The sequence below is a fragment of the Nuphar pumila genome, chromosome 12 (assembly GCF_984573655.1).
Source record: "Nuphar pumila chromosome 12, dmNupPumi1.hap1.1, whole genome shotgun sequence".
NCBI lineage: Eukaryota > Viridiplantae > Streptophyta > Magnoliopsida > Nymphaeales > Nymphaeaceae > Nuphar > Nuphar pumila.
In genome coordinates this window covers 15,938,413-16,010,501 of record NC_143260.1, presented here as the reverse complement: position 1 = coordinate 16,010,501, position 72,089 = coordinate 15,938,413, and the positions used below count along the sequence as shown (strand labels likewise).

At 36.4% G+C, this 72,089-nt stretch overlaps 1 protein-coding gene across 1 annotated transcript; it reads left to right on the top strand.

Moving 5' to 3' along the window:
- Nucleotides 1-37,782: 37,782 nt before the first annotated feature.
- LOC149820118 (peptidyl-prolyl cis-trans isomerase CYP38, chloroplastic-like) lies at nucleotides 37,783-70,425 on the top strand. Its single transcript, XM_089983340.1, has 8 exons — nucleotides 37,783-38,006; nucleotides 38,152-38,291; nucleotides 57,810-58,103; nucleotides 58,292-58,491; nucleotides 61,498-61,733; nucleotides 61,925-62,067; nucleotides 69,776-69,847; nucleotides 69,958-70,425. Exons 1-8 carry the CDS (start codon nucleotides 37,892-37,894, stop codon nucleotides 70,183-70,185), a joined length of 1,428 nt encoding a protein of 475 aa, XP_089839466.1. The 5' UTR covers nucleotides 37,783-37,891; the 3' UTR covers nucleotides 70,186-70,425.
- Nucleotides 70,426-72,089: the final 1,664 nt, after the last annotated feature.

Below are 72,089 nucleotides of genomic sequence, written 5' to 3'. Positions count from 1 at the left end.
CACCTGTAAACCACCCTCCCCACCATTGCAAGAATGGGAGAAGAGGGAGGGATCCCTCTTCAATGCCATTAAAATGAGGCCCTCTTTCTCTTCCTCCACCAAGAACATGGGGAAGAGGGATGGACTGCCCTCCCTAACTCAGCTGGGCTGGGTGGGCTTGAACCCACTGAGTTAGGTTTTACACTTTTTCACCAAACAATACATCCAGTTCCTTCTTTGTGTCAAAAGATGTGCTTCTATGAGTTTTGAATTCTTGATGTTTTTATCCGACCCAAGGGGTTTGGCATAGTGTGATGGGGTCTAGGCGGTTTGACGAAAAATTCTAGGTTCAAATCCCATGGGCATCACCCCCTACGTAAGTCGAAGCTTAGCGATTCCCTGGAGGTCGAGGGGTAAGCCCTTGGAGGTTTACGTTGACATGACAGCGACCGGAAGTATGGCAGTCTGAGCCAACGCGGCTAGGTCTTTGTGCTTGGGGCTGTTTTTCTGAGTAAAAAAACAAAAAAATCTTGATGTTTTGTCAACTTGGTGATATTTAAAATGAGTCACAAAGCCTTTGTGAATTCTCAACCAATATATCCCATGGTTGGCCGGCATGGCGATGGGCAAAAAAGTTTAGGGCCTGACTCATGACTCGCTGTGACTTCAAATGGCTCAGATTTTTTCATAAATAAATCTCTTAAAAATAAAATAAATTATTTAAAAATATTAAAAATAAAAAGTAAATAAAAAAATCATTATGGTGAAGTGAATCCAAATTGTGACTTTGGTTTGGATTTAGATAATGTTTACTCTCTTAGCCATTTCAAGTGAAAACATCTTTACCAAAAAGTTGTTTCAAAAAGTTCTAATAGATTGGATTTAGAGGTAGTGTGCAAAGACACCTGAACATGCAAAGCTACAGCTTCACTCAAATTCCCAATGGCTGCTCAAGTATATATAGGCATAAGATAACAGCTTCTATTAGAAATCCCTTCATGTTAAGAGTGCTGAAAAGTTGATCTCAAAACCAGTACTGCTGCCTTTTCTTACAAAGATTGCAACTAGGGTATATATAGAAGACAAAACGTTCTCCTTAATTGGGACTCAAGGGTTTTGGGAGGAATCCAAAACGTTATTTTCTGGGCTTTTGGTTGTGGGAAACAAAGATTTATTAAGATATGCATGAGAAAGAATTCCAACGTACGGGCGTCTCGTTTTTGTTTCCTTTTCAAAACAAACTTCTAAAAACCAAAATAAATGAAACTTACCTAACTCGACCGAATTTTGATCAACTTGGAACTCGGTTGAGTCAACCGATTCACACCGATTTTCTACGAGTTTCGTGAAGAAGCAAGTAAATCTTAAACCGAGTCAGGATAATATAGTCAAAGGTTTTCACTTCCCAATGAGTGAGAGATTTGTCCCCGGGTGTTCGATGAAAGCTTCTATCATAGAACTGAATCAAGAGGGTGCTCGATTCGACCGATCGACCAATGGGTCCGGCTGATCCGCTTTGATCTAGGAGAAACCCCAGTCAGCCACCTTTCGGTGAAGGGATGCTTGACCTTTGCCTATTGAGGCTCCCTCTGAACCTTGCTTCCAATATTTTAACTGTTGAAACTCTTTCACTACAAGAAATTATACCTTTAATTACAGGAAAATTCCTTTCAATCTCTCAAATGGGATCGCCTCCTAAAGTTTTGAAAAAAATTTAGTCACCCCAAAGTATGCCTGTGATAGAAGAATTTTATTTCCTCGTCAGTTTATAGCTTTATCTAGACTTTTTTATGAATTTTTTTTACTACTATGCACCAGTGACTGTCTGTTTCATTAGCAAGGGCATGTAATATGGAATAGTGGTTGAAACAAGTGGTTTAATCTGTACTTTTGCTCCAGCATATTCCACAAGGAATTTGCTACCCATCCAGCACCCATAGAGAATGGTGATTCTTGTAAAGTTGTCAAATTTTGCATGTATCTATTGTATCTATTTAACTAGGATGAAAATTTTGGTAGAAGTTTACAATCAATTCAACGAACTGCTATGAGGGTGCTTACGAAAGTTACCAAGGCAAATGGGTCGCTCAAACACGCTCTTTCATCCATCCATGCTAAATCTGAATGCATGCAACAGTCCTAAAGTCATAATTCATTGTACTTCTTTCAGAAGAAAGTAATATTAATAATCATTAATTAAAATTAGAACAGGAAAATTATGATTAGCATAATGAACATTTACCAAATTTTCCTAATCTAATTGACTCAATCCAACAAATTTCCAATTCTGGTCATCCCTGCTTTGCACAAGGAAACATGTTCGACTAAACCTTACTTGAATGACCTGCAGGTTTGAACAACAATCTTCAAGTATTTTCTTATTTCTTACACAAACCACCAGGTTGAAGTTAGCCACCATCCCCAAATCATTCACCAATTTTCCTCTCTAGATTGGGACAGTGAGTATCACCAAGAACATTAACAAATGAATATGATGGGGGTCTTTACTCTAGAGGACTTAGTGAGCTTTAATGCATATTAACATATTTTTTTTAATTTTTGTATAGTATAGCAGCTATAACTTGATTCTGTGCATGCCACTTAATCAATTAATTTTGTATAGCTATACCTATTGTCATCATGATCTTCTTTATTCAGGATGAAATCCAGAAATAACCTCATGTTGACTATTTTGTTTTATTATAAAAAAAAATTGCCCCATTTGAGACCCGCTACTGCGTGCAATCCACTTGCTAACCTACTCAAGCTTATCAGATGCAAACGTCTTATTGTATCCGCATATCTGTTCACTTCCAAGTGAGGAATCTAACTCCCCAAAGGATCAAGTGAGTAGTCAAATTGGAGAACTATTGTTTATTGGAGCGCCAGAATTCAACGGTTGTTCCCACAATGGAGGTCATTTTTTAAGACTTTCTGAATGATAAAGACCCAAAACTTCTTGGTTTAGTTGGTAGAACAGATACCAATAACATATGAATTGACTCTCTTGTCCAATAAGAGTTTTCAAGAATGACTTTCAGAAATTCTCTCCCAATCAAGCTCATCCTCTTGGACTGCAGATTCCTCAAAGGAAAAAAATTAGAACTCTCATATGTGAACAGGTTTGAACTAGCGAGTTTGCCAACCATGCTATATCCTATTAGAGCAATCCTAATCAACCTCAAATTCGAGGTCACAGGAAAACTAAGTTACGCCTACCTCTATGCTACCCAACTGTGAAGAAATCAAGAAAGTAATAGAAAATAAAAATAAAAATTAAGAGTAACTTGAATAAAAATTAAGAGTAATATATTCTTCCAACTATAAGAACCCCGTAATGAAGTATTTATACTGAAAATAGAAACCATAACACTAACTTGAATCTCGGATAGATCCAATACACAAACACTCAATCAAATCAAACTAAAAAAAATGGTTCTATAAATGGATCCTAGATCTGGATCACTTCATTGCTACTCCTGTAATCAAGTCCACATCCACCATTGTTTTTGTTTAATTTAAGTGGCATTACATGTAAAAATGTGGAGATGTTTATGAAACCATTGAATTGACAGTTTTCATTAGTAAACCACCGAGTTGACAACTTTTTTTCTTTTTTTTTTGTGGGACAACGAAGAGAATCCACTGTTTTGGGCCAAGAGTTGCATGCTTACGGGCACTATTTCAGTGTCCATGTATAGTGTAAAATTTCATGTTATACTCTCATCTGTCCACTAAGGACAGTTCCTCGTTGGCTTTGGGCAAGGGGTGCACTCTTGAGGGAGGATCAGGTGCAATATTATTGCACACTTTTATGCTATGATGGAGGGTGATTAGGTGTAACAATCACTTTAAGGATGAGGGTCAATAGCAGCGACTCTTTAACGGTGACATAAAAAGTCGCTTTTATTGACGGATCAATAATGACAAGTTTAGAATTTCATGTGAATGCCTTAGCCCCGAACAAATGTTGTTATTATGGACATGTCTATAATGACATCCTAAGATATCGCCATTATAGGTATGTTTGTAATGACGACATTATATGGCTGTTAACTATGTCACCGTTATAAAGATACCTATACCGACGACCTTAAATATAGATGTTATAGGTATATTTATAATAGCGACATTATATGGCCACTACGTGGATGAGGCTCAATAGTGGCGATGTTTTAACCAGCCTCCCTCCTCCCCACTACGTGGATGAGGGTCAATAGCAGTGACACTTTAACTGGCCTCCCTCCTCCCTCTCTCTCTGGCCTCCCTCCTTCCTGCTCGGGTGATGCTGCCAGACCCCGGCCTCCCTCCTCTCTACTGGGGTGATGTCGTCGGACCCCAGCCTCTCTCCTCCCTGTTCAGGTGACACAGTCGAACCCCGACCTCCCTCTCGAAGGTCTCCCCTTCTCTCTCTCTTTTTCTTCCTCCTTTTCTTCTTCTTCTTCTTTCCTCGTTGCAGTAGGTGTCAAACCTAGCCCCGTCTGGTTTCAGTTGTATCATGCATTTCATATATTCCATGAAAACATGCATGGCACACATTTCAAAAAATGCCCCAACTTGCAAAAATGAGGCCATGAAATCTTCATTGTTTCTAGTTGGGCTTCATGCCTGTGGGGACCTCTTCGCTAACATGCTTAGGTCAATTCCACAATCATATTGAGATTATAATTTTCAATTTGAAATGCTTTATGAACCATGTCTCATTTTTCCTTTCATTTAATTTGTCGCTATGCTTGTTTCCAACTTTCTTTCTTGCCACCGGACCTGATAACTCTGTGGCTTAAATGTAAGAATCATTTTGCTTGCCTGCATGACATTTTTGGACTGTAAAGAAGTTAAGGCAACTGTCAGTATTGGGTGCTGTTATAACTTGTTATCTGAAGAAGACTCAGCAGATGTTGGTGGATGGAGGTAGGAAAGAAAAGTTTACAACTTTTTCATTCATCATAAACAAGAGAAAATTTTTTATGTGAAAATGAAGCTGGATTGCAGTTAATTAGTGTACATTCTTTTCTTTATGTGCACGTTTCATCACCAAGATTCTTTGTCATCAACATGTTGTTGATTCAGATGATTGAATAGTGTTGGGGCTTATTGGTTTTAAAGTTGTATGATATCTTGATTTACATTTAGTTGCTTAATCTGATTTTGTGAATGCCAGGATGATTCTTAGCAAATTATGTTGTGCATTAGAAGCCCATGCTTGAGTGATTGTGTTTGTTTCATGCTAAATAAACCCACATCCCAAGCCAGCCTTGGAGGATTTATTATTTTCTTACACACATGCAGCATACATGCACCCCCCTCCCCAATACATATACACAAAATCTTGTGATATTTTCGGTTGTATACTAAACTATGCTAGTACAATTTATAGATATATCTTCATCATTAAAACTTGCATATTTTCAACTTCTAGAGCACTGTACAAGGCGGTTGTTCGCATCCATCATCCTTTTATCTCATAGTCTATGGATTTTTTCTTCACCATTAAAACTTGCATGAAAACATGTATGTCACCCGTTTCATATATTTTTTTATTTACTTTTCAATTATTTTTTATTTACTTTTTCAATTATATCCATGGTTCTTTCGAGTCCACAAGCATAATGATTAATTAAAGTGTAAGTCAAACATATACTCCATTTGTTGCTTGATATTTCCTTGAATACAAGGCATATTAAAAAACCTCATAAAAATAGTTGTATCCCCATGTATATAGCCGTATCCATGCTAACACATGCAAGTTATGAAGGGGTTAAAAAGGGTTTACTTATTACTATAGTTAATTGTATTTGCAGTTGACTTAAAAGTTGAGACATGTTAGTCATATTGAACAACTTTACAAAAATGATTGTCCCCATGTCTAAAGCATTATCACATCACATGTAAGCAAGTTGTCAATGGATTAGAAAATGGGACATGCTATGCAAATATGCATGCATAAATTATAATCTGATTTATAGTAAACTTATTACATTCACAATATTAGCCCATTTGAGTGCATTGTGTGATTGCTAAGCAAATTCATGTTAAATGTGTGTCACACGAGTTTGAGTCCCATTGATACTCCTTTATAATGTAATACAAATGAGTTTACAATATTATAGTTCTCATATTTAAAAATCTAGTTCTCATATTTCAGTTCTCATATTCTAGTGACTCATCAATATATATATATAAGCATTTTTTAAAATTTTAGAAATTTGTGTTTTTATTTGTAAATGCCACTGATAAAAAAAATTTGTTGAAAATAGTGGGGTCGCCATCTGTTAATATGAATCAATCGTGGATACACATTCACGACACAAGTTCTGACCCTTATACATCTGGAATTGATCGATTCATTGAAGCGTCACATATGCTCATGTCAATTTCACTGATAGAATGTGATGTAAATGTTGGGATTGCAAGAATAAAAAATATAAAATTGTACCACTGATCAAATTACACTTGATTGGACGTGATTTTATCATGAAATATATTCAGTCCCATGTGAGTGTGACACAAACCCATGTAAATGCAGTGCATGTACATCACGATGAGAGCAAGGATACGACAAAGGTTCATGATTGGGTCAAAGAAATATTGAACTACGTTAGTATGGAGACAATATTGGATCCAGCTGCAGACAATAATGATGAACGCATTCCCTTCAAGACTTAATGAGTGAGGCTCAGAGTGATGCTGTGAGTGATCAATATCCAGGTTGTACAAAGTTAACAAAACTAGCTTTCATTATCAAGCTACTATATATCAAATCAATGAACAATCATAACAACAAATCATTCAACTTGCTAATTGATTAGTTGAAGGAGGCATTGCTCGAGTAGAAAAGATTGTCAAACTTTTACTATGAGGCAAATAAACTTATAAATTACACCGACTTTGGTTACATGAAGATAGATGCATGAGTGAATAACTGCGTGCTTTTCTGAGAGGAGCATAAGATAAAAAAAATGTGCCCAAAGTGCAATGCTTTAAGATGAAAATCACACAAAGGCAAATGAATAAAAGTTTCTCAAAAGGTATTACAATATTTTTCCATAAAGTCGAGGTTGTAATGCTTGTTCATGACAACGAAAACAATATCAAATATGACATGGCACAAGACCCGATGTGAAAGTAATAAGAATATACTAATTCATCTATCAAATTCTACAGTATGGAAGGAGTTTGACAAAAAACTTATATCATTCACGATGAAACCTCATGATGTTCATTTCAGCTTGGCAAGAGACACTTTCAATCAATTCAAAAATATGAGTTTGTTATACAATATGTGACCTATAGTATTATTGCAATATAATCTGCCTCCATGGATGTGTATGAAAGATCCTTTCATACAACTTTTCCTACTCCTCCCTTGATCAAAGGTACCTGAAAATGAAATAGATGTTTACATACAACCGTTAATTAAAGATTTACAAGAGTTGTGGGATGAATGCATTAGCATGTACGATACATCAACTAAAGAGATATTTCATATGTGAGCAGTGGTAATGACCACTATCAATGATTTTTTAATATATGTCAACTTGTCAAGGTGGTCGACGAAGGGGAAGCTGGTGTGTCTAGTTTGCAATCTCGATACAGGGTTAGATAGATTGAACTTTAACAAGAAGACATGTTACATGACATACAGTTGATTCTTATCCGAAGTTCACCCATGACATTGTTAAAAGAAGGAGTTTGATGGTAAAATAGAGCTTAGAGGGTCACCAAATGAATTATCTAAAAGTGAACTAGAGATATAGTTAAGTAACGTTATTATTGAGTTCGGAAGAATACAGGTTGGTGGAAAAAGAAAAAAAATATGCTGACAATAAACGATATCTAAATTGGACAAAAATAGCATATTTTTCTGACTACCATATTGGTTATTACTGAAGCTAAGATACAACTTAGATGTGATACATGTTGAGAAGAACATATGTAATAATATCTTATATACACTACTCGATGTGAAGAAAAAAACAAAAGACAACGAAAATGCACAAAAAGATTTAAGACTCAGAAAGATACATTGTTACCTATACTTAGACAGAAGCGGTGTAACACCAAAGAAACCACATGCACGATGCACATTTTTTAGTATGCATAAGAAAGAGTTTCTTGATTGGTTGAAAGATGTAAAGTTTTCTAATGACTATGCATCTAACATTGGGCGATGTGTAAACACAAGCGGTGCTAAATTTTTTGGGAATGAAGAGTCATGATAGCCATGTATTCTTTCAGCGCTTACTTTTTAATGGAGTTCATGGATATCTAAAGAAGATGATCAGCATGCCTCTAATTCATCTGAGTGATATGTTCAGACCATTGCATGCAAAGACGTTGAGAAGATATGCTTTAACAAAGATGAATGAAAATATTTCAGTAATTTTATGCACTTTGGAGAAGATATTTCTACCTGCATTTTTTACTATCGTGATGCGCCTAGTCATTCATCTACTATATGAGGCCGAACTTACTAGACTAGTACAATATCATTGGATATATCTAATTGAGATATTCCTTTGTAGATTAAAGTGAACTGTGAAGAATAATGCACAAATGAAAGCTTCTATTGTTGAGGCATATATTTCAATAGTATGTGTGACCTTTTGCTCAATGTATCATAGTGGTATTGATACTAGATTTAACCATCAGGATCAGCATGATGATAGGTTCAACACAACAATGACATTCGCATGAAAGCTGGAGGTGGTTTACCACTTGTACTTTCATATTCGAAGGGTGTGAGAGTTCATTAGTATCTATTTAATAATTGCATCGAATGTGAGTCGTAACTAAGAAAACACAAACAGATAATCTACAACTTGTGCAATAATGTTTAGGAAGCTACAATATGACATAACTAGAAGTTTTCAAGTTGGTTTCTACGGAATCACGAGAATGCTTCTCCAGAATTATGATTTCTCATAAGAGGACCTGAGCACAAATCACAGTCCTATCAAACTTGTGATGTGAATGAAATCACGTTTCATACATAGTCTCACGGTAAAGATCATAATTCTTAGAACAATGAGATAATGGTTACTTGTGAAGAGGATATAGGGGTGCCTGATATAGACTATTACAGTGTTCTAAAAAATATTATCAAATTTAAATATATAGGATGAAGTTGAGTTTATACATTTAGATGTGATTGGTTTGATAATAACCATATACGTAAGAATGAATATTTTACATGTGTCAACATGTCTCACCCAACATACCAGGAGGATCTCTTTATTTTAGCCACTCAAGCTATGCAAGCATTTTATATTAGAGATCCCACAAAGAGCGAAATACAGGACAACGATGTGTATCAAGTAGACAATTGCAGAGGGATTGATTCATTATCTGCCTGCCCACACTATCGACGAAGATCACATGTTGTTTCACTGAGTTGATTCAGAAGATAAATGATAAATATTACGATACATAATTTTGTGAAAGATGATGGTTGCATCTAAATCCAAATATCATCACCACGACTATACTGACTTTTATGCATCAGAAGCAAATCAAGCAACAAAAGGCTTCAATAACTATCAAGCCTGATACATCTTCATACCTCAAGAGCTATTATACGAGGGTAAGTTTCTTATTTTCTAAGTTTATTTTTTTCTATATAGTATAATGCTAAATATGTTTGATCTAATAGATTTTTAATTTATTGTTTGCATATTGAAATAGACGAACATAAACCAACGATGAGTGCATTATATAAAATAGTGGATCATCTTCATACCTGTAGAAGTATCATACGAGGGTAAGTTTCTTGTTTTCTAAGTTTAGTTTTTTTAGAAGATATTTTTGAAGTGTATGTTTATATTTGAATGGATGTATGTTTGAGGAAGTTTGAAGTGTATATTTGAATGAATGTATGTTTGACTTGTATTAATTTTTATCATAATGAAACTGATTATATATATATATATATATATATATATATATATATATATATATATATATATATATATATATATATATATTGAATTGAAGTTGATATTCTCTTGAATGTGACAAGATATTTTGTTAATGTTATCTTTATGTTTTTCTAGATTCTCATGAAAGTGCATAAAAAGAGAAAGCATTATCGAGTCTTTAATTATAATGTGATTAAAATATATTTGTAAGTTATTAGATTGAATTCTCATACTGCTATCATCATCATGAACATTGTCATAATTATTTATTTTTATATATTTTTTTTAATTGTTAGATTGTCGTTGAAGTGTATTTGTTGTATGTTTGGAGAGGATGTAGGGAAGGGGGTTAAAGATGATATGTGTTTGTTTTTTGAAGTATGTTTGTTGCTTGTTTAGAGATGATGTAGGGGGGATTTGGAGAGGATGTATATTTGTTTTCTGAAGTGTATATTTATATTTAAATGTATGTTTGAAGTTGAATATTTTAGGGGGTTGGAGATGATGATTGTTTGAGGAGGTTGGAGAAGTGTGTTTATTTTTTAAAATATATGTTTATATTTTAATGTATGTTTGAAGTTGAATGTTTGAGAGGGTTGAAGAAGATAAAGTGTATGTTAATATTTGAATGTATGTTTGAGGGGGTTGGAGAAGATGAATATTTGAATGTATTTTTGAAGTGTATGTTTATATTTGAATGTGTGTTTAAAGTTGAATGTTTGAAAATGTTGGAGAAGTATATGTTTATATTTGAGTGGATGTATGTTTGACGATATTTGAAGTGTTTATATTTCAATTGTATTTCTCATTTTGTTTAATGTAATGTAAAAGAAAATTAAAACTAATATAAAATTTTATTTTTGCAGCTTTAAGATCTATAACAACAACATTTTTGTGTTGCCATTATAGGCCTTAACACTATGCCACTATTACAACCTATAACGGTGATGTAATTATCACTGTCATAGCCTAAAATGGCGACTTACTTCTTGTTGTTATAGATATAACGATAAGTTAATTCTTTCCGTTACCGACTATAACGACACAAAAATGTCATCATTATAGATAATTGTCGCTAGTGGTGTTCTCAGTTCTTGAGAGATTCATCATTGATGTTGAGTCACACATTAAAGATGACCTACAAATATTGCCGTTATTACTCAACTAAGGCAAAAAATTGGTGGCCATTATTTGTCGTTGTTATAGACTTATAGCGGAAATAAATAGACCAATAACGGTAAGAAACATCACCGCTATTGACCATTGAATATACTAAAAGTGGGCAATTACATTGGACCTGCTGCACTCCACTGGTATCAAACTCAAGATGTCCTCCAACTTGAATTCTTTAATCTGACCCACCTAGGCAGGTGTGAGTGGCCCTCGTGGACAATTCTTAAACTAGCAGTTTTTTTTTTAAATATTTGCACCGAGAAACTACCCTCAGGAACAAAGACCTAGCTGCATTGGCTCTGCCTACCTACAGTACTTACGATCACTGTGCTGGCAGCGTAAAACTCCGTGGGCTTACCCCTTGCCCGCAAAGAGTCACCACACTTGTTAAGCTGACAGTTGTTTAGCAAAAACTGATCAAAATACTACTCAATGTTTTATCTCCAGTTATATGCATCCACAAGTGCCAATGATCGATATTGAACATTTTGTTACTTGGGTTTTGTACGAGACTTTCAAATCTGTTTCAGCTGTGTCCGGGTCTCATGTGTAGCATGCCAGCATATGACCACCATAGTGACAAAAGTTATAAAAGTGAAAATAACGGTATTGAACTTCCATGAAAAAACTTTTTTTTTTTGTTTTCTCGCGTTTTTATCAAAAAAAGTTTTGGTAAAATAAATTGATTAAAGGATTAGTATATAAATGTAAAAAGGAACGTGTATATATAAGGTATATTTGATACTAATGAAGGTAAGGAACAATTGATCTAGAAATCATAAATGCATGGTGTATCGGCTTAATTTGACTACATGATTTGTTTATTAAGAATTGGACCTCACACACACACACAGATATATATATATATATATATATATATATATATATATAACTCTTTCTTTTTTTTTTGAAAAGTAGCTGTTAAAACATAAATATCACGATGATAAATTTATTAAAAAAAGTAATATCATGCTATTGTGAAAATAGCACAATTTCGCAGTTTAAAACTGCAAGAACATTTTCTCACACAATATTTACAAATTATTAAAAATATTGCAATATTTAGGCCATTTAAGACTGCAACCAATTTTTTCACAATATTTACAAAACATTTTGTCAACATGGTGACCACAAGAACAAGACAATAAAATCCCATGTTATGCAAAATATTGCGTAAGTCGTGGGCAAGGAATTTCATGCCACACGGTGGTCATAATGTACTGGACCGAAGCCAGAAATAGATTCCCCTAATACATCCCAAGCATGAAGAATCATTGTTTGGAGGTAGGATTTGGAATCCAAAGGTCCAGTAGTTTGGTACAGGTACTCTTTTAAGAGTATAACTCAAGCATCCAAAGGAAAATGCCACAAGAATGACGTTTTTTTTTGTTTTTGTTTTTGTTTTTCGATTTTGTTACTCAAACAAACTGCATCTGGGATCGAGGACCTGATCACCCTGGCTCAGCCTGCATACCTACGATCATCATCCTAGAAGCATAAAACTTTAAGACTAGGACCCTCGCCCTCAGAGCCTATGCTAAGCATCTGCTTGTGGAAGGGGATGCTCACAGGAATCGAACCCTAACTGCCAATCTGAATTAAAAGATTTTCTTATGCATCATAATTGGGTTTTTTGATAGTAGATTTCTATAAAACCAAGCATATAGATCACATCCATACCGTAAAATTTAAGAAAAAAAATCATGAAAATCTTGGTTCATACTCCAATTCTATATATATATATATATATATATATATATAACTCATTTTCCTGAAAAGTAACTGTTAATATCACGATGATAAATTTATTAAAACAATAATATCATGATATTTGAAAATATTCACAATTTGGTGGTTTAAAACTGCGACCAAATTTTATTTCAGAATATGTATAAAACATTAAAAATATTGCAGTATTTTGGCCATTTAAGAGTGCAAACAACGTTTTTTTTACAAATTATTACAAAACATTTTGTCAATATGGTGACCACAAGAACAGGATAACGAAATGCCATGTCATGCAAAATATTGCGTAAGTTGTAGCCAAGCCGGGCCCATCTTTATCATGCTACACGGTGGTCATAATGTAATGAATCCAAGCCAGAAATAGATTGTTTGGATGCAGGATTTGTAATCCAAAGGTCCAGTAGATTGGTGCAAGTACTCTTTTAAGCGTATAAAAGGGAGATGCCGTAAGAATGACGTTTTTCTTTTATTTGTTACTCAAAACAAACCGCATATCACCCTGGCTCAGCCTGCCGTACCCATGGTCATCGTCCTAAAAGCATAAAACTTTAAGGCTAGGACATTTGCCCCAATAGCCTATGCTAGGCATCTACTTGTGCAAGGGGGTAATCTTGCAGTAATCAAAACTTAAAAGATCCTTCTTATGCCTATGGGGTGATCTGAGAGTTGATATATATAAACCCAAGCATCTATATCACATCTGCATGATAAAATATAAAAAAAAAATTTATGAAAATCTCGGTTCATACTTCAATTAACATATCCTAGTGGCCATAGAAACAAAAAACATGATCCAAGAATCGATTCCCACCAAATTGAGTATGCTGAACACATTTATGAGGTTAGATTGTATCAAAACAACTTGTAAATTGTAGGTATAATCATTTGTACCAACATAAACCCTACATATAACTCATTTTTCTTGAAAAGTAAATGCTATGATGATAAATTTATTAAAGCAATAATATCATGATATCGTGAAGACATTTACAATTTGGTGGTTTTAAACTGCTTCCAAATTTTCTTTCACAATATTTACAAAACATCAATATTTTGGCCATTTAAGAGTACAACCATTTTTTTTTTATAAATTATTACAAAACATTTTGTCTTGCGACCAGAAGGGGTTGTAATGTACTGAATCCAAGCCAGGAATAGATTCCCCCAATACATACCATGCACGAAGAATCATTGTTTGGATGCATAATTTGGAATCAAAAGGTCCAGTAGTTTGGTCCAAGTACTCTTTTAAGAGTATAACACAAGCATCCAAAGGGAAATGCCAAAATAATGACATTTTTTTTATTTGTTACTCAAACAAACCTCATATGGGATCGAGGACCAAGCATCAAGATCACATCTGTACTATGCATCATAACCGGGTGATCTGAGAGTTGATTTCTATAAAACCAAGCATCAAGATCACATCTGTACTGTAAAATTTAAGAAAAAAATAAAAAACCCATGAAAATCTTTGTTCTTCACATATTTTCTGTTAACATATCCTAATCTCTCTCTCTCTCTCTCTCTCTCTCTCTCTCTCTCTCTCTCTCTCTCTATATATATATATATATATATATATATATATATATATATATATATATATATATATATATATGCTAGTCATCGTTTGTATGTGCATTTAGCAAATGGGGCAAAACCCACCTGTTTGCATTTTTTTTCTCACATCTAACATCATAGATGCCATCTACAGGTTTTGTTTAGGGGTAAATAGCTTTTGGATTGCCAGAATCTGACTTCTATATAGGTTTTTTCGGCAATCCAAAAATCAATGGCTACGAAGGCATCCATTTTTCTCACTCATAAAAACTTGTTTTTTCGTTGAAAAAAACATGATTCAAAAGTAGATTTTTACTAAATCCAGCATGTTGAACACATCTATGTGGTCAGATTGTGTCAAAACAACTCGCATGGTGAGATTCAAACTAGATTGTGGGTAATATCGTTTGTACCAAACATAAACCCTATATATATATAGAGAGAGAGAGAGAAGTGGGTGTAACAGTGGACGACTTTTGTTCCACTCTGCGGTCAGCAGCAGGCACACATTTTATGTTTTTAAGACATTTAGCGGATGTCGCGACCATCGCTAAAAGCTTGAAATGACGAAAAAAAAGCAATAGGACGCACACAAAGTGTCCAATGATTGGGCATCCATCAATACACCCAATCATATATATATATTGTTTTTCTTGAAAAGTAACTGTTAAAACATAAATATCACGATGATAAATTTATTAAAACAATAATATCATGATATTGTGAAAATATTCACAATTTGGTGGTTTAAATACCAAATTTTCTTTCACAATATTTACAAAATTTTAAAAATATTGCAATATTTTGACCATTTAAGAGTGCAACCAATTTTTTTTTACAAACTACTACAAACCATTTTGTCAATATGGTGACCACAAGTAAGGGTGTCAACGAGTCGGGTTTGGTTTGGACCTACACTACAAGAAAAATGTTAATTAGCGATGGAAATTGACGACGGATTATTTTCATCATAAAGTTGTGACGGATTAGAGAGAGAAAAGTAGTCATCGCTAAAATTGAAATTTGTTGTGGAGCGATGGAAATAATTCATCTCAAACTCCATCGCTAATTAGCAATGGATTAGCGACGGAAACGTTTCATGTCAAACTCCATCGCAACTTAGCGACGGATTAGCAACAAAATTTTTCTGTCGCTACTTAGCGACGTATTTTGACAAGAAACTTTTTTGTCACTAATCTATCACTATTTTTCAATATAAGCCCATTTAAGGCACGAAATTCTCTCTCTCTCTCTCTCTCTCTCTCTCTCTCTCTCTCTCTCTCTCTCTCTCTCTCTCTCTCTCTCTCTCTCTCTCTGATTACCCTCAAATCGGGTTCTCAGTCAGAGAACCCTAACCCTCTGCCTTTGTCTTTGTCGGCCCCTTTTGCCTTCGTCGACCCTCCCTGCATCAGGCTACCCATCGCCGGTAGCCCAAACTGAATCCACCCCGCTGATGCTCCCTTCTCTGAGCCTCGATCCTCACCTCAACGGAGGTCACCTGATGCCAAAACCCCTTGTGCGCCATCTGTCACTAGCGACACCCTTCGCCTTCCGCCCCCCCTCAGGTCTCTCTCTCTCTCTCTCTCTCTCTCTCTCTCTCTCTCTCTCTCTCTCTCTCTCTCTCTCTCTCTCTCTCTCTATCTATCTATCTATCTATCTATCTATCTATCTATCTATCTATCTCTATCTATCTATCTATCTTCCTCTTCGACTCCTATTTTTTGGCCGACAGGCAGGGACTGCACCCCATCTTGTCTCCCTTTTTCGACCGGCAATCAGGGAAACCCCTGCTAGTTTTTTTGACAGGTCAGCAGAGGAGACACCCCCTACCGTCTGTGACAAAGAACAAGGCAGAGGCTTTGGGCACCTCCCTCATTCCTTCCTGCCGGCAGGGGCTTTGCCTCTACTGCCTGGGTGTTTTCGACATGCGAGGGCAAGGGCCTTGCCCCACCCTCTCCTTCCTTTTCGCCAGGGAGAGGTCAAGTTCCCTCCCTATCTTCTTTTTCTTGGGTTTTGAGAGAAGGGCTCAGCCCCTCCCATTTCTCCTTCTTCGTAAGGGAGGGGCTGAGACCCCCTCTCTGTTGCTTGGGTTATGAGGGAGGGGTTCGGCCCCGACTGCACCTCCCCTCTCACCGCCGCCCTCGTCCCTCTTTGTTGTATATAAATATGGATTGCAATATATAAATGCGCATTGCAGGTACGTAACTGAGCTAATTGTGTGATGCTTAGTGCTAAGCATCGCATGCGGCTAAAAATGCAATACGAAAAATAAATAAGAAAAAAATGCAAAGACAAAAGCAATGCAAATCAGGTAAATACATGTAGTGAGTAAGTGATGCAAGTGCATCACATATTTTTTACTTTCTTGGATGCAACACTTTCTAGTCACACACTCACTTAGTTGTGGATATCTAGGATTGCTTTGTTGAAGTTCGAAAATCATGTTGAGCATGATTTGAATGTATGAAAATAGAAGTGCTCTTATTTTTGTAGTTCAGAGTCCATGCTAGTCATGGTAGTAGTTAGCGGGATATTAGAGTGTATTTGTTGTAGGTACATATTTGACATTATTGTGATATGAATGATTGAATGTATTGCAATGTTTGACATGATTGTATCCATGCTTGCATGAAGTTATTTTCAAATTAATTATGCCCTCCATGTGAAATTATATTATTAAAACATACTTAAATTGAATGTATCATGTTTATGAATGTGATTTCATTTTTATAAATATCTTTGTGATATATATATCTGTGTGTATCATGTATCCATGCTTGCATGAAGTTATTTTTAAATTAAATATGCCCTTCATGTGAAATTATATTATGAAAACATGCTTAAATTGAATGTATCATGTTTATGAATATGATTTCATCTTTCTAAATATCTTTGTAATATAAATATATATGTGTGTGTATCGTGTATCGTGTATCCATGCTTGCATGAAGTTATTTTCGAATTAATTTTGTCTTTCATGTGAAATTGTATTATGAAAACATGCTTAAATTGAATGTATCGTGTTTATGAATATGATTTCATCTTTCTAAATATCTTTATGATATATATATCCAATAATACATGATAAAATTGATATTTTTTTTTATCGACGCATTATTATGATCCTTTTTTAACTGGTAAAGATAATATTCATAACATTATAGGATAAAATAGCTGCAAACCATGAATGGATGTACCGTACGATAGTTGACAATGAGGTGTCACTTGAATATATGAATGGTGTTGACAGTTTTATTGAATTTGCAATGACAAGTATCAATACAATGGGTCACATCGATAAGATCAGGTGTCCCTGAACGATGTGTAAGAATAATTGATTTGTAAAACCTGATGGTGTTAGACATTACCTATACAGGAAGGGTTTTGTGAGTAGTTATCAGAATTAGACGCTTCATGGTAAAGAATTTTGAAATAATTTTGACGTACGAGTGGATGTGGTGCACGATAATCTATATGTGGATTTAATATTTGTTGTTGCAGGACCAGAACTGGGTTCTGCTATGGGTCTTAGTGATGTACAAACTGGGGTAGAGGAAAAAGCAGCAAATGATGCAGTTAGTAGATTTTATGACTTACTTAGAGATGCTGATAAGGTATATTTTTATTTATACTTTTATCTCTAATGTTATTAGGAATTTATTGTATTACGAGATGTATATTGTTGAAAAATGTATGTTTGACCTCAAAAAAAAGGTTCAGAATAAAGCAAGAGTGGAGGGTTCAATTTGTGAGGCATACACTTTATAAGAGATTTCAAATTTCTCATCTATATACTTTGAACCTCACATTCTAACACATTACACTTGTCCACCTCGCAATGATAATGGAGAACAATTTACTGTGGCTGACAAACTATCGATATTTTAACCACTTGGGCATGCCTTTGGCAGTTGCCGGTCAAGACTCTTGAAAGATCAAGAGCAAGATACAACACATATCTATATCCTTTTTAATTGCTCAGTGATCGACCCCTACATCAAGTAAGTATACTTAATATGTAACACTAAGTTTTATATGTACGTACATGGTTCGGTAATATAAATATTTGTTAAGTGCAGATGATTTGAACTGAAGTTGCGAAGGGAACTTCTGCATGTCACTGATTCAGAAGTACAGAAAGAACGTGAAAATAAGTTTGGGGCATGGTTGAAAGAGTTGGTAAGGGCAATGACATGCATTCTTTTCGTGTAAATAATAATATGTTACTTAATTGGTCATGATCACAATTATTGTTTATGTTTGTAGGTCCGTCATGGCGATGTTAATGATCAAGGAATATGTGATTTATAAAATGGTCTGACCAAAGTTGTGCAATGTTACAACGGATACATCATAAACAGTTATCGATTACATACAAAAGACTACGCTGTAAACAAGTCAACGATGAATAGTGACCTGTGTGTCAAGGATAGCAGCTACGGTGAAAATAAACATGAGTACTACAGTGTTATTGAAGAAATAATGGAGTTGACATACTTAGGCATAAATAACACGGTAACTTTATTCAAGTGTAATTGGTTTGATCATACAGCAACAAGAGTCGACAAAGCCTCAGGCATTATGGAGGTGAATCATAAATCAAGGTTTGGAACATATGAACCATTCATATTAGCCTCGCAAGCTCAACAAGTTTATTATACTTCATATCCAAATACAAGGAAGTCAAATAGAAATGCATGGTGGGCGGTTTGCAAGGTGAAGTCTAAACTATACCCTGAGTATGATCAGTTACAAGAAGACAAGATTGCTGAAGAGGGTGATTACTATCAATCAGATGATATGTATGACTTCTCTTATGGTCACAATGTCACACATGGTCTGCATATCACATCTCCATTGTCCCATGACACACGTATGAAAGAATGTGATCTAAATGATATACCAAGTGGATGAGCGCTCAATGAAGAAGAAGACAAAGAGGAAGAGGAGGAAGAAGAAGAATATGAAAGTCAAATAAGTGATAAAGAAGTATACTCGAGCTAATGAAATACATCTTGTAATACATATTACATCACTTTCTTATATGCTCTTATATTTGTATTTCGGAGACCATGCTACTCATGGTTGTAGTTAGCGGGATATTGGAGTGTGTTTACTGCATGTATATGTTTGAAATTGTTGTATTATAAATTATTTGAATGTATTGCAATGTTTGATGTGACTGTATGCATGCTTGCATAAAATTATTTTTGATTTGATTATGTATCCATGTTCATGGAATTGCATATTATGTTACATTTCATGCATACTTATCATGTACATGCACAGTTCATGCATAGTTATAAAACTGATTCATGTAGAACCTTTAAATCTTTATATTTCATGCACATGTCATGTTCATGATAAGATCAAGAGTTATGTAACTGATCCAAATAACATTTTTATTTGTTAAAATATAGTTCATGGAGGTCACAGTGGTCGAGCACCCAGTGGTGGAGGATTAAGTGGAGGCTGTGATAGTCAGTCTCAGCCTTTGTCTTCAGTAATGCTTCGATAGGTATATCATTTAAATAATTATATACTTGATTAGTTTAAATATGCATTGTGTGAATTTCTAACTCTTTTTTCTATAGATAATGTTTTGTGTGCACATGACCCACCTACACCAGCTATTCTTACACATCACATAAGAACACCGAATGCAGGGTCTTCTCAGTCTAACACACCATGACTCATTCAAATAGTGTATATTGATAGTCGACCGTAAGTATTTCATTTTCACTTATCTAATACTTATCTTATAAATAGTGTATATCGATAGTTGTTTGTTAATGTGTACCAATTCATGTGCAGTGTGAGGTTCGAGCCACAAGAAGTAATACGAGAAATTAGGCAGTCACTACTTTAACATCTTCCAGAACCGATCGCTCAATGAAAAGAATACCCAAATGAGGTGTTGGACAGATTGTGGTCCTCATTTATGGTATACAATCGTTTATCATAGCTAATGTGTTTCATATTTAATTTTTTATTATAGTCATGTATACTAACTTTCTGAAATTATTTGTAGGCTTCGAATCACTTCGCAACTGTGAAGGAGGAACAGAATGCGAGGCGGGTGTGGCAGAAGGTGACTGTCAGTCGATTTGCCGACATGCTGCACAATATGAAGACTGCAACAATAAAAGCATCTGGTGGAATAGATGATCCACTGCAGTGGAAGGGCCATGACCCTCCTACTATCAAGTTAGATTATTGGGATGCAATGCGCGACAAGTGGGTGGGCCATGAATTTTGAAACCGCTCAACAAAGGTTGCACAAAATTGAGCGAAGATACCTGATGCCCATCTACACACAGGTGGATCTAGGACTTTTGAGAGCCATCAGAAGAATATGGTAATTCATCAATATATATATTATCAAATTTATAAGTATTGTTGCATACTTTTTAATTATTTTTTTTATCATTTAACCTTGCAGAAAGCAGAAAAAGGAGGCATTGTGCCTTACAAGAATGTATTTGTTGAAATACATAAACATAAGAGCACGAGAGAATTTGTATCAGAGAGGGCAAGAGTGACAACGGTATGTATTTACTGTATTAATAGACAAGTTACCATGAACATTGTAATTCTTAATTATTAATCCATACTGTAATCATTACTTTGTAGGAGTCATACGAGCAGCATATTGTAGAGCGATATGGCGATAACTCCACTCAGCATCCGCCTTTTGATCCTGCAGCATGGGTGACTGTAATCGGTGAACCAAAAAAGGGTCGTGTGTTCGGGCTTGGGAGTAATATGAATACCACACCAGTCATTGCTTCCTCCAGCCAAAGCTCTCAGAGTTCTCCCCACAGCATCAACTCCCAGCGTCCGATTAACCCTGCTAATTCTTGGGATGGTGTCTGTCAGCTTGTTAAGGACACAGTGCGTGACTTTTTACATGAAGTCATTTTCGATGTTGTCTATAATGAGTTATGCGACTTTTTTCAGGACAGGAAAACTTCGTCAACAGGTGCCCTTCAGGTATGAAAGTTTCATGTTGTTAGATTTCAAGCCAGTATATGCATGATTTCATCACATATGAGCATAATTTCATCACATATGAGCATGATTTCATCACTATGAAATTGTTTGACTGCCTTATAACACATATATGCATTATTTAATCACTATGAGAGTTTTTTGACAACCTTAGAACACAATAAGTTTGATTTCATCACTATGAAAGTTTTTTGACAACCTTAGAACACATGTATGCATGATTGAATCACTATAAAAGTTTTTTGACAACCTTAGAACACATATATAAGCATGATTTTATCACTATGAAATTGTTTGACTGTCTTATAACACATATATGCATGATTTAATCACTATGAAAGTTTTTTGACAACTTTAGAACACATATAAGCATGATTTCATCACTATGAAAGTTTTTTTACTGCCTTATAATACATATATGCATGATTGTGATACATAACGCATTTATTTGACAACCTTATAAACCATATATGCATGCTTGAATCACTATGACATTTTTTTGACAACCTTAGAATACATATCTGCATGATTGAATCACTATGAATTTTTTTTTGTCAGCCTTAGAACACATATCTGAATTTTGTTAATGGCCTTCACTTTATTGCTAGTCTATGTGTCATTCATCCATGTTACTTTGATTGCCTTAGATTAGGTGCATTGCATATAATTTATTTCATTATATTTTGTTTATCAATACTAACCTTTCGGTTCTCTTGTAGGATGTTGGAGATAATGAGCTGATGGACGCATGGATGAAGGAGCAGATCGAGACAATGAAGAAGATGATGCTCTGAATCATGGCGACGATTAGATTCATGTATTGAATTTGTTGCATCTTCTTGTTGTTTCAAATGAAACTCTTTGTATATGTTCACTTGTAAATAATTAGAACTTGGCAAGGATTATAGTGGATCGATAATTTTTTTTCCCTTATAACTTGTGTTAAATTTGTTTCACCTGCTTTGTATATGTATTTTTTATGTGTACTTTATTTTTTATACACAGGATATATAAATCGTATAACCAAAAAAAAATTCTCAATATTTATATTTCAAAATTTTTTTTTGCTATAGATTAGCGATGGATAATATTTGTCGCTAATTAGTATCGGCCTCCAATTTAGGGATGAATATTTATCCATCATAAAACTAAAATGGCTGATATTTTGCGATGGATTGTAATACGTCATAAATTTGTCGCTACAATAACGATGGATGTGTATCTGTCGCAAACCCAAATCTCTGCAGATTAGCGACGGCCTCGCGATGGATCATGGCATTCGCTAATCCATCGCAAATTAGTGACAGAAGTAGCAACGAATATGTTTCATCGCTAATTAGCGACTAGGAAATTGCGATGAAAGTTATTCATCACTAATCCGTCGCTAAATTGTTCAACGACGAATTTGCGATGGATTACGTCCGTCGCTAATCCATAGATTTCTTGTAGTGCTAGGTGGAACCAGACCTGGCCCCGATTTGCGGGTATGATATTGTGTTTGGACCCATGTCTAATAGGACTCACCATAAGAGAAATTATACCCAAACCCGATAAGAACTACATGAACCAGACCCGAGCAATACCTGATAAAATAATATTTTTTAACATTTTTATATTGAAAATTTATGGATCTTAATCAAAACTAGGGTCGGGTCTGGGTTTGGTATCAAATTTCACCAACTATAACTGGATCTATGTATTAATCTTTCCTTCGGGTCCAGACCCGAGTCTTAATCAGATCTTATTATTTATCACCATACTCAGATCCTATAGGGTTTGGTACAGGTTGGGTTTGGGTAAACCTGACCTGTTGACACCCCTAACCACAAGAACAAGATAACGAAATCCCATGTTATGCAAAATAATGGGTAAGTTGTAGCAAGAAGGGGTTTCATGCTACACGGTGGTCATAATGTATTTGATCCATGTAATGCCCCAAAATTTTAATCCGAAAATAAGTAATTTTTTTAAAAAATATGAGGTCTTATTTATGACAATGCCTTAACCAAATTATGATCTAAGAAGTCAGCCAGAACAAGCACTGACGTTTAATAGCTCTCTAGAACCGAATTCAAGAAAAGATGACCAATTAATAAAGCCCTTTATTTCAAAAACATATTTAAATTAGAATTCACAGAGAAAACATTATTTTAAAAATGGTTAAACATTATAGGCAAGTTACAAGTATGTAAAAACATCTCTACCAAATTATAAACAAATCTAAATCATTCATTCCATAAATCAATTGTTCATGAGTCTGAATTTAAATAAAATAAACAAGTATAAAAACCAAAGTCTCTCAGGGATCAATAATTGGTTTGCATGACACCCCCACAGCTTTTCACAACTGCTCCTCAGCTCATTCGTTATTTGTAAATTATAAAAGTAAGGTGTCAAACTTCCAACAGAGTCTCAGTAGGGCACACATTAACATTGCATGCATACACAATACTAAGCATGCATAAGCATGAATTCATAACATCAAACAATACATAATAATAGCCATTTAACCGAATCACTACAACAGTTAAATTCAGAAAACACATTATCATAACATGTCATCATTAAATTTCACATCATCACTGACATACTTTCAATAGAAACAACAAAATAAACACAATTGTATAAATATAAAGTAAAGTTATCCTAATAGTCTAATTAATTATTTTTCTTGTTTCGACCCCTGCCAATACTTGCAGGCTCACGCCATCACTTCAACTGAGACCACTAGGGTGTTTATTATACTCTATATTTTAATAACTTGAATGACTAACTGAAGTCGGCAATCCAAAGGAGATGGTTGACAATAGAGAGAAAACCTCTAGAGGCTCAACACAAATATGATCAATCCTAAAGTTTATATTGACAAAGACATACCACCTAGGACAATTTGGTAGTCTTCCCCCCTAACTCCTCCGACTAGGGACCAAGTGAGACCTTCTACCTATAAAACAACAACAATGTCCCAGGAGCTTGCACCTTCTACCCTATTCAAGGTAGACTTGGGATGCTGGATCTTGCGAATTTCAGTACCCTTTCAAGGTAATAAGAACCATTAAGTGTGTGATTATCTTTATTAAGGTCATAAGTCAATGATATTTTCATAAATTGGTGCACAATCAACATCCTATGGGTTCTCACGACCCGTTCACTCACAACTAAACAGTCCCATATGCTTGCATGTCACACACATGCCTTACAACACAAGAATATCATTTGACTTCATCCATACAATAGTGCACACAAAAGGCACATCCACATGAGCATATGCAAGACATCAATTTAGGCTCTCAAGCACCAATCGGTTTCTTAAATTGTGAGGTCACACCAGAGCAGTCAATCATGCATAATGCAATTCATGTATCATAATATAAAATAACAACAATTAATTATCATGATGCATAGATATAAATCGTCATAACATATATTGCATATTATACTCATGTAAGCACATTAAGAGATCATGAATTCATTTAAATATACAAATATCATTCAATAAGTACATATTCATAACATGTCATAAACATCATTCAAAATACATACACACTGGTTTCTAACCATTAGTATGTCCATCTGGTTCAGTTCTAGAACTAAGACTTGTTCGACTAGTCATCTTTCAGGACCCGAACACATATACCAAAGGAGTTCCAGCTCGGAACTGTAGAGACTGAATTTTATTAGTTGGTATAAATTTTGTCTCTATTAAATTACAATGAAAAAAAAAATCTAAAAAATTAATATTAGATGCACGGATGTGTTATCTAAATATAACCACAAACATTGTCACATTTAAAGTTTGGAGTAGGGAGAAATAATTATTTTACTAGAATTAGTTTTCTGCTCCTAAACTGACCTATTCGATTTTGCCACTGAAAAGAAGAATCGATTCAACATCTTTATATAATAAGAAAAATTCTGTAAAAATTAAGGTAAATAGAGAAATATGTTTAGAACAATCTTTCACTGAGATCAAGTTCAAACACCATCAAATCTATGAATTAAAATTCATAGACCGTAATCTGTTCAAGTTCTTGGACATGCAAGACTACAAAAAAATTTAAGTTTCTAAGCCAAATTCTGTGATTTTTAACTCATAAACCGTAACAAATTTATACATTAAATTCCTCAAAATGTAACCTAGCATGGATTAATTTTTTAGCCATAACCATGATGCAGATTAAAAGAAATAAAATCGACAACAGAATATAGTCAAAATACAGGATGCATGTCAGGACATAAATCCTGTTTCGACTTTCGGAGACTGTAACTTCACATTCGAAATTAGAATGGAGCCAAAATTTCTTCTAAGACTTCCTTTATAAGTCCAAAATATCCCTCTAAAATTTAAAATTTTTAGCTAAGCCTTTGAGTATATGATAAATTTCTTAAAAAGTGTTTGAGACCAAGAAAATCAAGTTAGTGTGCCTTTTCATGAAAAATCATGTATATTTCATATTTTTTACAAAACAAACTATATAAACATGATTTTCATGATTCAAATCATTATAATATGATCAATAACAATTTACACATGCATCAACATGACTTCATGTTATAACCAAATTAATGTAATGCATGAAATCAAATTTAAAACATATAAGAAACTGTTTATTCAAAAAACAAGCTCTCGTACATAAAAATAAATATAAAAAAATAGAAATAAATTTTGAATTAAATACAAATCATGCATATGTATATCAGATCAATATAATGAACAAAACATAGGTTGATCATGAATAAATCAAATGCATATCACAAATAGAAACATATAAATCACATTTAAAAAAAAGCTCCCATAAACCCTAATCGATACGATCTACATAATTTTATTTATAGTATTTAATTTCATCCATCATAAAATCATGAATCAAACATGAATATGGTTCAGATCATTCAATACATGCATATCAACATGAATCATAACAATATTAAACCTGAATTTTCAAAAAGAAACTCAAAATCCCCAAAATTGTTTTTTCATATTTAAGATTTTATTTATTTATTTTATTTGATTAAACACCATAAATATGTATTTTAAAATGAGTTCAACATGTTGATCACATTAAATACACATCCAATAAAATTAAAAAATATGTCATACTTTTTATTAACTACGAATAAGAAATAGGGTTTCCTCGAAATCATTTTTGGTAAAAATTCATTCGGAAGCTCGTAGCCTTCTAAAATAATGGGATATCGGTTCAAATGCATATTTAAGACTGATATCATCCATAATACAAGTTTGAAAATTAAATCTGGGATGCATATGCACACTTGGTGCTTTGCATTTGTGCTAGTCAATGAGATCCTACCTTGAAAAGGCAAAAAATATGATACCGAACACCGAAACGATATTCTAACCCCGTAAAAGATCTCTCCTCCTCATTTCACACTATGAAGGTATAGCCACACCAGCTACAGACCTCCAAGCTCCTTCAATAGAGGTCTAGACTTGTAGGAACTTAAGGTAGGAAGAGAGAGAGATTGTCAAATTAGTGTGATGGGAGGGGTATCCTCCCTTCTATTTACAATATTTCTAAAAAAACCTCTTTTCATATAGGTCTCCTTTGCACCCCAAACTCTATCCTTTCAGCCTCACAAGGTTTTTAATTAGATATTTGGGACTTTTCATAATTAAGCATCTAATTAATGAAATAAAATGAAAGTATCACTTGACATTCCTACATGAAGTCCTACATAGAGTTTGGTGATAGGGTGACCTTCTAGAAGGCCTACAGACATGAAGACTCAACCAAATTCGATGTTTAAATTATCAATTTGATAGCCCTTGAAATGTATATCATCATGATTGTCTTAAATTCAACCGTATATGCACGGTTTAACAGAAAAAAATAATTGACACAAAAAAATGCTAATTTTTTGCCTACAAATAGGCATAGACTTTGGTCGATGATAAAATATTCAAATCAACACCAATTTGAGTGTGTAAATAGTCAATTTTGATGCCCTTGAAATGAGAAATGTCAAGGTCAACTCTCATTTAATAGATGAACTATTGATCAATCGAAATTTCTACTGAAACAATAATGACATTGTTTGGGGGATCCCACACTTGGGTCTCCACTGGGTCTAAATACCATATTAGACCCAATTAAGTTTCAAATGGCTATTTAAACCTAAATTAAGTTAAATACCAATTTAAATGCCTAATATAATTTCAAAGCACCTTTAATACAAAATTTTATTTATTTAATAATTATAAAAAAATCATAAAAATTTCTTGAGTATTACAATCCAAGCCAAGAATGGATACCCCTATACATACCGTGCATGAATAATCATTGTTTGGATGCAGGATTTAGGATCCAAAGGTCAAGTAGTTTGGTGCAAGTACACTTTTAAGAGTATAACTAGGCATCTAAAGGGAACTGCCACAAGAATGACATGTTGGTTCTTTTTTTTTTATTCGATTTGTTACTAAAACAAACCACATCTGGGATCGAGGACCTGGTCATGCTGGCTCAGTCTGCCATACCTACAATCATAATCCTAGAAGCATAAAACTTTAAGGCCAGGATCCTCTCCCCCAAGGCCTATGTTGGGCATCAGCTTGTGCAAGGGGTGATGCTCATAGGAATCGAACCCTAACTGTCGGACTGACTACCAAGCTCTAACCCCATTACGCCAACCCCTCTTGGGGCTTGAATGACATGTTGGCTCTTAAACCGCTAATGCCCCACTGTGATTTTTTATTTCAACAATGACTCCCCAAAGTCCACAACGGCTCCCCACACACCTGTCTAGGCTGATCATGAGTTTAAGATCTTCAAGTTGAAGGACATTGCGAGTTCAATACCAAGAGTGTGCATTCCTTACCACAAAGTTTTTTTTATATGCTGCTTACCACAAATTCCAAGCCAATTAACCAGTAAGTACTCATGGAATTTTAACCCCAGCTTTCCTATAAAAAAAAGATAAAATAAAGGGTCAAGCAAACTGTGAGCTCGCCCGAACCAGTTGGACTTGGGAGTTAGGACAGCTTTTAAGGACCCAGCAGTGGCCCATAGATAGGCCACGGGTCGCTCAACAGGTCAGAAGGCACTAGTCCAAAATGAACAGAGCCCTATTTCATTTCCCATTAGAGGAAAGTATACAGCCTGAAGGTGGCTTGGGCCAAGGTTCCAAGAACCCAACTGGGCCCAAACCAGGCTATGGTTGAGCCCGTTCAAGTGGATGGGCAGCTTTCACCTGGAGCCAGATAAAACGATTGGGTGGAGTACTTCACAAAATACTTGGGCCATGCACAAAAAAATCACTGTGCATGTAGGCATTTTATGCGTTTCGTGTGACCTGAGTATTTTGAAGAGTACTCGGACCTGATCACCTAACCACACCATGCTTTGATCGGGTCGTGGTCTGTTGTCACAGTTATCCCTAAGTGTGCCCCTTTGATTGAGTGCATACAACTTTGACGCAATAGATGGATCAATTTTAAGCTTGTTTTGACCAAAAAAAATTTATGGGGATCATTCTAGGTGTTGCACACGAGAGCCTTATAGTGTGCCATGGTATGGGACATAGCGTGGTACATGGTGCGAAAGAGGATTGTGATGCTACGGAGTGTGCCTTGTGTATGGGTTCGACACTGGGTTGTGCAAAGTATGTGGCATGGTGCAGCGTAGAGGTGGCAACAGATGCTTGGGCGTTTGTGAAGTGTAGTGGAAATGCCCCTAGAAGTGATGGATTGGCTGGCCGCGGCATGCATGGGGCAACCAGACCAACCTCGTAGCAAGTAGGCCCAAATTGAGTCTGCCCACATATGCACAGGCCACACACAACAGTGACACGCATGTGGCGCAAGCCACAATAGCGCGTGCATGGCTGCACACGGCACCCATGCATGCACGACAGTGTCAGGCGTGAAGGTCACGACGAGTCGCACTTATTGCGTGCGGTGCATGTGGTCGTGCGCTGCCATGTGTTGTGGCATGCGGCAGCGTGCTGCAGCACGCGCATGGACATGTGGTGTTGTGGTGAGCAGCATGGGCGTGGCACATGCAGCAGCATGCGCAATAGTTAAAAATCAAATTTTCGGCGTGTCGTGTTGTGGTGAGCAGGATGGGCATGGCACGTGCATGCACGAAACTTGAAGGCGATATTTTATCATGTATTTTGAGTTGTTTGGGGCCAAGATCGAAAATACATGTAAATGGACTATGAGAAATGCATCAATGAAGTCAGATTCGAAAAATTTGAAAGTTGAAAATTTTATGGTTTCCCAAGTGTTATTCAGGTTCCTCTTACCAGCAGGAGGTGAACTCTCAAAACACTAATATAAGGGATCTCTTGCTTGAGCCGGTTGGCCTGTCTTAGCACCGATTTGGCACAAACACCCCTTATATCGCACAAGCAACACTGGGAGTGCATGGGGGTGTTTGTGTGTAGTGCAAATGCCCCATGGGACATGGGACATGGGCAATGGCCTTGGGTGTGCGGGAGGTGGCCCTTGGTGCGGCAGTGCGGTCCTCACCATGCATAGTGGCACGGGGTCATGTGAGTGCGTGCACAATGCCGACGAACGAGTTTGGGTGGTGCTCTTCGCTATGGCATACAATCATCAATTGGTCTTCGGACTGGGGGTCGAAAGGCCTTGTCCCTTTGGTAACGAGGTTATGTAGGGGGAGTGTACATGGGGTCGTGATACGCTCTATGGCAGGCAAGGCTAAGGCATATATGTGATGTTTGCTTCGGATGGCTAGAACTAAAGAACGATGACTCAAAATAGTGCTCAGGGGCTTAGCACGCATCAACAATGCATAAGTGGCACACTATGCACCCCATGACCCGCGTTGGATGTTGGTTAAGTCAGTAGTGCCACGAAGGCACATTTCAGCCCCTGTGGCAGTGTGCACTTGCATGTGGGAGCAATAAGGCACGTTTGGCCCTTTGATTGGAGGTGTTAGCCAGCATGGGACGGCTATGCACAAAAGTGGTTATCGGATGTGCAATGACCATGATCAAATGAATTCCTTGAAAAGAAAGTTTGCTAAGTTAAAATTCTATTATATAAAAAGATTACATGTGGGAAAACATGTGCTATGAGGCTAACTAGGTCGTGAGGTCTAGTGTTGTAAGGGCATTCCTTGGCTTGCAAGCATGAAAGATTAGGCCTTTGAATTTAGCCCGTGATAACCTATATCGAAGAAAATTTGGCGTCAGCATAGCATTAGTCATCAAGTTTGTTTTGAGCAGGAGCATACAAGTGTCTAAGTTGGTGGATATGTTAGAGAGCCTTTGGACAGGTTTCTCTTTATGTTGCCAAGGTATTTTTGAAGCACTGAAGCTATAGTGTGACACATCATGGTGGAGTTAACACAAAGGCTCGTTTGATGGAGTTGGGTTTGGCTATATAGAATGCCAACTACGTAGTTGGCTCGAAACAATGATGTGCAGTTCATGTCTGAGCATAAGAGCGTGTTTGTTCTCTATATGCCTTAAAAGTTTTGCAAGGCATAATGGCATATAAAATTTGCACTTAAGATAGAATAATCTTGCAGGTTCCAACACCCTTCACATGTGAACGCATCTTGTTTCCCGAATAGATGCTCTTCTCATGCATTGTTGGTTCCCTTCTACTCAGGAACAATTATACACAATCGGAAATATGAATAGTAGCACCAGAATCAATCCACTAGCTATTTTCAAGAATTTATAATAAATTACATTTATGAAAAATAAATGACAAATTACCTCTCTTTTCCAACCATTTTTTGTACTTTATGCAATCTATCTTCTTGTGTCCCTAGTTGCAAATACTAACAAATTTAGCATTTAATTAGAATTAACTTTTATTTTAGGTGGCTTTTAGAATTAGGACTAACATTAGGTAGTTTAAATAGTGAAATTTTTTAGGTTTTCACATTTTTTGGAGTTTGGAAAACTGCCCCTCACTCTCTCTTCTCTCTCCCCCTTTCTCACATGCCCCTCACTTCGAGCGTGTGTCTTCCCTTCTTCTTCATTTCAATTGTATTTTTGTATTATTTGAGGTGTTGTTTTCTTTCTCTTTTACAGAGTTGCATACCACGTGGGAGTTTCACCTTGGCGGTGTGCCATCTACACCAACGTGGTTGGTCGTCTCTCTCTCTCTCTATATGGCTCTCTTCCTTTTCATTGAACCCTCTTTAAATCGGCTTCCAAGCGGGTGTAGCAATGCAAAGCGGGGTTGCAACACATCGAAGAACGTGCTGGGCATGAGAACCATCTCCATCAACCAGCAGTATGTTCGTGAAAGACCTTGGGTGGCAAACCTTTAGTAAGCGGATCCACAATTATGGAGTTTGTGACAATATGTTCTATCGATATTTGATCATTCTGCAATCTTTCTTTAACAACAAGGAACTTAATGTCAATATACTTTGACTTCGATGAGCTCTTGTTGTTATTGGAATATAGCACTACTGAATTATTGTCACAAAATAACTTAAGCGGTCTTTCAACATTGTCCAAAATCCGCAATCCAGTGACAAAATTGTGTAGCTATATCTCATGGTTGAATGTCTCATAACATGTCATGAATTCTGCTACCATGGTGGAAGAACCAATGAGTGTCTTCTTGGCACTCCTCCAAGAAATAGCTCCATCGGCCAACAGAAAAACATAGTGTGATGTGGATCTGCGACTGTCTTGGCATTCCGCAAAATCAGAATCAAAATACCCAATGATCTTCAGCTCATCTGAATTTGTGAATTTTAATTAGTCAGTTTATAGGGTTGGTCTTGTTGCTTGATAAAATGTTTGAAGTCATATAGATATTGAGTTGGGTCTCACAAAGAGAGAGAGAGAGAGAGAGAGAGAGAGAGAGAGAGAGAGAGAGAGAGAGAGAGATTAGTTGATCAAGAGCTTTCCTGTGATGGAAGTGGCCAGAGGGGGGGAGAGTGGCAGCAATAGTGGTAGTCAGAGAAAGAGGGTCTGGCGTCGATGGTCGAAGAGGCGATGGAGGTGGCCAGAGAGGTAGACAGGCAACTGATGGCTGAGAGAGATAGAGATCTCAGCTAAGAAAGAGCTCTCTCTCTCTCTCAAAATTCTCAAACCAGCATTGCTGGCACTGACCCTCACTCTCCGTCCACCACCATCGTCGGTGTCGCCCCTTGCTCTCCGGCCACCTCTATTGCAAGCCCCTGTTGCCCCATCATCATGATCATTGAACCCTTTGTTCACTGCTGAATCCTATGAACAGCTCCCATGAACATGGAGAGAACATATTGCACTAGGTTGTCTAATGATCGCTATGTACCTGGTGCATGATGAGCGGGAAGAGTGCCCGTCTTTGGGTGCATGCAATTAAGCTCAAATATGCTTAAGTTGGTCTTACTCATCTGGAGGTTGAGAGTAGAGATGTAGATGGGTCTGATCAGGCTTGATTCGATATAGATCCAATTTTGAAGAGTAGTGGTTTCATTTTCATACTATGACTTGATTCAGAGTCTCACATCAACGCCCGTTTGTTTCCTTCCCAAGGAAATGTGCTTTCATGAGAAGAGACACATATTTTAAAGTAAAAACTCAAAAGTCCAGCAAACTCAGCCTTCCCATGAAAGTTCTTTCACATGAGGTGAGGCATAAAGAGATTTACACATGAAAAGAGGAAGGTGGTGGAAAAAAATTGATCCTCACTTATATCAGCATGACACTTTCTCACCATGATGCTTAGATGTTTGTTTCACATATTATGAGAAAGTAGAGGAAAGGGATGCTAGCTCAACAATTTCTTATGAGCGCTGCATAAAACACACAGGCCATAAAGTTTCAGATCTTGTTAGAAAAGGAGATGCTATGATGTTGGATCTGCTGAAAATGGGTTAAACCTATCGAGCCGAAAAACAGGTTTGGTTAGATTAGATTCTCCTCCCATCCCAAGCATTTATGTCTATAGGATTCTGACCTCAACCCAAACAGATCTAAATATATTTGTTCCAGATCCAACCTAGATTCAAATATATAATATGGGTGGGATCGAGTTGGGACACAAGTCAGAACTCCAACTCATTTGTCTTAGTGTTTCATATCCATATAATTGCCCCCCTCATGCCCATGGGCGTCACTCCCCGCTTAAGCCCAAGCTTGGCAACTCCCTGAGGTCGAAGGGTAAGCTCTCGAAGTTTTTTGCCGACATGGACAGAGGCCGTTAGCTAGGTCTCTGTGCCTGAGCTGTTTCTCAGGGTAAAAATATAATTGTCCCCTTCATGCCCAAGTACCAAATAAAGTTTTGGAATTGGTCAAGCTTTGATCGGCTAGACTGGTAAGCTGGGCCAGCCTAGCCCAAGTGGTCTGTCAAGGAAAACGATAGAGCTCACCCATAAGAAGAGCTGTCAGCATCTATGAAGTAAAACTATTGGCTGTTCAGATCCAACAAGATAAGGTGTCCAACAAAGAAAATAAAAAAAAATAATGCATACAGAAAAAAAGAAAAAAATAGGCAGTCTAGTGCATTCAATTATTGGAATTGACAAACCGGGGCTCCGCTTGTCTGGTAGGAGCAGTTAGTGCACGTCACCTTGTGTTGGGAAGTTGCAAGTTCGAACCCCAAATGGTATGGTTGTATAACTGGTACTGGTCTTCCTAAACCCAGCTTTCTCTGTTTGAGAAAAAATTATTGGAATTGACAACTGCCTTTTTGACATAGGAGATACTCCGCTGCTCTAAATGGCCCTTCAACTGCGTCCTCAATTCTCCACAAGGCTTCCCCAGTATCGAAAGCTACTTTGAAAATTTTGCACCAATCTTCCACGATTCACAACACCTTACCTATGTCGACTTCCAAAAAAGGAAGCAGATCAGGTCATAATGAACATGAGCGTTTTTGCTGATGCCGACATCGTAGCCGTCTGTTTGTATTTTGGATGAATGCCACGTGTTTTTGTTGACTCTTGAGCTTTTTAAAATGCAAATCGGATGGCCATAATGTCAGCATGAGCAAAAACGCTCATTTTCAGCATGACCTGATCTGCTTCCCCCAAAAAAAGGCCTAACAGAAACATTTGAGTTTTCAACATCGGCAGAACACGGTCATTTTCTTAGTTGTAATCCCTTCATAGTTACAAATCTCGTTCTCGAGAAAATCATGGCCAGGTAAAAATCTCACGGTATTTAAAAAAAAAAAAAAATGGTTCTTGAAAAAATCTAAAAATAGTTATATTTTAAAAAAGAGTAGACTACAGAACAAAATCAATAACTATAAAAATAATACAGAAATTGCTAAAATTTACATTTACATGCATTAATATCACACGATATTGCCTCATCTGATGATTTTGCAAGCGTCCCCATATGCATAATGCATGTGTAAGACATGCCACCTGCACATTAAATGTGAAGATACTAATTTCTGAAAAACTGGTCGTGCTATCGGACTAGAAATCCATGGAGTTCCATTGTTTTTTTTATCCTCTGTCTTAGGAAAGGTCAGATCTGTTGTGGGCACCGTTTCTTTATCCATGTACATTGTTGGATATTCATGACGTTCAATAACCCTCTGCCTGTTAACAGTCTCTTAAGCTATATATTTCTCTATCATATATATATATATAAGTTCTACTTAAGAGCCGAAGATTAGAAAAAGATGGTATTTAATAAAGGTTTAATTAATACCACTTACCCTCACAGGTGTTTGAGAACCTGTTTTTGGGATATGAGAATGGTATTGAGAGTGGAAAAGATGGTGGATATGGGTCATTCTCAACTAGATGTAGCTGACAATTCTAAGACCTCGTTTGATTCATTATCTTGTAAATGAAAGGCTACATGGGAATGAGCACAGATTTTTTAAAAATCTTGCCGGTTTACCTCATGTGAAAGCTTTCGTAAGAAAGATATATTAAAATATTTACACATAAAATGTGGTACGTGGTAAGAAAAACTTAAGTTCATTTGTGTCAGCATAACACTTTTCCATCCTAATGGCTTGATGTTTGTTTCAGATTAGTAATTTTTCATAAAAGTTACATAAAACAAATGAGGCCTAAGTTTCATCTCCCATTTTCTTCTCTACTCCCATCGCCCCTCTCATCGAGTTTCTTTAGAGAAACCAACGAGGGCTCCGTGTGATTGGTAGAAGTTGTCAGTTCACGTCTCCCTGTGGTGGGACGTTGCAAGTTCAAAATCGATTGAATAGTAACTGATGGGGTCTGCCTAACCCCAGCTTGCCTTTCAAAAAAAAAAAGAGTTTCTTAAGGGGAGGTTGCTGTACGAGTGAGTTTCTCGAGAGGGAAGCTGTGAAATGAGTTTGGTATCAAGCCTCATGTGAAAACCTAGTGGACTTCACTGGCTGTATCCCTCAGTCTATGTCACAGGGACATTGTAAATTTGAGTGTGTCTCTAGTGACATGAGCTGACACATCAGCACGGATAATATTTTAGAATTGTTTTTGATAAAGTATTTTTATTATTAAAATATTAAAAATTAATGTTTGTATTAATTAAAAACAACAAAAATTGTGTGCCTTCCTGTCCTGTTTTTGAGAAATTTTCAAATTTTATTAGTTCAACCCACATCACGTGTCCTCTTGTAAACTTATCTTTGTAGCATAACCCTCGGGCTGTTTGTTTCATCCCCGACAAGAAACATAGCCCTTTTCAGTGAAAGGATCAGGTGCAATATGATTGCACAACATATTGCACCCGATCAGGACTCCTCTTTTTATCAGAAAGGAGGCTAAAACAAACAACAGGTGCAACGTGATTGCACACTTTTTGGTGTAATGCTGCACCTCATCACCCTCCATCTTTAGTCTCTCTGTTGCGAGGCTCATGAAGAGTGCAGCAACAACAAACAACAACAACTACGCCTTCATCCCAAAACAATTGGGGTCGACGATATGAACCAAAAAAGAAAATCATTCTGGGTCTTCTACATGAATCCTTCTCCTCCAATCATTTCTATCCAATGCCATGTCCTCGGTGAGGCTCAAAGCATTCATATCCTTTCCTATCACCTCCATTCATGTCTTCCTAGGCCTACCCCGACCTCTTTTAACTAATATATTTTTTCATTTCTCCATCCTTCTAACTGGAGCATCATTAGGCCTTCGCCAAATATGTCCAAACCACCGTAAACGATTCTCTCTCATCTTATTTTCAATGGGTGCAACGCCTACCTTCTTACGTATCTCCTCGTTCTGAATCTTATCTTTTATTGTATTTTCACACATTCATCTCAGCTACACTTATTTTTTGAATATGATGTCTCTTGACAGCCCAATATTTCGTACCATATAGTAAAGCGGGCCTAATAGTCGTCCTATAAAACTTTCCCTTCAACCGCAATGGCATTCTACGATCGCACAACACTCCAGTTGAACTTTTTCATTTCATCCACCCAACCTTTATCGTATGATTTACATCTCCATCAATTTCTCCATACTTTTGAATAATAGATCTCAAATATTTGAAACAATCATCCACCGGTATTTCTTGCTCACCAAGCTTCACTACACTCCCATCACTGCTTCGTTGCTTACTAAATCGACATTCCATGTATTCTGTCTTACTCTTACTCAACTTAAAACCTCTTGCTTCCAATGTCTGTCTCCATAATTCTAACTTAGCATTAACCCCAGCTCTAGACTCATCAATCAAAATAATATCATCAGCAAACAACATACACCACGACACATTTTCTTGAATTGATCTCGTAAGTTCATCCATCACTATAGCAAATAGGAAAGGGCTTAAAGCAGATCCTTAATGTAACCCAACCGTTACAGGAAAATTGGTTGTCACCCCTCCACAAGTGCGAACATTGGTTACTACTTCTTCATACATATCCTTAATTATACTAATGTACTTGAGAGAAACACATTTCTTCATCATTGTCCACAAGAGAATGTCCCTAGGTACTCTATCGTATGCCTTCTCTAAATCAATAAAAATCATATGCAAATATTTGTTCCTCTCTCTATTTCTCTCAATAAGTTGTCTAAAAAGATGTATAGCTTTTATAGTGGATCTTTCAGGCATAAAACCAAATTGATTCTCCGATATCATGACAATCTTCCTCAACCTAGACTCAATCACCCTCTCCCAAAGTTTCATAGTATGACTCATGAGTTTTATACCACGATAGTTTGTGAAATCTTGTATATCACTTTTATTCTTATATAGAAGCACTAAAGTACTCTTCCTCCACTCATTAGACATCTTATTTGTCCACCAAATCGAGTGCAACAGGACACTAAAATTCTGCCTTGCTCATGAACCTCCCTCGAACAAACGCCCTCTCAAAGAAAATTTCTTTCTTCATCAAAAGCATGCATTGCCTCTGGTTTTAATTTACAAAAAGACGTCTAACTTTTTAACTATTTACAGAAAGCCGCCCAACACTACCGTTATCGCAAAACATGGTAACCAATGTCTTGAACCCCACAATCAACCTCTAATTGTTTTGTTTCGAGTTGCAATAGCATGCAACCTTACCGTTATCCAATCCAAACTTGGATATGTAAGTGAGAGAGAGAGAGAGAGAGAGAGAGAGAGAGAGAGAGAGCTGAATGGCGTTCCTTCAGTGCCTCTCATCTAGCTTCGCCCTCCCACTGAAATCCAAGTCCTTTTATGGCGATTCCACCTCTCTCTGGACATACCCACCTGACGATTTATCCCATTCGGGTATGAATCTTCTCCCACCCATTCGTTTCTTTGTTCTTCCTGAAGAGTTCTTTGCATTTTTCAAATAATTTTGCAGAGCTATGTCTAGATGGTCTCCATGGTGACTAAACGACTTCTTTTCTCCATGAAATTTCTTTATGAGCAGAACCATCGATGAGATTCAAGATGGGTTCAACGAGAACTTCTGTCGTTTACAATGCTGGTTCTATCGAGAATACCCAAATGGTGAAGAGGCAGAGCTATGTCAAAACGGATAAACGCCAATCTGAAGTTCACATTGAGAAGGTACCAACAATTTCATAGTTTTCGGTTTCCTTTCAGTATTGTTTCACGCATCTTTTGCGTTTTTTTCGGTCGAATGCAGTTTTTGCTTCGTTGGTTTTTCTTTGTTTCTGTTTCCTTCTTCCATAGGATTATTGTGTCAATATCCCAAGGATTAGTGAGTTAAGTTTTTAGAATAGAACAAAATTGTCTCCCTGTTAAGGCAGATAAGAATGAAAATTGTTCGTGGCAATTTTGTTGGTAACTTTCACTCTAAAGTTACATGTAGATGTGTAATATTTTTTACCGTGTGCTTTAAACTTGTTGGGGAATTTTCCAATCTTCTGTAACATAGACTGTATGCTGCTTTGCTTGTCAAATTTAGGTAAATTACAATAGGTAGCTGACAGGTTTGGGGTTAATGTCATACTTTGTGTTTTCTACAGCAGGATTAATTGACCTACGTTTATGCATCCGAAGCAGTCATGGCTATTTGTAGTTTTGATAATAAAAATTTCGTCAATTACCGTGACATGACACTAACAGATGAAGTTAAGAACTTATCCAAAAAGAAATTTGAGGTTAAGATGAACTAAATTTTTGTAAAGGTTAAGTTGTCCTCTTGGTGAAGAATAGAAACTGTATTTTAGTAATTGATACTTTCGTACTTGACTTTCTTGAATATTGAAATAGTCTAGTATTAGGTGTGTAAAAAACTTAAACTTAAGAGTTGATAGGATCTGAATCTCAAAAAAGAAAAAGAAAAAAAAAGAGTTACTATGATCTAGTCTTGTTCCATTTTCTACTTATTGACATTGCACTATTCTTTTTCTTTATGTGGTAAGATTAAGAATGGTGATTAGTCTACAAATGCAACACTGATTAAGAAAGTGTTGCATAATTATTTGAGATAAAGGTTTATGTTTTTGGATTCTTCATTTTTTTTAAACATGTGCTTTTCTTATGTCTCCAGATGTAGCATTCAATCGTTGATCTGGGATAATAATTTTCAACATAGTTATTTGTTTGTGTTTTTACTCAGTTAAATATTAGTAAAGGGACATATACACAACCAGAAATCTTGGATTCCAGTTTACAAACTGCAGGTCACTTCATGTACGAAGTTTGCCTAAATTCAAACCTTAATTTACTTTACTAGTGCTCTCTCTCTCTCTCTCTCTCTCTCTCTTTTGTGTTCTCCTTTTCTTTGACTATCTATCAATGTCTTAGGTTGTCTGAAAGTTTCAACTATTTACTTTGTAATGCCGAACTTATAAATTTTAGGAAAAATTTAAAATTTTAACAATCCATCCTTTTTCAGAATTAAAAATGATAGTTCAACGAAAATAGTGTTTGAAAAGAACAAGTTGACGAACCTTTGATAGATTACGGGCGAAATTTCCATCCGACAAATTGGGTCCCCAAATGTCTTGGATTTGGGTCCGCATTTTCATGCATTCATTCAAAAACCGCGAAGATTCAAAACAAGGTTTTAGATTAACAAAGTTTATACAAAAGTCATCATACAAAATTACAAAACGTGCTCAGGCGCGAACAACAAAGAAAGTGGATTCTTGATACCATCGCGTCATCGCGACATTGCCTGTAGCATCCGTTTATTCGTCACCTGTATCCCATAAAGCGATTCAGACCCATGAAAGCCTGGTAGGTGCATTGATATCAGACATCAAAACAAGACTAATATATGTTTTAACATATTTCACAATATTCGGTCTTAGGAGAAGCAAAGTGTGTAAAATTGTCTACGAAGAGACAATACATAAACAAGCATAAAAACTTTATAAAAGAAGTGCACGAAAGCACTCTCACAACACTTGAACAAAATACACAAAAAGTGTATAAATAATAAACATGCAATAATGCATGTATTTCAATATATAAAAGCAAATGCTTGAGACTCTCAAGCTTAGGAAATACAAGGGGGGAACACCCCTATTTATACAAATGTTAGAAGGTGCAAAGGGGGGGCTCCCAAAGGAGTCGTTGGGAGCCCCCAACGGTCACATTTGTGACCGTTGGGGGCCCCCAACGACTCTATTGGGGGATCCCCAATGCACATAAAATAAATCAAAAAATAAAAAGAAAAAAAAGAAATTACAAAAGTAAAAATAAAAAGAAAATTACAGCATATTCTAAAAGTGAATATGCGCAAAACAGGAAATGACAGAAATGCCCTTTCGGGTAAAAATATATAAATATATATATTTATATATAGAGAGATATATGTACATATAATATATTATATGTAAATATATCTCTATGTATATAAATATATATATTTATATTTACAATGATTTTAGGAGCTACATTTTAACACCCCCCCTCAAACTTACGGTGTGATAACCGCAAGTTTGTCAAGAAGGAAATGAAATCTGGGCGAACATAGAGCTTTTGTGAAGAAGTCGGCAAGTTGATACTCAGATGTCACATATGGCAGATCAATGACCTTCTTCAAGTATTCCTCTCGGACATAATGACAATCCATCTCTATATGCTTTGTTCGCTCGTGAAATGTGTGGTTCTTGGCAATGTAGATGGCATTTTATTGTCACAGCATAGCTTTGTTGGTTCTTTGACAACTACTCCCCATATCTTCCAAAAGACGTCGAATCCATACTATTTCCATGGTGGTAGATGTCATGGCTCTGTATTCGGCTTCAGTGGATGATAAGGAGACCTGTTGCTTTTTACATCGCCACGAGATCAAGGATTCTCCTAAAAAAATACAAAAACCAGTGGTGGAGTGACGGTTACTAGGGTCACCTCCCCAATCTGAGTCAGTATAAGCAAGCAATTTTAATTCAGAAGAAGAGGATAGGAATACTCCCTTATTCACTGTTCCCTTCAAGTATCTGATGATGCGAAGTACAACACCCATATGGACGGTTGTAGGAGCATGTTGAAACTGACTGGCGATGTGTATAGCATGTGACAAATCGGGTCGAGTAATGCTAAGATATATTAAAGAACCTACCAACTGTCTGTAAGGAGTAGGATCAGTTAGAGGAACACCGTCGTCAATCTTCATTTTGGCTCCCACAACTTCAGGAGTTTCACATACTTTGTCATCAGAAATCCCTGATCTGTCAATAATCTCACAAGCAAGTTTAGACTGAGATAGAAAATAACCACGTTGCGAATAGGCAACCTCAATTCCAAGAAAATATGTCAGAAAACCTAAGTCTGACATCTCAAATTTTGAAGTCAAGACGGACTTAATACCCTTGACTCCTTGTATATCATCACCTGTGATTAACATGTCATCAACATATAATAACAATATTACAATCCCTGCTTTAGATTTTCTAGTAAATAGAGCAGTATCAGTATAACATGAGGAGAAACCATTTTCCAGCATTACACTGGTAAATCTGTCATACCAGGCTTTGGGGGCCTGTTTCAAACCATAAAGGGCCTTTCGAAGACGAAGGACTTTATTTTTAGGGATCTCCATGCCAGGTGGAGCATCCATATACACTTCTTCATTAAGATCACCATTTAAAAAGGCATTTTTCACATCCATTTGAAAGATATTTCAATTTTTGATAGATGCAATAATGATAAGACACCTAACTGTAACCATTCGGGCTACAGGAGCAAAAGTTTCTTCATAATCAATCCCATACTCTTGCCCATACCCTTTTGCAACTAAGCGAGCCTTATACCTTTCAAGTGATCCGTCACTCTTAGTTTTAACTTTAAATACCCATCGACAACCTATAGTTTTCTTTCCTATAGGTAGAGATTGAAAATCCCACGTTTTAGCCTTTTTAAGAGCACTAAGTTCATTTTGCATAGCTTCTTGCCATTCTATACATTTCTTTGCTTCTTCAAAGTTTCTTGGTTCAAAATAAGAATGAATGGCACTAAGACAAGCCCTATATCGGGGCGAAAAGGAATCAAAGGAGACAAAACGAGTGGGAGGTCTCCTATTCCTCTCAGACCTTCGGTGATCGAGAACAGGAATGAGTTCACTATATTGGTCAATAGCACTTCTAAAGGTGTCTTGGTTTCTACGAGAGTATGTTATAGGATCATTAGAAATCCTGTCTTCTTGTTGGTTATGCTCTTCGATATTACTTTCAATGTTCTCATCATGGTTTGATGACATATCATCATCACTGGATGTATCATCATTACTAGATAATAAGTCAAAAAGGAAGGAATAATCAAAATTTTCTTGTTGAGAAACATTTTTTTCAAATCCACTTTCATTTTCCAAAAAAGTTACATTTCTAGAAACATATAATTTATCTTCTCGAAGATCATAGCATCGAAATCCCTTTTGAGTTTCGGAATATCCAAGAAAAGCGCAGGGGATAGCCTTGGGAGAGAGTTTGTCATTCTTATCCGTAAGAATGAAACACTTACACCCGAAGACTCGTAACCTATTATAATTTGGTTCGAGTTTATACAAGATCTCAAAAGGGGATATTTTTCCTAATATTCTAGAAGGCAAACGATTTATTAGATAAACAGAAGCAAGAGCAGCTTCAGCCCAAAAATTTTTTGGTATGTTTTGAGAAATAAGAAGGGTTCTAGTGGTCTCAATAATATTCTATGTTTTCTTTCGGCCAACCCATTCTGTTGGGGGGTTTTAGGACAAGATCTTTGGTGAATGATTCCTTGATCTTCAAGATATATTTTAAATTGGTTGGAGAGATATTCTCCTCCAGAATCTTTTCTAAAAATCTTTATGTTACTATTAAATTGATTCTTGATCATCGAATGGAAAGTTCTAAAGCATGAAAAGACTTCATGTTTGAATTTAAGAAAAAAGATCCATGAATATCTAGAGAAATCATCCACAAAAATAACATAATAAGAAAAACCTCCTTTTGAGACAACAGGTGCTGGTCCCCAAACATCGGAATGAATAATTTCAAAAGGTTTTGATGAGAACATAGTTCTTTGCTCAAAAGGTAAACTTTTCATTTTTCCGAGAATACAATCATTACAAAAAAATGAACTTTTACATAGGTCTTTTGCAAAATGTAAGTAAGACAACTTGGTGATATTAGGGTGACCAAGTCTTTTGTGCCACATGTTTATATCTTTGTTTCGGGCAACATTACAAAAAGATTTTGGAACTCGAAGAGATTCCATGTAGTATAAATCGCCTTTTCTAAAGCCTTCCCCAATCAATTTCCCGGACAGGCGATCCTGTATTAAACATTTATCACATGAAAATTTAATATCACAACCATGATCCGAGAGTTGAGAAACAGAAAGAAGATTTAAATTAAGTTTAGGTATAAATCTAATTTTTGGAATAAAAAAATCTTGAGTTTCAAAATTACCTATTCCTTTAATTTCAAGAGAAGTTCCATCCGCAGTGGAAACAAAGGATGGAGAAGCATTTTTTGAATAATCGGAAAGTGAAAACATGTTTGAGGACATATGAAAGGATGCACCTGAGTCCAAAAGCCAAGGGACTTTACCTGGAATGGAAGAAGTAGACACGGCGGCACCGGATGTAGCTCCCTTGAGAAGAGGTTGAAGGGCTTCCATTATTTGGTTCAACGAGAGTGACCCACTTGATGATGCCTCTTCCTTTTGTGGTGCGCCGGTGGTGGCCATAGCAAGAAGCTTCTTCCATTTGGGACATACTGGCTTGATATGCCCCGGTTCTTTACAAAAGTGACATATAGTCTTGCTATAGTCCCGCTTCCCTCTTTGTCCACCATCTCCTCCTTGATTTTGGAATTTAAAGTGAGGAGGACGATAGGTCTTTACATTATTTCCGGGTCTTGATACGGCATTAACCTCATTATTTTCTTCATAATTACAAGGAACCATAAGAACACTTGGTCCTTGTTTATATAAATTCATACGAGTCTCCTCACCACTTAATTTGGTGAGAACATCTTCAAGAGAGGGAGGAGTAAATGAGGATAGAAGTGATGACCTTATTTGCTCAAATTCCGGTCTCAACCCATTCAAAAAATTGAAGAAACGATCTTCTTCAAGTTGCTTGTGGCGGAGTTCAATTGCCTCTCCACTCCATTTTGGTTCAAGCATAGAGAGCTCATCCCAAATAGAGGAAAGATCGGCAAAATATTCCCTAATCGACATTTCACCTTGAGTAAGGGAGAGGGCCTTCTTTTGAAGGTAATACTTATGAGATAGGTCTCTTGATGTATACATCTTCTCGAGATAATGCCAAGCTTTCGATGCCTTTTTGAATTTGATAATGTTGACATTAATCTTCGTTTCGACGGATGCGAAGAACCAAGAAAGAATCTTGAAGTTCTTCATTTCCCATTCGTCGTGTTTCTTTGAGTATTCTTCAAGAGCTTTGATCCTTTCCTCTCCCTCAAGAATCTTGATTTCACTTCCATCCATTATGGTTATCTTGGGTTCCGGCTCCGGAATTGTTCCTTGCACATAACCCCACAACCCTTTTCCTTTTATGTGGGCCTCCATATTCCCGGCCCAAATATGATAGTTGGACCCATTCAATTTGAAGCCAAGGGCAAAGTGAGACTCTTTCTCACCCATTAAGACGTAGAGAGAAGAAGAAAAAAGACGTACCAATACGATGTTTCAACTTCTTCTTAGCACAAGATCCTTCTAAAATATTTGAGAAGCAAGATCCACCACTTCAATCTCAAAAAATCCGAAGGCACGGTTTTCGAGGCACTCGAACAAAGGCGGATCTCACGATCTCCAATCACCAACCGAGCTCTAATACCATGTGAAATTGTCTACGAAGAGACAATACATAAACAAGCAGAAAAACTTTATAAAAGAAGTGCACGAAAGCACTCTCACAACACTTGAACAAAATACACAAAAAGTGTATAAATAATAAACATGCAATAATGCATGTATTTCAATATATAAAAGCAAATGCTTGAGACTCTCAAGCTTAGGAAATACAAGGGGGGAACACCCCTATTTATACAAATGTTAGAAGGTGCAAAGGGGGGGCTCCCAAAGGAGTCGTTGGGAGCCCCCAACGACTCTATTGGGGGACCCCCAATGCACATAAAATAAATCAAAAAATAAAAAGAAAAAAAAGAAATTACAAAAGTAAAAATAAAAAGAAAATTACAGCATATTCTAAAAGTGAATATGCGCAAAACAGGAAATGACAGAAATGCCCTTTCGGGTAAAAATATATAAATATATATATTTATATATATAGAGATATATGTACATATAATATATTATATGTAAATATATCTCTATGTATATAAATATATATATTTATATTTACAATGATTTTAGGAGCTACATTTTAACAAAGTGAACATGATAATCTTGTTTCGATAATTAACGACCTGTGGGTACTCATAGGACAATACGCAGAAACAACTAAGACCGTTCAGAGGTTTATTATTCAATGTATTTTGATACCCCGGACAATTAGTTGTATCTCCTCCAAAGGAAACGATATAAAGACCAAAAGAGAATTCTTCAGAGGCCACTTGTAATCTGGGAATGCATCCGAACTTTTGCAGAAGTTAATGGGATATACTACCTAGGATAATATTTGGTAGCCTAGTCCCCTAACTCCGATAACCAGGGACATAGAGCCATTGTCACTGGAGAAGCATAGTTGTTAACAACTTGTCTATCGGAGTTTATACCTCCTATCCTCTCTCTTGACAGATCAAAAGATGAATGGGTACACCAAGTCTTATTTTATCTGACAACCCATTCAATATACTCTAGTCTTTTAAACCCAAATCGAGCATCTTGCATGTGAAGGCGATCATCTCTGTTTATATGATTTCCTATAACATGGTGCATTGTCGCACTATAAGGTTATCATAAACCTCCAGTCTATTTGTCGTTGTACTAGCATGTCATGCATGTTTGATAGTATTATAATGATGAGAAAGATATTTGTTTCTCAGAAAGAAACCCAAACACAACATTGAAAATTATGATATCCTACGCCTTAGGCCGAGGAATATCTAAGTCGTTCCGAATAAAGAAAAGAAGAACCTAACGTACGTATCACCGAAGGCTATGAAGTCAAAGTATTTTCATTATGTTAGTTCGAAGAGAAAACTTAGTTGCGAATTCCTGAGTCATGGAAATCTCAGCTTATATTAGGGTTCGAACCAAGCTGGAAGGGTATTTCGAAGAACACTCTAACGCTAGAAAATGTCCGACAATAACGGATGCAACAACTTTGACATATGAGACTTATTTTGTTCGTAGGATAAGCAGTGTATGCTGAATATCATGAACTTACGAACGTAAAACACTTGTTTTATTTTATAAGACATCGGGACATGCGAACTTGAAATCTCGCACGAGAAACCTTTTGAAGATTAAAACAGGGATGCACAAATTTGCATCTTTAAATAAATGTTGGTGTAATTTAAGTAAGCAAGAGTATGCAAAATTGCATACCCTAAATAAATACACGCGTAATTAAAATAGAGCAAGAATACGCAAAATTGTGTACTTATATAATTATACATGTATATATGATACATATATATTAAAGCAGAAGCCTCTGCACATTACAGTGCGACAATAAAGTAAATAGCATAGAGCAGATCCCGATGCATGAAACCACGCATTGGGCTAAATAATTTGCATAAGCAATGCCCAGTATACGAAACCGTACATCGGGCTAAGTAAATTGCATAAGCAAGGCCCGGTATACGAAATCATGCATCAGACTAAGTAAATTGTGTAAAGTAGGAGTCTGTGCATATTACAGCGCAGTGGCAAAGTAAATGATGTAATTTAAATGAGGCAAGAATACACAAAACTACGTCCTTGAGTTAAAAGCGTATATATATATATATGTATATATTTCACATAATTATAATACATATATATCATAAATGTTTCTTTGTCTACATCGAGTGCAACTTTTCCCTACCTCGGAGATGGTTCGAATCTTTGACGATTTTGAGCATAGGTTATCAATTTGTTTGTGCCTCGGTATGCATGTCGGAAGTATGGAGTCTCGTCCATTGGGCCGATGTGGTGCACTCAAGAGTTTTTATCACACTGCGTAAGGAACGAGGTTAAGTTCTTATATTTAGCGGAAAAGGCGATGATCGCGTTGTAGGGATCGAACCTAAACGTAGTTCGGTTCGGCCCGACCGAACTGAGCCGGCTTCATTAGCAAGACGAGTCGGGTGGAACGAGGCATAAAAAGTTTGTTTGGTTCGGTTGGAAACCGAGTTGACTAGGTTTGATCGAGCCGGTTTAAAAAAAATGTGTTTTGGATTTAGATCTTTCGAAGATCCAAACCAAAAACAACCTAAAAAGAAAAGAAGGTTTGTAGTTGGATCCGGTCCATTAAATGGATTCGAGTCCTAGTTATATTTTTTATAAGCTCGTATCCATACTTGATCAAAATATAGCAAACTTGGAGATTCTGGAAATCTCTAGAATGTCAAAAGTATCCTAAAAAACTGGGTTTCATGGATGTCAATTTGTGTGGATCTTCTACCGAGATCCAGATCCATAATATGTTTGATTAAGCTCTAAACCTTTTTAACATCCAAAAGTTCATCGATCCAATCACGGACGATGAGTTTCTCAGAAAAGTATCGGGAATAATCCCCTATCATTTCTGAAAAACCTAAAAAATTGTGGACTTTACATACTATGCCTAATTGGCTCCAAAAGAAAGGGGTGAGGTGAGGTTTGAGTGGAACAGCTGCCCTTTTCATGAACACCTTTTGCCTGTGTTTGCGAGGACTGCATTTCATTCATAGTCACAAATATCGGTACGGTGAGGCTATTTCTTGCGATATTATAGGTATGGTGATAAATCTCAAGGCTTAAAAATTTAAAAGATAACACAAAAAAGTAAGAAAATATCATGTTTAGACAAAAAATACATAAATAATAAAATAAATAAGTAAAAATGTAAAAGAAAGAAGAAAAATATATTTAAAATAAAAATAAATAAATAAAAACTAGAAAACTAATTGATAATATTGTGATAATATCACGAGATTCTCGTGATAATATCATGATATTATCAATTGGTGATATTTTCAAAATATCGTGATATTTTCAAAATATCGTGATATTTTACCTTTATTATCGTTTGCTGAATTTACAGGGATAATACACGATATTTTGAAAATATCACTGATATTTGTAACTATGATTTCATTTGCTGTGTTTGTACTTCACTAACTCATCTTTGATATAGCAATTGACAGTCCGAAAATTGAGTTTAACTCATCTTTGATATAGCAATTGGCAGTCCAAAAATTGAGATCCTTCAACTAATTTCTTTCATATTTTACATTAATCATTAGACATGACTGAATAGGGCATCTTGATGGCTTTGATCTGCTGACACTGAAAAATCATCAAGCAATGATCACTGATCTCTGCTTACTTGTCAGTGGAGGCTCTACTTGAAGTTTAAATAGAACCAATGCCATAGAGTCATCAAGTCTCATGATTCCACTGATCAAGAATCTTGTAATGCAGTTATATCTTGTCGTTATCGATATGGACATCAAGAACGAGTGAAAATGCTAATGCCCTGTAATGCCTCAAAATCCTTAACCCGAAAATACGCGTAATATTTTTTTTGTAACAGAGTAAACAGCAGAGAACATTCTTTAAAAATCTTGGGTTAACAAATCTTGGGCGGGTTACAAGCATACTCATGCATTGATAAGGACTAGATTCAAAGCCCTTTGGGCTTGGGTCCAAGCTTACACACCAATATTCAAAACACAAATTTGGCATTCGAATTTCATTCACATTCAAACCAAAATTGAGATATATTTAATTAACATCAGTGTTTAACATCCCCACATATTAACAAAGTTTAATCAAACGACACAACTAGTCCAAGGAATGAAAGATAGAAGTGTGGTTCAGTGACTTGTCGTCCATCCGACCATCGCCAGCAACCTCTAGTCATCACCTAAAAATGGTAAAATAGAAAGGGGTCAGACTCGTCAAGTCTGGTAGGTTAACAATAACCCCATAATACTTGCTGACAACTAAAACATGCATAACATCTCTATCATAGCATATACATGTTTATGAAAACATAACATTCACTTATGAGACACAATCATAGACATGATATACAATTTCAGTTCAATAAGGATGATATTAATCATTCAGAAGGATATTAATAACATGCAGTATTCTCAAGATGTGCAAATAACAAATCCGAAGTGTTTGCATTATTACGACATGTTTTCAGTTTAGCAGAAAGGAAACTGATATTTGTATAAGGTCTTGGTTTCTCTTTATTACTCGATCCATTGGGTACTCGTGGAACTACTTGAGGCAGAAGAGATGAACATCGGGTATTTATTATGTTATGTATTTTATTGTTTCGGAGTGTCTAACTGAATCGAAAACCAAATGCGGGCGGTCAGTGACCAAAAAGAATCCTCGCATAGGTATCATACAAACTAGGTTGCATCCTATACTAACCGGAGTAGTCGTGGGAATATACAAACTAGGATGCATCCTATACAAACAAGTTCAATTGGGTCCACTAACTTTGATTTGGTCCAATGTAAGCCCAAAACCATTCAAACTCCCTCATTAAGTCGGATAATAATCACTTTGCTTAATTTGATTAAAATGGACAATTTACATGTCAATTATATATATGCTCAACAATTACATGTTAATTAAACATAGTCAACAAATAAATGTAAATTTAATTTAATTAACAATTAAATGCCTAATGAAATATAATTAATAACTAGCCTTTAAATAAAATTTAGCAAATCAATGGTAGTTATGCTATAATTAGCAGATAATGGCAATTTTCACTTAAATGTCGATCTAAGTGTATTCAACAATTAAATGCCACAAAAAATAACTTTAAATGCACTTCTAAATATAAATTAAATTGCAAACCATATTTGGGCAGGAATTCCATTTTTATTTATTAAAATCATGAAAATTCTTGGATTTTACATGCCCTATCAGTTCCAATGTTGAACCAGACTATTATTATAAGGTGTAGCTGGATCTCAAATACATCTCGATCAAATTCAGAAAATTCTTTGCAATGTGTTTCCTCTCTTCTGGACAAGTTATCTATTATAAACCAAAAAGCAACTGAACAATGCAACCATCTAATAGGTAGATCAATTATGCTACCTTGTCCATGTATCAGAAAGCTTTTCTAAACATGCTCTTTGTTATCCTAGGTAGATGAAAGTTTTGAATAAAGGGATTAGGGCCTTACAGGGATTGGTATTTGGGACCCCGGTGGATATTGCTATTTGCAAAAATTATGCATGTGTTCTATAAATTTCAATATAAGAAGACACGTGGGAACATAGAAAGGTTCAAGGTTCACTTGGTCGCAAAAATGCAAAAGGATCAGCTTAATCTTAATAGACTTTCAGACGTGGCAATGCAAATGATTTGGATTCTACTGTATCTAGTGTCCACTTTTAATTAGAGATTTCATTAATTATCCAAAAAAATGTTCTCCTACAGGAAAATTACATGAGTGGGTTTACATCTATGCACTATGTGCGGGTGCGGCAATGCAAATGATTTGGATTCTACTGTATCTAGTGTCCACTTTTAATTAGAGATTTCATTAATTATCCAAAAAAATGTTCTCCTACAGGAAAATTACATGAGTGGGTTTACATCTATGCATTATGTGCGGGTGCGGGTGGGGGTGCGGCACTTTCAAAAACCTTGGGTGCGGGGGTGCGGCAATATATATATATATATATATATATATATATATATATATATATATATATATATATATATATATATATATATATATATATATATATTTTAAGTTTTATCAGTTATCAGTTAAAAAAATGTTTTAATGAGTCATTCGCAGTTTCACAGTCTGAATTAGTTCATACTTACACATGCATGGCTTAATCTTTGAGACAAGCATATAACTACTGACAGGATTCCGACATTGAAAATATCAGTGTAGGAAGGAGAGTTGTTTCGACTCCCCACCTGAGCCAACACATACCGAACATCCGAAAGCCCACATAGCGGCAAGGGAACCAACAACGACAAAATGTTGTGGTGTGGCCTGTCAAACCGCATGTCCAAGCCCTCTGGCAAGATGCACAAGGAACCTTGCAGTTGAGCCATTAGCACCGAGTAGGGACACGATTCCGCTACGGCAAAGGGAAAGCAAACACATAGACCCAAAAAAGCACAAGTTGTGCACACGGAGACCCCGACGTTCTAAGAGCGAGAGAGGGAAGACAGAGAGGAGGAGAGCAGAGGGAGTCGGGGGCATACCTGGAGCGGTCGGCGGCGGCTGCGGCTGCGGTGGCGGCGGTTGCGGCGGAGAGCAGAGGGAGTCGGAGAGGAGACGAAGGGAGCAGGGGGAGCTCGACCCCTCCCCTGCCGACCCAACAAGACAGCGAGAGGGAGCAGGGGGGGGGCTCGGCCACTCCTCTGCCGACCCAACAAGAGAGCGAGAGGGAGCAGGGAGGCTCGGCCACTCCCCTGTCGACCCAACAAGAGAGCGAGAGGGAGCAGGGAGGCTCGACCACTCCCCTGCCGACCCAACAAGAGAGCGAGAGGGAAGGGAGTAGGGGGGGTTCGGCCCCTCCCCTACCGACCCAACAAGAGAGTGAGAGGGTACCTGCGACGAGGGAGAGGAGGAGGTGGCGTCGGGCTCCCCTGCGAGACGTCGGGAGGAGAGGAGGCGAGAGAGCGGAGCTGCGCGGGAGAGGAGAGGAGAGGATTAGGGCAAAAAAAATTGCCCTAATCCTCTTTCGCAGCCCCTTTTAATTGGCCAACAGAATTTTTTTTTTACGTTCGAAAATTGGACAAAAATGAACCTGGGTGCGTTGACCGCACCCAGGGTCATGTTGACCACACTGGGTGCTGCACCCGCGCGCGCACTCGCATCGCATCGCGTCGACGCGGGTGCGGCATCTGCTTTGCCGAGTCCCTATGACTTAGTCTACGCATAGTTACCAATATTGCCTATATTTTGAAAATATCCCGATAATGTCTGTATTTTAGCGCAAGCCGAAACTATCAGCAATATATCTCGATGTTTTCAATGTATCGCTAAGATTGAAAATATCGCGATAATATCACAATATTTTCATGATAGTTTATGAAAAAATCTTATTTTTTTTTATATTTTAACCCTATTTTTTCTATTTTGTAGTCTTTTAAATTTTAAAACCTTTTAACCTTGTTTCTTTATATTTTTGCAAGAAAAATATTGCAACACTTATTATTTTCTTATCTTTTTTATTCAATTTTTTAAACTTCTGAATTTTGACCGAGAAAACCCAGTTGTTGGGAAGAAACATTGATGAGAAATTGCCTTGAATGATACAGGTGACTATGCATCTATGTCATGTCAAACAACATGACATTGAGCCAAGCACTGGACACACCATAATAGTTCAAAGACACAAACTTGTAGATGCAGTCAACACTCTATTCTTAACTTCACTTTTTTTCTTCAATTCATTAGTAATTTTTCTTCTTAAAGTTTGGCATTGATCATGTATGAATTTATTTATTAACTTGGATTTATCAACTATAATGGCATAGATTTTTTTTAAGAATTTGCATATCTAAGATGACTTTCATGCATTATTGCTGTAAATTGTGAATTTTTTACTGTACACAACTACATGCACATCATACATCCATACACACACATAGAGAAGATTGTCCGTCTGTTCTAGTTCTACCAAACCCCTGTACCATACCGAGCATGATTATGTGATGCTTCTTACATTTGTCCATGTCTATGTGATCTAGATTCACATAAAGGAGCCACAAGAACAATGAAGGTGATCCAGAAACTAAGGTGTAATGTTACTGAAAGCTATTTTTGGTTTAAAAGAAGTCTGTGGAGCATTGTTTGTCAATTGTCATTTTACTCGTGTTGTGTAGACTTTGGGTTCCAAGGAGGTCAAGCACAGTTCTCTTTTACCCATATTGACTCTCACGCAACCACTACTTTTCTCATCTCTGTAGATGATCATGTCACTGAGAGTAATAGACAATAGAATAATTCTCTCATAGGCTGTATATGAAAGACACTAGGTTGCTGAGGTCTTCTTTTAAACTAAAAATATGTGGGATATGCTCTTGCATAAATATGCCAATGGGCACTTCAAATAGCTAATACATTTGATTATGAACCAGTTCATTCCCTCCCCACTCTTAATTTTCAAGTGTGTGATATACAGATGATCCTAGTAACAATATATTACAACAGCTAGAGCAGATGGAAGTGCAAGGTATCGTCATAGTAGCAAATAGCGCCGATGATTTGAATATCTCACAAAAAAACATGATAAAAACATCAAACAAGATATTAACGTTTTTTCATGAGATATTCAAAATCTCACTTAAGCTGAATATCTCGCATTTCTTTTTACGAAATCTTAAAAAGATGCTAAAAAATGCAAGTTGATGGTGTAAACCTTTTTCTTGTTCATATAACAGCATTCAATACCTGGTATTGAATGCTCTGCCTGACTGCCATGTTAAGCAGTGAATGCTGGCAGGCAACATTCATTTCTGCTAGCCCTTGGAAAAATGGCATGTTACGCCGCCTTATGGGAGGGAGGGGCATCACCTTATTTTATAAGATGTGGGAGGCCCTCTGATGGAGACACGACCCGACTACAGGAGGTCGGTCTCGCGAATACGCGTACATGCCAAGTGTACGATGCAGAAGCTATTAAACCTAACGAGAAAAATAAATTTTGAAAACTATTTTTGTTTTTTTTTTTTCGAACATAAAGACCAAGACTAACTATGCTAACTCACCTAATACTAAGACACTAGACAAAGGTATAGGGCTACCTATATAAATATATATATATATGAATGATTATATATAAATATAAATATATATATATAGGCATATACGGGACTGATATATATATAGACCTATATACGATTCAGTTTGGTGTATATATATATATATATATATATATATATATATATATATATATATATATATATATTTGTATGCACTATGAATGGGAATTCAACAACCATGCAATGACAGACCTAGGTGCACTAGTACTCAGTTCGCACAAGTTCAGTTCTGATAAACAGCATTGATCGCAACCAAACAAACACAGGAAAATTCAGTTTAGGAATTTCACAGGTTCACAGAAATGCGATGATTCAAATTTCTGCAGAAAATTGACAGGTGTGTCACCCACATACGCAGCTAGTTATCGGCCGAGCTACTTCAGCCACATAACAGGCTTGGTTAACAAAACACACAGATTTGAATTTTCAGAATAACTCAAATCTTGTCAGACCACGGTCTGGTCCTGTTTCACAAACTGAAACAGTAAAGGATGTGAGTAGAACAGTCCCGGATCAAGTTTCACACAACGGCAGTTCGGCAATGAGTTCGCCAAACAGAAATTTAAATGGGTACAGTCAACTTATAGCTGAAACAGTTGACACACTGATTCAATGATCAGTTCATGCATTCAGCATTTGAATTAGGCACATTCTTTCTCTCTCGACTCATAGCATTCAGCATTCAAGTACCTCTTTCTAGTTGTAGAGTATCTCTTTCCTTCGTGACTCTCGGATCGAAGCGAGTAGTTGCCATTGTTCCGTGCCATCAGTGACATTTCTTTCTGGTTGGATAGTCCATTCTTTTTTTGGTGGTCAGCAGGGGTCATTCTCTCGCCCGAAGGCAGTTGCAGAGTTAAGAGCTTCGTTACTTGTATTTGTTTTTGGTTGGTGATTCCTTCTTTCGTAACATGTCTCTCTGGTACTACTCATTCTTTTCCAAACTCACTACTCTACTCTCTAGGCTGAACCTGTCTTCTCCTTCCCCTCCAAGAACATGAGATAATGTCAGATATCCAAGTTCAGATTTTAACTCCTTCATTCCAGGAACATACCAACAGGAACACGAATGGGATTTAGACATGCAAACACTTAACACAGCCACCTAATCCAACGCTGTCCACAAGACTTTAAACACGTGAATGCAGCATTCAATCACAAACAAAAATATGCTGATATGCAATTTTCTAAACAGAGTTATGAACAAGAATCTGATGGAAATATTCTAGCAAGTTTGGTTTGGGCAGATTTTTTGAGCAACACATCAGTCATGGGTTCACGCACTCTATTGATTCAAGCATACACATGGTGAACAGAAAATAGTTAAAAACGTGTATCTGAAAATGGTGGTTCCAAAACAGCCTTCACATGAGCTTCCCGGAGGTTCCAAGTTCGCCACAACCAAGACCGGTCCAGCCACAGCCACACTGAGTTCACGGTTCAGCAGCAGGTTCGGTTCACGCCAGTCACGAGCTGTGGTTGTCCCACACCCGCCAGCCTCAGTAAGGATGTCAAGGGAGGCCATCCAAGGTAATGGCCTCCACGATTTTCCCTAGGTTCTTCAAAGATTGGTAGATGAATTTGGTAGCTACAAAGTCAGTCACCCCTCACAAGTTCATGTTTCCTCACCTTTTCCTTCTATGTTTCTTTTCCAAAAAATTTCAAAGATAGTCAAAAGGCTTCCCACCTTTTTTTGCTGGAAAAGTTTTATATGTGAGAGACAATGTAGCATGGCCTCTCATTGGGCTTTTGGGAGGTCACCTTCCAAAAGGCCAATGAGAGAACAAGATTTAAATCTTCTTGTCGCATTGCACCTCTTGGATGACCAATGGAAAGCCACCAACATTGACAAGAGGGTTCAAGGTGGGTGGCACCTCTAGAAGCCACCAATGGGGTGGGTGTGAGATGACTGAATTTTAAATAGCCATTTAAGTGGCCACCTCACTCCATGCCCAATCACAAGATGCCACTTGGCAAGTAGGCCTACATACAAAATGGATCCAAATCTTGATCTAAAAATTAAAAATCTATCCAATAAACCCACTACACCATTTAGTGCTACAAAACAGATCTTACAAGGCACTAGAATATCCGGATCCGTAAGATCTGACTCCTATCGGAAAAAAATAAAAAAATAAAAAAAATATTACAACATTGTTTGAGGTTCTAAAATTTACAAAATAAGAACCAAATACAAAAAATGAATTTTCTGAGATATATTACGCAAAATTCTCAGAAAATTATTGTTGGTAAAATTACCAAAATACCCTTGGATCCTGAATTGGCCCAAATGGATCAGAAACGGATCAGGTAACTTTGGTTTTGCAGTTTGGATCAAAATTTTGGATATGGATCTCGCTCCCACTCCTTGCACGTGGAGCACGGATCCCGATGCTCCTACATCACCCTCCCTCCCCAACTCTCTTGGATATGAGACTATTTCAAGTTTCTTGAAAGAGAATGTAGATGCATCTTGCAGTGCTACTTCTTTATTTCAATATCCCATTAAACTTCTGCATAATTCATGTTCTTGCCCAGTCCAAACCACACCCTCTCTCTCTCTCTCTCTCTCTCTCTCTCTCTCTCTCTCTCTCTATATATATATATATATATATATATATATATATATATATATATATATATATATATATATATATATATATATATATATATATATATATATATGCCGAGATTTTCTCGAAATTTTCCCAAGAAATACTTATCTTTTGAAAATCACCCAAGATATTCCTTTGCTGAGAATATCCCAAGAACAAGATTTGTAACTATGGGTATCGTTGCAGCACTTGACAATCATATAACTGGATTTTCCAAGTCTAATGGATTAGTTTTTCTTATTGTATGATGTATCTTTGAACAACCGTATGGATGAATGGAAGCAAATATTATGATGCATTAAAGGCACCATCGTCCACTAGGTTAATATTATCAGTGTTCTTTTTCTTGCCTGGCATGTTAGTTCTCATGATCGAATATCATGCCATGGATGTAGTAGTCCTAAAGGCTTTTCAAAGCAGAAAGATATTTGGTTCTTGGATCAGTATATAATTGTATCATTGGAATGTTCTCGTGGTATTAGTGCTGCTTCTATGAATTTCATTAATAACAGGAGAATAAAGCACATTCTGCTCATTAGTATTTGATTATTGACATGCACAGAAGCAGGCACACAACTCACACAGACAATATAGCACTAGCTTACGCATGTCTCTTCTGTTATTTAATTGGAGGCTTTTCTATATATCTTTCAACTGTGATGTGATCATTCACATCAATGAAAGTACAGTCTCTCTCTTCCCAAGCATCTCAAGCTTTTACTGCTTAAAGAGGTTTCCTGTTCAATTTTTGTTCTGTAAAATTGCACTAATGTGCACAAACAACTACTATCAGTTACATATGTTTGCACATAAAATATCTATCCTCTATATGGAAATTAGTGTCAAGAATTTCCCAAGTTTTTCTTGTTTAGGTGATTACGGCTGTCCTATTTCATTGTCTTTTGCTTGACTCTTTGCCTTTCTCTGTTGCTTTTAAGTTTATTGGTGACTGAATGGTGATAGGGATCCTATTTCTGTTAGACATAGAAGCAAGTGCCAAGGTTTTGTGCTTCCCCTGAACCTTTATCTGTATGATTAGCACTTGCCATTATTCAAGTTTCCGTGTGTAAGTCAAAACTTTGAACTTTTAAAGCTTATATTCTGATCTTTATTTTTGGTGATGCAGAAATCAAGCTCATTTTGCTTAAGGAAATGTGCAATATCTCTAGCATTGTCTGTTGGATTTATTTCTGGAATGCCTGCTCTTCAACCACCTGCTTATGGGAGTGAAGCTGTCAACCTGGTGCTTCCTGATCTCTCTGTACTGATATCTGGACCACCCATTAAGGATCCAGGTACCTTACTAAGAAATGCACTGCCTATTAATAACAAGGCCATTAGAGAGGTTCAAAAGCCACTTGAAGATATTACAGAAAGTCTTAAGGTTACAGGCAGCAAGGCATTAGATTCTGTTGGGAGAGTATGTGCACGTAACTTCCATTTCTTGCATTATAGTCCATGTTATTGTAGTCCTATTCATCATCATTATCATTTGTCACATTCTACTTGCATGTACTCTCACTGCAACTTTCACCATTGAATTGCATTTCATTGTTATCACGATTCCTTTAATACTGAAGGCCAACACCTTTTTTTCTGTAATGACAGAATTTGAGGCAAGCTTCTCGTGCTTTAAATCAGGGTAGATCTGCCATTTTGACTGGTCTATCTGAACCAAAAAGAGAAAATGGTCAGGAATTACTTGATAAGTTAGCTGTTGGTCTTGAGGAGCTTCAAAGAATTGTGGAAGACAGGAACAGGGATGCGGTTGCACCAAAACAAAAGGAGCTTCTTGAGTATGTGGGAAAGTAAGTGTCTTGGAACATTTTAGTGTAACAGATGCATATTCTTCACTGTTATGTTCAATCAATGTTTGGTCTGAGTACATCATTTGTTTTGGTCACAGTCTCAGCTTGTGATTCTTAGCTGTGATTCCCCAGCTTCTGATTGTTGGTCACAGGTTCACACCTGTAACCAACTTTCACAGGTTAAAAGGTCTCACTTTTCACAATTGAGATTTCAGAATCACAGGCTAAACATTCTCATGTTTGTGTAGCTTGTGATTCTTCTATGATTGTGATCAAGAATCACAGATAGATGAGAAAGTTCAAGAATCACAGGGCAAAGCAAACATGCCATGAAGGTTTCATTGCATCACCTCATGAACCCAAATACTGATGTTGCACCAGAACAACATAAGATTCCCTTGTCTTCATCTTGATGTTGTCGATGGGTCAATTTAATGTTCAAAAATAATCTTTTCTGGAGTGATCGTCTTCTATATGATAAACTAAACAAAGATGGAATTCTATATTAGTATGCAGTAGTTTCACAGTTCTGGATGGGTTCTTCTCTTTTTACACTGAAACATCGTCAACAGTCTGTCCTGTGTATCAGTATCAAGAAGCTGATTGGATCATGGAAGAACACTCAATATTTAGTCCAGAACTTAGTAGAAGGGGAACTAGAGAGGACATTCAGATAACTGTTAGATACTGAACTGGCCTAACGTAGTGCATTAAACTTATATGCATGTTTCCCTTCTTTTTTCCTTTTCATATTAATGCTGGTGAATAGCCAGTGTGTGCTTCAAACCTGAGACCCTTGGTTATGATAGTGTATTTACCTAACAATCCAAATATGTTGCATTCTTTTGGTTTAATTGATTTAGAATTATTAATTGAAGAAACAATGTTGTGAAAAGCATTGAGGCATAGCTTAGCGCTCCACCGAAAACTGAGGCGTAAAGAGTAAGCCTCAAGATTTTTTTTTGAAAACTTAAAAGAAACTTTTAAAAAATATCTAAAAATACAAAGAAATCAAAGAAATGCCAGAACATAAGGTTTTCCTTATGCAGATAGAAAAACAAGAGTCAATGTCCTATGCTCAAGCAGTCCAGAATAAGAAGTGGATTGGAGCCATGAATAAGGAGATGAAGGCACTGCATGAGTGCCAAACTTGGGAAGTCCAATACAACAACAATTAAGTATGAATGATGGGGAATTGTTTAATAATCCAACTGAGTATAGGAGTATTGTGGAAATGCTTCAATATCCCACTTTCAGAAGTCCATATGTAGTGTATGCAGTGAATCAGGTATCTCAATTTATGCATCAGCCAAGGATTAGTCACATGCAGGCCATGAAGCGAATCTTAATATATTTGAAAGGTACACTGGGTGATGGATTGTTGTATAAGAAAAGAGAACTGGGGGAAGATGTTTTTATAGTCATGGCTTATTCAGATGGTGATTGGGCAGGAGATCCAGATGAAAGAAGATCCATCTTTGGATATTATATTTTTGTTGGGGTCTATCTAGTCTCATGGTCGAGCTAAAAACAATGGGTTATAGCTCGGTCAAGTACCAAAGTTGAATATCGAGCCATGGTAGCTGCTTCTTCTGAACTAACGTGGATAAAAAACCTGTTGCATGACTTAGATGAGAAAATTCCTAGATCAGTCTTATTTTGTGATAATCAAAGTGATATCAATATTTCGTTGAATCCTGTACATGAGGGGAAAACCATGCATATAGAAATTTATTAACATGTTATTAGAAGCAAGATTGAGGATGGGGAACTTGAAGCCACATTTTTTCACTCAGAAAAACAGATTGCAAATTTTTTTACAAAGGATTTGATAAAACAGAGATTTTGGTATTGGAAATCCAAGTCCATGGTGATTACCATGTACAACTTGTGGGAGTATTGAGAGATAACGTTGGTGGATCTGGGTTTTGGACCCAGATCCATACTCATTTACGTCATTATGGTGGCTTGTTGTATTCTTTATTCTTTCCAATATTATCCTTTTAGTTATTATTGTGTATTGCATTTGATATTGGGCTCTTTTACAATTCTTCTCATAATGTAACTGTTATCAATATATAAAGGAAAGCCTCACACGATCTCCTTATTGCAATTGTGGTTCAGCAGCACACCCCTCTTTTGTTTTATCTTCCTCTGTTCCTTAGATTGCTTTGGACAACAGAAAGATACCCAAATCTTATAGAAACAAGTGTCAGCAGCATGAGTGCATGAGAAAAAAAATGGTGCATCCAAGAGTAACAGTTGGTGTATAAGCCCTAATACTTTTGCACTTCATGCATTTGTCTCATCAGGCCTGAACAGGATTGGACTTTGTAAATCAACTGATTAATTGAGTGACAGTAGTAAATTGGTTTTTGTCTCATTTAAAGTAAACCGGTCATCTTCCATAGTTACCAATCTCTTTTTTAACATGATTGGCTCCTATGTCAGACAAGATAGCCGAGTCTTCCTTTTTTTTTCAGGAAAGGGTAATAGCTATTTACTTCTTACCCTCGTGGGTCTTAGAATCAATGTATGTGTACAAACCCTTAAAAGGTCATACATGTGACCCACCTTGCAGTTCCTCAGTGTTCACTACTCCTGCAAATATGTGCAAAATGAAATAAAAGTGAAAAAAAGGAAATGTGTTAAAAAAAGTTATGCTTTCTCTATGTATGTTCTTTTCATTTAGTGCTCAAAAACTGTTTTCTGTCATTTTTTCTATGCTCCAACCATTTTGCTCGTTGTGGTTATCAAAAATATGTTTCTTTCTTACAGATTTACCTTTCATTCAAAATATTCAGAATTTTGTTAAATGGGCATACATATGCAATATGTTTTAATATTCTGAAGAAACAGATTGAAATCCGTGTTTAGCTAATCCATCATCCTATTATGAAAATTTTTACTTGGAAATTTTTGTTTAATGTTGGCAAATGAAATAATCTCATAGAAAACCTTGTCATTGACTGCAGCTGATCTTCCTGGGAAATTGGATTTCTGCAGTGTTGAAGAAGACATGGTAGATGGCTTCCCATATGAAGTGCCTCAAGAGTACAGTAACATGCCTATTTTGAAGGGCAGAGCAACTGTGGATATGAAGGTCAAGGTTATGGATAACCCAAACCTTGAAAACTGTGTGTTTCGTATAGTTCTGGATGGGTACAATGCACCTGTGACAGCAGGAAACTTTCTGGACCTGGTGGAGCGACACTTCTATGATGGGATGGAGATACAAAGAGGTATTTTCTTTATATGGCTTTTGGAAGTTCAAACTTTAGAGTTGAAAATACAAGCTGATTTTTTGACATAACAGAAGCAAAAAGAGAGATAATGGCTTATCAAGATTCCATATGCAGATCTGCATACTGCAAGATGCTTTCTACTAGTTATTTTGAACTTCTGTTTTAATACACATCTGATTTTGTTGCAGCCGATGGTTTTGTTGTTCAGACTGGTGATCCTGAGGGACCTGCAGAAGGTTTTGTAGAACCAAGCGCTGAAAAGATCCGGACAATTCCACTGGAAGTAATGGTTGATGGGGACAAGATGCCTGTCTATGGTGAAACATTAGAAGTAGGTGGCATCAATCTTTAATGCTTGAAACATGAAACTACCCATCTTACATTTAGCAGTCTGTGTTGCTCGTTCAAATTCATTAATTTTGTTTGCCTCTTCTATGCATCAATCTGCAGGTATTATGGTTCTCATCTTTAATGCTTGAAACATGAAACTACTCATCTTACATTTAGCAGTCTGTGTTGCTCGTTCAAATTCATTAATTTGGTTTGCCTCTTCTATGCATCAATCTGCAGGTATTATGGTTCTCATCTTTCAAATAACTAATCCTATTTGTATCTTAACAAATAAAATGGAGATCAAATGTGGGACTATGTTAAAATAACAATAGAGACATTAAAAATATTCATTAAGCTTGAAAATAAAAATGTTATGTGAGCCCCAAAGCATATAACACATATTTAGAGTACATGTTTGGGTAGATCTGTATTTGTGTAGGTATAGATAGAGAAGGAGAGTTAAATGGGAAGATATTTGATTTCAATTATGAGCCCTAGAAAGCATCAATGTGTCCAGTGTCTAGTTATCTTATCATTTCCCCATAAGAGAAGATATGGAAGTATGTATCATTCTTCTATTGATATGAAAGCTCCCTACTGGTTGCAAAGTAGCAAAAGTTCCATCTAGCAATGACGACATATAGGGCAGTCACATCCGCCTGTAATAGTACTGCATAATGAAAGGAAAAGGTGATTAGCATTTCATTTAGGAGTTTTTTCAGTAATCAGCACCATCCTCTTATATATTTTGTTAATACTAATAGAATAATGGAATAACCTTACTTTATCAAGGTTTTTGATGTACTCTCTTGCCATGAATTTCTTTGATACTTCCTTTTTTTCTTATAGAGAAAAATATTACAAATGTGGACATTCATGAGAACAGAATGTGATAAGTTTGAATTGGAAAAAATGCAAATAAAGATGTCAACTAATGTGTCTAAATAACAGTCTAGCATAGTTAGTGATGATATATTAGGGTTCCATTAAGCAATATGTATAACTAAATACAGGTACATGATCTACCAAGGAGTTAACAAAGAAATCAGTGAAACAAATATTGGGAAATAACTGTACTTCCCCTAATAATAATGGAATTTCATAATGTGACCACAAGATATTGCAATATTCCTCCTATACCCACCAACTCATTTATGGGTGAACTTTTGTGCATTTGTGATGCTTTTACCCTTCCTCTAGAGACTATCTTATGATTGCCTATACTGTATTTTAGCGACACTCCCTTTTAGCAACACTCTTTTTTAAAGACACTCCATTTTAGAAGAATTTGAATTAGATATTCTTTGAAAAGCTTTGCTTTTCTATTTTTACTTTTGTGTCTTTTCTATTAATCTAATTAGAGTTGTGAAAATTGGCGATTTTTAAGGAATAGAGGAGAGAAGATGACCATTTATTGTAAACCCTGCCTTTTGGGGACAAAGAAATTGTTCTCATCACATCAAGGAATACTCACACTATCAAAGCACGTATATGTGTTTCTATGTTAGTATTTGTTTTGCTTAGCTTTATTTTAGGTTGCACAATCATTACCATTTCTTCATATGTACAAGTTTTATCTTAATTTATCTTTAATATTATTCCTTTTACGACGAAGAACCTATCTAGAAGTAGAGATCTCTTGATTGGCGCCTTCTTAGACAGTAAACCTGGGGTGATTGTTTTAGGGCCTGCAAAGAACATCCATCAAGCAAGCCACTAATATGATCCCAGGGAAAATCAATCCTGAGCAAGACTGGGTTCCAATGTTTTTAAAAAAAAAAAGAGATATTTTATTAATAATAAACAAAATCAGAAACACTAACTTTTTTTTCTTTCAGCTCTTCTTGATGATCATTGTGAGCAAATTCAAGGTTAAATCTTGTATGACTTTTATCTTCTTTCTTTGCAAGAACTGAATCTCATACTTATAATACATCAATAACCCCACCCCATGCAAGAGCTGAATAAGAATTTAGAATGATAATACCAAACCTGGAAGAAGGTTGAAAACAAGGAGTTCACATGTTAAACATGCAAAACAAATTGGATTTTATCAATATAGGTGCATATGTCTAATTATAAATCCAACAGAAATTGCCAGTCTAAATTCGATTCCTAATATGTAAGAAGTCACCCATTAAGAGATCTCTACTCCTAGGCAGGTTCTTCGTCATAAGAAAAACAATAATAAAGATAAATTTTCAATTATTTCTTGAAAAAAAAAAGATAAAACTTGTACATATAAAGAAGTAACAATTATGCGACCTAAAATAAAGCCAAGCAAAACAAACACTACCATATAAACACATATATGTGCTTGGATAGTGTGGGTATTTCTTTGATGTGATGAGAACAATTTTTTTATCCCCAAAAGGCAGGGTTTAGAGTAAGTGGTCCTCCTCTCTCCTCTATTACTTAAAAATGACAAGTTTTCACAATTCTAATTAAACTAATAGAAACAAAACAACTGTAAAAATAAAAAAGTAGTCTTTTCAAAGAATATATAGTACAAGTTTTCCTAAAATATAGTGTCGCTAAAAAGGAATGTCACAAAGAGTGTTGCTAAAACGGAGTGTCACTAAAAAAAGAGTGTAGCTAAAATACTGTAGCGACAATCCTAAGACAACCTCTGGCAGAAAGGTAAAGGCATCACAAATGCACAAAAGTTCACCCATAAATGAATTGGTGGATATGGGAGGAATATTGTGATATCTTATGGTTGAGAAGATGTGCCTGAATCACCAGTCACATGATGTGTAGCCCCAGAATCAAGGTACCAAGTGTCAAAATGCTGCCCATGTAATGCCCTTAATGTGTTGTTCATTGATGTTCATGGAGAAAATGAATTGACTGGTGTTGCCTAGGTATTTACAAGAGGATTTTGGTTCACACTTAAGTTGTGGAAACCAGCACGTGGGCTCCGACTTGGGAAGGATAGGATGTTGTTTGGGATCGAAAAGTGCGGGAGCCATTTATGATGGTGCACGTGGTCTTGGAGAAGGAGGAAGACCAGCAGTTGCTAAGGCTCTGAAATGTACAGGGATGGGAACTGTAGGCGGACAATAGGAAGGCATGTACCTCCAATAGCAATCAGAACTAGTATGACCACGTTTTCCGCACATCTGACACATGAGGTCATTTGATCTGGGACCTGAGGGAGTAGGTAGGACACCTGAGCCACGCTCATATTGTTTGCCTCTACCTTTACCTAATCTTGGTGGTCTTGGTGTAGCATGCCCGGTGAAAAGAACTTCATGCTGAGAAGATGTTGGTTCCTTGTTGACATTGGCTGATATGTGAAACATCGCTTCATGTTCCAGAAGTTTTTTGTGGAGCTGATCAAAGTTTGGTCGGGGACTTATGCCAGTATACATGGTAACGAACATGTCATATTCAGGCCCTAATCCCCTAATGGTCTTCATGCAAATATCCTCATCAGAAATGGGAGATCCAACAACAGTTAATTGATCTGTGATAGATTTGATTTGATTGAGATATTCAATGACATGAGAATCCCCACGTTTCAGCTAAGCAAATTCTCCTTTCAACTGATAGATCTTTAGGGTAGAAATCAGCTTGAACCAATGATGAAGTGTGAGCCACAACTCGCATGCTGAAATTCCTGTTCAAACCTGCAGTAAGACTTCATTTGATAAAGTTGTAATAAAGGCGACAACAGATTGATCATTCTTTTTCCAAGCAGAATACGTCGGATTCTTTGTAGCTGACTGCCCTTCTTTTGCATCTGAGGTTGCAACATATTCATCAGGCATAGGAAGAGTCCCATCAAGATACCCCAACAAATCAAAAGTGCTAATGAATGGTATAATCTGCTTTTTTTAGGTTATAAAATTCGTGGAGTCCAGCTTGTTAGAAACAAGCTGATTAAGGAATGAGGAATTGATGTTGGAATTTTGGGAAGACATTGTAACACAGGGAGATTGAAGGAGATTGAATAAAAAATAACGAAAGAAAGAATCTGATCAAAAGTAAATCAACGAATGAATAACAAAAGAAAGAATCTGATCAAAAGTAAATCAACAAATGAATAACAAAAGAAAGAATCTGATCAAAAGTAAATCATTAAATAAATAAAAAAATGACGAAAGTGAGAAAGTAGGAATGACATCAGCAATGGTGGCTGCCTATTTTATTTGGAATAATAGTGCTGCCTTTCAAGAATATGGACTCAGGTATGATTAGAGTGAGATCAGATATGATTAAAGTCTGATCAGATCTGGTTATGATTCAGATCTGATCAGAAACAGAAAGCAGACCTGATATGAATCAGATCTGATTAGAAACAATCAGATTAGACTTATGATTTCGATCTGATCAAGAAAAATAGGTTTGACGAAGCAGAAATCAGACCTGATATGAATCAGATCTGATCAGAAACAATCAGATTCGACTTATGATTTCGATCTGATCAAGAAAAACAGGTTTAGGGATTTAGAGGAAAGGACACGATCAGATCTGGAATGGATTGGTTCAGATCTGATTGGATGAATAAAGAAGAAGAGAAGAAAAGGATTTAACTTATCTGAAAGAAGTAGATGCTATTCATCAGCAGTTTCTGATTTGATGAGGGCTTATACTCGAACCCGCTTTGATACCATGAGAAGACGTGCAACCTGCCAAACAGATTTGCAATAGAATGACAGCCAAGAGAATGAGAGGACGTCTCACAGGATTAGGGTTCTCCTCTTCTTATATTAAGTTATTTTGATGTAGAAAAATACCCTTGCTCAAATACAACATATACAGGTATACTCTGTTATAACTTGAAAGACTAAAATACCCCTATTTGTGAACACGTCTATTCTTAACAATGGTCACACTATGAAATACACCATTATTTTTAGGGGTAGTACAAACATTTTCTGAACAAACAAACCTATGACTCAAAATTCTATACTGGTTAATAGTTTAGAAGTACATATAGATTTTGAGAACTTAGAAAACAAGTAACAAATATATAAAATCAGCACAAATAAATAGCATTTATTTTCACCATCACCTAGCAGTGGCACTATGATATTATTGTTATGCATGTCACTGTATTTTTGCTCATAATGGCATATTAGTATTGTGCCTATACAAGAAGGATGTATTTATTTTGTGGATGTGTTATTGTAACTTTTCTCTTGATAGCATATTAATATGCATATGCAAAAGGAAGTTTCTGGTGCTCTACCAAAACCTTTAAGATATTAATGAATAGTCAACTAGATTGAATGCAGGTTGATTTTTGATGCCCAATAGTCTTTCTCTCTCATCATAATTCACATGGTATGCTTTGCAAGGACCTCAAAATCAACCCAACATGACTCAAATTTTTGTTTCTCTTATTCTGTTTTCATCTCTTTGTCATTTGTCTTTTCTTTCTTCCCAAGTTTCCTTTTCCTTTGTCTTTGTTATGTTTCCTCTCTTCTCATCTTATTCATCTGTTATCAAAAAGAGAAAAAAAGGTATAAAAGGATCTGATCTCCTGCCATAGGTGATGACAATATGGTTGACATTATCATCATAAGGCTTGATATCAACCTATGTCACAGGGATTCGGCTAGCAGGGTGCCGCACCCGCGTCGACGCGACTCGACGCGGGTACGGGTGCGGGTGCGGGTGCGGTCAACCCGATCCTGGGTGCGTTGACCGCACCCAGGATCATTTAGGTCCATGGGCTGCGAATTTTTTTTTAAAAAAAAATTACAGACAGCAGCTGACAGACAGCTGCTGTCTGTCAGGGCTGCGATTTTTTTTTTTTAAATTCTGCTGACAGACAGCAGCTGTCTGTCAGCTGCTGACAGCAGCTGTCAGCAAAAAGGGAACCCCCGACCCCTTTTATATATATATATATATATATATATATATATATATATATATATATATATATATTTACATTTTTGCCCCCTGCCGCACCCCCGCACCCGCACCCGCACCCATGTGACATAGATATCAACACTTCTGACATATTCTGTGTCCATCTCTCTAAGCCATAAGTTCTTGTTTTATTACAATCTATTTAATGTTCTTCAATTCTTTTAGGCCAACCTATTATTCTTTGTTGGGGTTGGCATCAATGCTATATGTTGCTGATGTCAGCATTTCAGTTCTAATAAATCTATTATCTGAGACCAACAACCGTAGCAAATTTTCTTCCTTTACTTCTTTAAGTTTCTTATTGTAATCCCCTTGGCAACATCTTTTAATTCATGTTTGTTTAAGATGTCAGCAGTCTAGTATCTCTGTCCTGATCACCCCACTCATCAGGCCAGAGAACGTCAATCTCTCTTAAAATGTGAATCTGAGATCCAAGTTTGGGGTGAATTTCAGATGCGATGTTTTGTTTATGTCAGATCTCATGTGCACCCCATGCCAAAATCAATGAAGGGATTAGAGATGTGTATTGAAACATGCTCTTAGTGTTCAAATATTGTGGAAATGGCACTAGTAGGTGGTGTCAAAATTAGTACATTATTTACAGCATTGCCTCTGATACAAATACAGTACTATTGATACAACTACTACTAATGTTTTTATATTCTATAAAAGTGTTTATGACCTCTGTTTGGTATTCAGTTGTAAGATTTTCTTTAGATGGTTGTCTTTCTTGTTTGAATGTTTTGTGTGGATAACAGCCCTTTTGGACAGTTGTTTTGGTTGTCATCTATGTCAAAGGGACACCCCATTTTGGTCATGTGTCCCTGGTGTCATGATCGGACATGCTGATTTGGAAACCGACATGTATGGATATTATTTGGATTTAATTTAATAAATTTTAATAGTTTTCAACATTATTTCAATAAAAATACATTTTTAAATGTTAAAATATCAAAAATGTTTTTTATTGATTGAAAAAAATATAAAAAATTCCATGTCCTCGTGTCCTATTTTTCAAAAAAAAAATGAAACTTGCAAGTCAAACCCGCATCATGCGTTCTTGTATCCACGTATCTTTGAGACATAGGTTGTCCTTAACCATATTGCAATCAAGTTGTGTCTGGCATTGCTTCTTGGATTTCCTAGATCTTTTCTATTGATGAATTGCCAATCCTTTGGTCCTGTTCTTCCAATTATTTTGAGTTATGAGTTGGCTATTACCTTTATTGTGTGTGTGCTTAGAAGCTTTCGTTTCTGTGACTTACTCGTACCATTCTACTCTGGTGCTGCATCTGCATAGGAGTTGTTCCTTGCTCATGTTTTGTACTCTTTCTCTTTTACAATGCATGCACACTTTTCTTGTTCCTGTAGCATATCCTTCTCATTCTGCTGCTATATGAATGTGAGAGTGGGTGGAATGGTTAGGCTAGGTGAGCTTTTAGGGCATCATTGAGGTTCAAATCTGTCCAAACTCTTGCAAGAATATGCCCGAGTGCAGTTGTAGTGCTAGTACTATTCATTCACCAATAGTTTGGTAACCTCGGATATTTATGTGCATCCCTCACTAGGTTCTTCATTAGAGAATAAAAAAAAGGGATACCAAATGTTTTTTCATGTGTGGACTCTCGTCCTAAACTGATTAGTGCATATGCTATTGTAAATTTATTTTTTTGCTTCACCTGCTTATAGTAATGCTCTTAAATTTCTGAACAGTTTTGTTACTTCACCTGCTAATGGTAAATACTCTTAGATTTCTGAACATGTGTTACTGACCTAATATTAGACTATTATCTCAAAAAGTCCTAATATTCAACTACTTTTAGGAGCTTGGACGGTACAAAGCTCAAACAAAACTTCCATTCAATGCATTTGGAACAATGGCGATGGCTCGAGATGTAAGTCTCAATGCAAATATCTATGTTGTATGGTTCTTAAAGAGTAGTCTTCTTGTTCTTTGTATAAATATTGAGTCATATTACAAGTATTTTTGGTATATCTGGAACAGGAATTTGTGAATGATTCTGCTTCTAGCCAGGTGTTTTGGCTGTTAAAAGAAAGTGAGCTTACTCCAAGTAATGCCAATATATTAGATGGGCGATATGCAGTGTTTGGATATGTGACAGAAAATCAGGATTCTTTGGCTGATCTCAAGGTTGGTGATGTTATAGAGTCGGTGCAAATTGTATCAGGTCTTCATAATCTCGTCAACCCTAGCTACAAGATTGCTGGGTAAGATTTGCAATCTATGTTTTTTCATTTCATTGACGGTCCCCATGGCCCAATGCCTTCAAATCCGGCAAGGCATCGCTTTTTGAGTTGAGTTTGTTTCATCTTACTCTGTAATTTACTGCCTTATGACCCATTATGGAGTGGCATGATCGGGGCTTTGGCTTTGATTTCTCTTTACAGAATCATTGGATACGCTAGCTTGTATTGTATATTAAGATATGAAGTCTCTCTCTCTCTCTCTCTCTCTCTCTCTCTCTCTCTCTCTCTCTCTTGCAACTTCACCCCCAAAACCCTTGAGAGAGGTACATCTCCAAATGGTTGGATTGATGTCCTGTCATCTCCTTGCCTGAAGTTTTTCATTAGAGGAGAGAGAGGAAAAGAAAACATGGTTTCATTTTTATATATAAGGAAGGATTTTCCACGTTAAAGATCTTTTTTCTCTTTTGGCGGACGAGGGGGAGTTTCTGAATCCACGTTCTAAACCATGGACAGGTAGTAGGTTGCCAAAGTAGTTCCATGTGCAGTCTTCCTCCAGTTTCATGGATTTTGACTATGACAGATTGCAAAAGTTGACTGCAAATTATGGATGTCTTCTTGAGCAATTGCTATTTATGGAGATTTTTAATCAACTGGAAGATGCTTAAGTTGGGTTGGAACTTGAAAATCTTCTATGCTAATTGTAATTGAGGTGCTAATAAAAGCAACTAATCAAACAAAAAAAAATCAGAGAATGGCCGTACTGTATAGAAAAAATCATGTGTTTCCCCAAAAAAACTATAATTTGCTAAAAATCTGACTGATGTTCGAAATCGTAAATAGCCAACTTTGTTAGGACCTTTTTACCCTTTGCATGTGTGAATCTCATTAAGTTCACGCGATATATTGCTTCGCTCGTTGGGTGTTTCAAACTCTCACCTAAAAGGAGATTCACGGAATTTTTTTTGCAGACATCATGAAGTTTGCATAATAATATTTGTGAGCATCTTATTAAACCCAAAATCTGACTAACTTTGATACTTCATAAATATCTAAGTTCGCAAATATTTCATTATTTTTGATGTTCGCATAGAAATGTGCAGATTTTAATTAAGCAACTCAAAGAGATCTACAAATAAGGGGCAATCTGCATAATTTTTTTGGCATGTGAATTTTCTTATATTCGCATGCTTGTTGAATTATATATATAGTTTTTGTTCATGTTGTTTCTTTTTCTCGTTTGTTTCTAGAAGTACTCAAACCCTTTTTTCTCTAGAACCCTCAGCATTTTTCCTCTCTTCTTGTGGCAATTCTCATGAAATTACAGTGATTCTTGTAAAACAATTTTGTTGCATTACGACAAAGTTTTGGTATCATTCACATTGGCTTTCTAGGTTAAGTTGAAATGTAACGAACCCAAAAAATTTAGGGATTTTTTTTTTTGAAATGATATTGAAAATAATATTGATTTAAAACATAGAAAAGGAAACTTTGTTTATGAAAACTGATTTCAAGATAAAGCATTCTCAACTCTGAACTGAACTCAAGATTTAGAACCAACTAATCTTTTTTTCATTCAAAAGAAAGTTTATTCGTATATAGTTCATTACAAAATATGATGAACTACCAATATTCATTTACAAAATGTCAAAATTCAAATCATGTGAAAGTCCCAAAACATACAATGGTCCCAAGATTAAAACGGTCCATGATCCAACTCCAGATATACTCAATCCTCGCATCCATTGCCACCATAACACGCTTACCTGTGGGTACCTGAAAAAGGGAAAGTAAAAAGGGGTGAGATCAACCAGTGTCTTGCGATAGCGAATACAATAAGGTATATAAGCAAACAAGACTTACCAAAGGTCCAAAGCACAACTACAAGTTGTACACTCGTCCCTCTACAGGACAAGACCCAACACATCTTCT

Bases quoted from the DNA above. Each gene is read 5' to 3' on its own strand.
- LOC149820118 (XM_089983340.1), top strand. From the start codon at position 37,892: ATGGCGTTCCTTCAGTGCCTCTCATCTAGCTTCGCCCTCCCACTGAAA. The intron at 38,292-57,809 runs GTACCAACAATT...TTGGTGATGCAG, and splicing joins CTGAAGTTCACATTGAGAAG to AAATCAAGCTCATTTTGCTT. The intron at 69,848-69,957 runs GTAAGTCTCAAT...TATCTGGAACAG, and splicing joins CAATGGCGATGGCTCGAGAT to GAATTTGTGAATGATTCTGC.